Raw genomic sequence first — 60,948 nt, 5'->3', positions numbered from 1 at the left:
TTCCTGCCATGCTTCAGGAACTATCCTCTGTCACTTTATTATAAAATGAAGAGAGTTCAATTTTAATTGGGAAGACCCACAGAGGGAGGTTTAATGATTTGGTACTGTGTGCTATGGCTTCAAGGTCCTGAGCTGGACTTAATGTGAAAATGTACATATAATGTAAACCTCAAGGAGCAAACAGTGTAGCACAGGGATTCTCAAACTTGAGAGCAACTTGCTAAAAATGTAGATTTGGGGCCTCACTTTAGAGGTTGGGATTCTGAGGCAGAGCACGGGAATGCACATTTTTAGTAAGCACTCACTCTCCTACCCCCTTGGGACCATGAGATTCTGATTCAGAAACCCCATTGAAGCAGATACAACTGGATAAGTGGAATGGAACCTCATTCAGAAAATCTTTAATAATAGCCTTAAGATTTCAGAGTAGGGCAGTCCTGGGAAAACTTGAATTCAGTTTCACTTCATTCCACTTCATTTTCCTCCTTTCCTAATTTGTACACACTAAAGTTTAAAATGTTTATTGTTTTGGTTTAAGCACAGATGGTTTTTCTTTCTGTATCGGCAAGCTTCTAGGGAGAAAATTCCTTGAGAGATCACTTGTTATTTTTTACTCAGCGCCATGTAAAGGAGTGCTTCTAAACGCGTGTCCTAAATCAATCTTAGGTGTTAACTCTCCGATATCCTCCTTTCTTCTTGTGCTAACCAGAATTTGTGATAAAAATTCAGCAAGTCAGAAAGGCAGGCCAGGGCCACTAGAATTAAGTTGTCACATTGTATTTCTCATGTTCACTTTTCACTTTGCAGAGTTAAAGGGCTCCCATATTTTGGGTCTGACTTTGTCCATAAAAGCCAAAATGGTTGGCAGGTACCTGGGGGGCATTACAGTGTAGTGGAAGTCTTCAGAAGGAGGGTACTTGATAGGGTAAATGAGGTACCCAGCCTTTGATCTTCCTTTTTATGATGGTGCATCCATCAGCTCATTTTGTTAGAACTCCAGTATTTGTTGGCCATGGCTCTTCATGAAGTGCTTCTGGTGAGACTGTTCCCCTCCTCTGAACCAGACTTCCAGCTGCTCCACAGTCAATCTGGCTTGAGCCAACAGAGCTTTAATGGAAATTAAATTTTGGGGCCCAACAAAGGTAGATAGAACATTGTAGTGTATAGAGCCGTAGATTATCTGGTCTCCTGAGAAATCATTAGAGATGTGGGCTGAAGTGTAGGGCAAAGAACTCGTCTGTCTTATACTTTGATGTGTTCCTATTCCAAATATGCAGAAAAACACAGTAGTTAGGAAACATTTTAGTTTGAATGAATGAGTAAAACCTGCTCTATCGTTCCCTGATTTCAATCATTTGTATACTGCCTTCATGATTCCTACTGTTCCCATCAAATATCCGTGCTGCTATTTGCTTAATAGTTTCTTGATTCATTAAAATTGCACTTTAGCTTCATGTTGTTTGAGGTTTGTGAAATTCTGGATTGTAGCTAATGCACATTAAAACAAAAACAATAACTAATAAAAAGAAAGTGTCTTTTTATTGTACTGCCCCAAATCGCTTTGTATACCAGCCAGCAGTGGGGTATGTGTCTCTTACTTGAGAATATACAGTCATACTCTGTGTGCTATTATCATGACATTATTAGACTAGAAATCTATTATGTGTTTTGCTTTGCTTCACTTCCTTTTTGGCTTTGGAATGATTATTAGAGTACAAGTTTTGCTAATCCCGTGTGCAGAATGATACATGAATTAAATTATCACCATCTGAAGAGGAATCACCCTATTCAAATACAATTGGAACCCTAGCTGCTCTAAATGTTTTTCAATTGCCAGCTCTAAGAAGTCTGTAATTACGGTTTTCCCCTACTTTGACCTTGACCAGCACAGGGACTTTGAGACTCTATCTTGAGAATCCCATTTCTGTTCTCTCAGTCCTAAGTGAGAATTCACTTTATTCCTCTTCCACTAATTATGCTGTCTGCAACTAGGTGAGAGATGACAATGTTATGGCAACATTTATATATTTCAAATAATAGAAAGTTTACTAGACAGGTGTATTTCTATTAGACGAAGAAAGAGGAAAAATAAAGCACATACATACACTGAAATATGTCACGAGATACCTTGAAAAAAATTGGCCAAGAATAGATACAAAAGGATAATTGAATAGATCTCAGGGACTACTTTTTTCCTGCTCAAGACTTTCCCTACCTATTAATTAAATGAAGAATGCCTTTGAGTTTTCTAAAGAGGAATGCTGTCTCCTTTTTCACTTATTGAAGTGGAGCCACACTACTTCACTAGGTTACAGAAGAGCTGTGCTTCTCTGAAGACTTAATAATTGCTGAAATACCAACTCTTGATGGGTTTAAATAACATCCTCTTAATTTTGAAGCTTTCAGCCTTAAACCTCAGTTTGAGGTGGTGTTTGACTATACCGTGTCTTGATCTTCACGCAGAAACCTCTATGTGTAATTTCCCCCAAACATGAAATCCCTGTGATTCTTTCAATGAGATGTCTTATCCCTCAGGGGCAGATTTCATCAGTTCTGCTGACAACGGAGTTTTTGATAGCTCAAAACAGAAAATGTGTAACATCTTCATTCCTTTTCAGCATAGAACCAAGAAAAACCAATATATAACCACAGTGCTAAACTCTAAAGAGTGAGAAAAAGCTGAAGTCAATATTTAAACACTCAAAATATTTCTTCCTACCTCCAAGCAAACCTGTGCTTTGCTCATAATAGCCTAAAAAATGGCCATAGGTTAATTTTTGCTTCTTCTAGCCATTCAGAAGGAAGTAATGAATATATTCTTTCAAATGTTTCAGTGGAAATGTTATCATCAGCTGCTATTTGTTACAAGCCAACTTTTTATTTTTATTAGGGTACTTTGGGCATTTTTATTTGTATTTTATTGGGCATTTTTAAGCTTCATCACTGGTTTAGATCTCGTAATTCAAGATCACTTGAATTACCTTAAAATTACTTGTGTTACTTCTGAAAAAAATAATTTGGTGAGAATATTAATGTAAACAAGATATAAGGATTATGAAGAGGTTTCAATCAAAACATTTAGAGACATCGTCAATAATTTCAGAATCACCATTTAAAAAAATTTTCTATGCTCATTTTACTAATTCACTAAAGTAAATAAATTTTCATAGTTTAATCCAGTCTAATGCATGTTTTTGAAAGCAACAAAAAAGGCATTTATTTTAAATGTCTTATGCTTAATGTTTTCTTATGTTTCCTTTACATAGCTTGAGCTATCGACTATGCTGTAGTTTGTCCACTGTCATAAAGAGGTGTGGAAATTGCAGTCTGGCCAATGATGAGGGAATGAGAAATTATGATTAGAATTAATCTGCCAGGTTAATTTAATCACGTTATGATTAGGTTTATATTGGGCAGATAATCAGTGCTAACTTTCCACCCCATCCCTCAACTTCACTGAGCTCTGGGCGGTCTCATGAGATAAGAATAGGATATTGGTACATTTTGTGTAATGAGCGTGTATCTTCACAAGTCAGCACATTCAGAATTTTCATTCTGCTTTTTGCAAAAATAATCAAGAACCAGTCTATGAAAGAGCCATAACTGAGAGAGTTGAGAATTTGACTATCACAGTTAAATTCCTGGTGTGTCAATTTAAAGACCTTTTTGAAAACCTGGTTATGGAATTATTTTTTCCCCCGAAGACCTCAAGGCTATTTTCTAAGCATCGTGATTGTAATTTCATCACATGGTGATTACAGATACCTTTGAGAAGTTAAATGACTACATATATAATTTTTTTTTAAAAAGTGAATTGCTAGCAACTGAGAATATATCTGGGAAGACAAAAAGTAGAAAATGGAGATTTATTTTTCAGTTTACTTTCCAAATGAAGGGCTTTAGGATACTTATTCAACACTGTGGTAATATGACACTAGAATAAAATAATGTCTAAATGCTGGGATAAGAAAAGGAGGTTAAAAACCATTTAGTATTTAAGTTCTAAGTGAGACTGAGGAAGATAAATTTTTGTAAATTTATATTCCATTAAAATCTTAGAACATATCATTTAAAGATCAACCAATGGTGAAACTGCAAATACATTATTTAGCAAACTTTGATTTGGGATTATTTATACAAAAGATATTAACCAGAATATTTTGTCTATGAAGGTGGTCTAAATCTCAGATTAACTCCAGCTGTTTACAGAAAAAAATATTATTCCTTAATGTCTTCAGATCACAATGTTTTGGGTGATCAATATATTTAAAAAAATTAAATGTAAACTTCTATGTAGGTAAAATTAAGTATAAAGTTAAGGAAGAAAAATTCTACTAAATCAGATGAGAAAATCATTTTGGTGATTAGTAAATTTAATGCTGCAATGGAAACAAAGCAGAATTATAGAAATTCAAAACAAGGGCTATTGCTTTGAAATGAAACTGACCTTCCATGAATTCAGAATGAATTTCAATTATGCTTAGAAGCCTAGCTTGTCAGTTGCATTTTCCTTGCTTTCCAAATGCACAATTTGTTTCAAATATCCAAATTAGGATATGGATGGTAGCTATTCAAATGTGCATATGATGTCTTTCTTAGCATAAATAAAAGGGGCCTAAATACACTGACTATTTAGAATTTTTTTCCCCCATCCCTCCTTTTTCTGTGTCCATCCTATTTGGTAACACAGCAAGATACAAACAGCTGTTGGATTTTTTGTGACTGGAAACAAATGTGTTGTTAAATTGTCTTCATATATAATAATCAAATAATTTTCCCTTTGCTATCATCCTTTGCTAAGCAACTAATCTGGGACAGCAAGGATTAAAATAGAGGATATTTCATTCAAAACAGCAAAAGAAAAAAATAAAAGGAAAAAAAGGAGAAGGTTAAAAGAACATATAATCAACTCACCTGGGTAAAGCCTTCATAATTCCTCAGCTCTGAAGGAGACATAGATAAAACACAAAGATGTATTTTGAAAAGCAAGAAAAGGAAGTAAGGATTTGAGTACTTCCTCTTGTTCTTCTTGGGATTTATCTGGGTTGTCTAAATCCAAAATCTGATTAGCATACTTAATCTTATGCAGTGTCAGGAATGATCTACCATCCTGTAATCAGTCTATTATTATCTGTCTTAACCATTCCTAAGTCTGTTTGTTTTCAAATATACTGTTAGTGAACAATGATGTACTGTGTGTTTTTGTGGCTTAGGAGTTTGGATAGGGGTACTGTGAAGCAGTGCTATGATGTTCATGCGGTGTACATGGAGTGGAAGAAACCCCCCCAATAAAGGAAAATCTAAATGATCTAGTTTGGCTCTTGACACTGGTGGGGCTAACTATAAGGTAATTCATTTACCTTTGTGAGATACAGGGGCAGAAACTGTGGTGTACGGTATGGGGTGTTTCGTGTGGCAGAGGCTGTAGATTTTTGGTTGGGAAGATTTAAATTTGAGTCACATTTCCATATCATATGTTGATTTTGAGGGTCATCAGACTTCTCTTAGAAGTGCTCGTTTGTAAAACTGGGATAAATAATATTGGCCCTGATTAAGAATTTTTGAAATCCTATGAAATATGTAAATGAAAAAATTTAGAAGTACAGTTTAGAATCTTTAAATAAATGAGACATTTCTATTAAAGTAGTAGCAGCAAATGATATTGCTCATAATTATTTAGGTGATTTTTATTAATGCCTAATAAAAATTTAAAGATTTTCTGTGGCTTTTTGCAAACACATATATTATGCTATATGTGTAAGAGGCTGGACAAAAGGGAAGTGATCAGAGTTGAAACTGCAGATTGCTATGCTAAGGAAATTGGACTTGATCTTTTGTCCAAATGGGAGTCTTTTTCAAGAATTCAACAAGAGCTCTTTGGTTGCACTGCGAAGAATGAATTGGGAGTGAAACCTGAAGTAAGGAGACCAATTTAAGAACCTGATGTAGATACCAGATGAGTAGCTTGAGTTTGGATGGTGGCAATGGACAGAAAGACAAGAAGTATTAAGATTCAATTAGTATTAAGAAGGAAAGAGAAGAAGATATTGAGACTCAAGAAGTATTAAGAACTAAAAGTGATAGGATTTGGAGATTGTTTGGCTACAGGGTGGGGTAGGGTAAGGAATAAAGTAGAAATAAAAATAATAAAACCCAAAGTTTCATACTGGAAATTGCAGGATAATTAAAACAGGGAAATAGAAGCAGAAATGTTCTTGGGATAAAAGACAATTGTACACATGTAGTGTTTGGGAGGCAATGAGATGTCCAAGGAGGTTATGTCTAATAGATAGTTGGAGATAGAAATCTGATAATTAAGTAGTGAAGGTTTTACAGAAATGTCTAGAGTAACAAGAATATAATAATGCATCATTATTAAGAAAATTCTACAAGATAGCTCTGGTAAGTGGAAAGATGAAAGGATTTGGAGTGAAATACTTGTGTTCAAATTTTGGCTCTCCTCTTTATTCATAATGTGATTTTAAGAAAGTTAACTAACTCCTCTTAGCCAACTGTAAAATGGGGATACTGATATTGACATTCATTTCATAGGGGTTTAAGGATAACATGAAATAACTGTCAACATTTTATATATAAAGTGCTATATAAATATTAATGTTATGAGACTAAGCTAACCAAAGAGTTCCAGCTCCTTAGGAGTTTGTTGTAAATAGGGATCCATATGTAGTTCTGAGCAATATGCTGGGAGAGAAGAGAGAGGCAACAAATAATTTTTACAAAGGTCAGAAATCTGGATTTGAATTAAACTTACAGCTTATTAGTGTTAATTTAGATATATTGAATAAAGGGAATATACATACCCTCCTCATGGTGTAAAATAAAACCATGCATTTTATGTGATTATCATAACAGAACAATGATAAATCATTAAAAAATAGGATTTATCATATAGAATATTATGATTTATCACCATAATAAAATGAAAAATGTTTATTATTCATGAGGATGTTTGAGATGGCTGGGAACCAAAGAAAAAGATCAGTATGACAATCCCAGTAATAAGTGTAAAATAAGAGTATTTTTCTGAAATAAACATTATTCGACAACTATATAGCCATGAAAACTTTGAGGCCCACACTGATACGTATTTTCTTTTCATCCTTGACAGTGCCTCCCAGAACACACAAGGGTTCCTCTGGCTTACCACTCATGGCTACATTCCCAGTGAAGACCTCACTACAATGCAGAACAGATGATGGTCAGTACCAAGGCAGCCTCTGAGGTTTGAATTTGTGCATGTCATTGGGGCATCTCATTTGGAGTTCCAAATTCTCCAAACTGGTATTAGAATACTCAAGCTTGTTTCATAAACACAAATAAATCCAGCAAAAAGAGCAAAAATAACTCTTAGCAGCAAAGCCGTTGGATAAATGGCATTTTAAATTGTTTTTAGCGCCACTGATAGAGATGACTTCAGCTCACTGCTATCTGAAAGCAGTATAAATATTTATAAGGTACTCTACTGAGGTGTTCAAAACATCACACTGTTCCAATAGACTACAATTTCAGGGTAGAGTAAAATGGACAGGATAAAAAGTAAAAAAAGAAAAAAAAAGAAAAAAGAAAACAAAAACCCAACCTTCAGACATCATTTGTCCATTTATGCTGTTCTAAAATGGATACGAGTACTGTTTTTTCAATTTCTGCTTCTGGGTGGTACTTTCACATCACTTAAAATGAAACCACCTCACAAGTTAAGTGGTTTGAATGTTGTTAATCCATCAGGGGTGAGACAAAGAGTCTGGTATAGTTTTCATGAGCCTAGGACTGGAAAGCCAGGGCACTTTTTTGATCCTTATATTTTGTCTATATCAGAATTTCTAGTTAGAAAAAAGTTTCCATTTGCAGAAAGGCTTCTTTTTTAACTTAAAATCGGTTTTAAAATTTCACAGCTGCCCCCACTATTCTGTACAGCATCATTACAATGGGAATTGGAAAAGGAGAAATATACATTGTCCAATACTAGGCACTTGTGCTTAGCGATAAAAGAGAAACACAGTACTCTTGAAGGAATAAAGAAAAGTTGAAAGTGCTATTTCCATCAATAAGTACAATTACATATAGATACCCTTCAGTGAAAATAGAATGAGGAATTTGCCTGTTAGCCCAATTAACATGCTCAAATGTTCATGTTTGGGAAAAAAATTTTCCCAAATGATAAAAGAACTCAGGCTTTTCTGATTACCCATTTTTCCTATGCCATTTTTATTACTTGAATAACTTTCCTTTTTACCATTCTACTTTGGGCAAATAAAATGAGCCATCTGAAAATCTACGGTAGATGATAATAAACTGCACTTTGCTCTCACAGGAGCTGTTTTGAATTCTGAGTGTCCTCGGAAGAAAAAGGACAAGGTGTAGCACAGGGGGAAATAAATAATTTGCAGCATTGAGTTTATTTTCACACAAAAAAACTCCTTTCCATTTTTCTCCTGTTGGGTAAGATTTTTTGAAGATGCAAGCTCTGGCAACATTATCCCTGACTCCGTGAGATACACCCTCTGTGTCTCTCACCTGGCCCTACCCGTATGGAAGCTCCCTAGTGTCTGAACCCCTTTACTGAACACCCTCTACCTGCACCAAGTCAAACTCTCTTGCCCTCTTTTTCCAACCCATTTGCAAGGACTTCTGGTTTGCCTCAACACCTAGCTCTTTTACATTTGTAGACAGATATTCCTATTTTGCTGGGCCTTTTAAGCATAGCACATACATAAATTTCAACATCCATGATATGGATGTGGATATCCAGCAATATGTGAATACACACACACACACACACACACACACACACACACACACACTCAGAACCTAACAGTTGGCTCTCATCTTTAATAAAATTTGTGTTGTAGAAATCTTATTCTAAATGATTAATTGATTTGTTTTACAGAAGATTTTCACTTACTATTTTGGTGTATACACATTAGCAACACAGTTCTAGAACCAGCTGTCTACTGTGATGTGAGATTTAATTAAGTTTATTTGATTTATTAACAAACATATTCTCTCCTTCCACCTCATGGTCTCACCCACCCTTTGCAGTTTCATTCTTTTCTGTCTTCACCCAAATCTCTGATCTGATCTTTGAAAAAGTTATTTCATCATTTCTTCCAACTAAATGAAATATGTGCACTTCTAATTCTAGCCCTTCCATGAACAGAAAAGTTCATTTTGAACAGTGAAAAGTTCAAAATGCAAAGACTGGTAATTTGAGACTAGTAATAAAAAAAGAGACATTAGACATGTAACTTCAAATCTGATGATGAAAAAGTATTGACTGTATATATGTATATATATATGTGAACATGTATATATATAAGAATATATACATGCATATATATGTATGTATATATACTAAAATCTCTATTTTTGTTCATACATACATATATACACACACACACGAATGAAAATAGACATTTAAGTCTTCCAGATATGACTACATTTAAAAGGGCTTTTATGTTTTTTATTTATACATCATTAAACAGGAGGATGACTAAAATTTGGCTTTTTTTCATTTTTCAGAAGACATTTATCAAAACATTAAAAAAATACAGAACACAGAAAACAGAAAATAGATAAATATTTTAATGTGTTGTTACCTTCATTTCCATTAGAATACATTCATGGTACTCGATCCATTAAAATTGCTTTACTATTCCTTTTATTTATATGTAGCTTATTCACCTCTCAGAGGTTAGGAATGTTAAGAATGATTATTAATAACAATAATTTACTTACTGATTTTTCCCTGAGTATAGGATTAAATATCCAAGACTAAATTTAGAACTACATTTTGTTGATATTTTACATTTTACTGGATTATCTGAACATGGAAACCTAGAACTTTGATACAATCTTAGACTCTTTAAGTGAATTTGGAATAAAACTGAACCTCATCACACTTCATAATAATCAAGGCACCTAATTTTCTAGATACTTATGTAGTTCAAATTTTATTATGTATCTAAATGTCCAGTGCAAGTCAATTTTGTCTAAAGTCCTAATAATACCAATAAGCTTTCATCAATTACGATGAGAATCATTGTTCATTAGTAAAATAAAGTTTTATTTAAGAAAATGATCACATTTAAGTTAAATGATTTTAGTATCTAAAATTTTAATTAACAATATTTGGTAAATTTGTTATTATTATCCCCTATTTTAATTTATTCTACTATTTTTTTAGTATTAATTTCTACTTCCTATTAGAGGGAGACTCCTGCACTAGGCTATGTAGTACAGACTGTTAACATTAAGTTATTTGACCGTTACTACAATTAATTGTGTGAAGAACGGTAAGTTGTAATTGTGTGACTTTGATTAACTGATTCAACTTTAATGGATTAAATTAAATAAATTTACCTTTCAGGATTTCGTTTTCCTTATCTATAAAAGAAGGTCACTGAACGACATATATTATCCTTAAGGTCTCTTCCAGTTCTCACATAAAATGACTAAGAGCCAAATTATATAAATTTATACATTTATAGGCTACCTTTTAAAACAATTTCAAACTAGCCTTATAAAATATGACAGTTCTATGTTGTAAAATTGTGAATTACTACACTTCACTTTTCTCTGAATCTTGCTGATTCAGTTCTAAGATACACTTATTTTTATAAAGCTTCTTAGAATGGTTGAGCTAAGGCCAAAAACCAAAATGTTGCATTGGGGTTTAATAAACATTGTTAGTAATGATTACATAACTTTTTGCTAAGATAGATATATATAGCCCTTATCACAAAATGACATAAAGCCAGTGTTTTTACTGAATATGTAAATCTGGGAAATATTTAACATCTGACCTTTGAGGAGAATTCCTTTCAAATATATTTAATTTCAGTGAAGAAGAGAATTTTGATTTGTCTCAACAGCAATCTCGAGCATAACAGATAATTATACATATTAGTTGATTTTAGGTTTAAGGAAGAGGTTCCCTACATAGTGGTATGCTCTCACTTAAACTCTCTTTCATGAAGGCATGGTATTCTGACCACTGGCAGAGTTATTAACATAGAAAATTCTTAACACCGATCAAAATAGATGTGGCAACACTGTAACAGCACCACTGCTGGAACAAGGAAGCCAGTGGAATACGATGGGAAATGAGCAAAAATCAGCCACTGACCCCTGAAAGAACCTTTAGGGTAGGGAAAAGACTGGAAATAAAGCTTAAATTCATTGAAATAATTTTGTCTGAACTTTTAAAATGAGAACTTTAGTGATTCGTCTAATGCTTACAAGAGGGGAATTCAGGTTTACATATTTTTGTTTACATTTTCAGAACATATGTTTTACAGTATGATTTTTCTTATTAGAAATATGGTTTTGTGATATAGAATTGCAGAGCACAACCAAAAAAAAAGTTTGGAGAAGGCAGACTTGGATTTAACAAAATCTGAGGCAGTGCTGTAATTTATAAAAACACAAATTCTATGGTTAAGATGGAAAGTACCTGTCGAAAATATTTCTGAACCTAAAATGATATTTTGTGTTGTGACATTCCAAAGCACTAAATATTTTTAATCTCACTTGAGGAATAAGTTATTAGGAATCAAGTAATACTCAGAGTCTAGTTATTTGATTTAGAGATTGGGGTTCATTCCAATCCAGTGTTTGAGTAACTGATGGGCAATAGCTCGGCTCGGTGGCACAAAGAATGCCTGCTGCTTCCCTTTGGTCAGAACATCCACAACCTAAAATACACCATAATAAAATGTATTAGGATTTCAACACTGAAACACTATTTCTATGCTTATGCAACTTAATTAAAATGTGACAACTCTTACAGTGAATAACAACATAGAAAGTGACAACATCCATGTTCAAATGCAAAATTTAGTGCAGTATTTTTAGTTGATTCAATGAGCTAGTGAATCAATTTTAATAAATATTCCAGAAAGCATATTCCCTTATGACAAAAGAAAAAAAAAAAAAGACATGAACAAGAAAAGTACACGCTCCACACTTATTTTCAAAGTGAAGTCAATTTTTGGAATAGGTTCCCTTTTATAAAGTTCTAAAAAACATCTAATTTCTATTTTTTGAAGTTAAGCATAAAATGAAATAAAAATTCTGTTTAGGCAAAGTCACAAAGGATTTCAGGTCTTCACTACTAATAGTGTATCCATTTGTTTTCTATACAAATACTTTGGGTTAAGCAAAACAGACAAGTAATTTATCTTTCATTATACTACTGAAGGATGATGTTTTAAAAAAGTTCTTGTGCATGTATCTTTGTTATATAGTTTTGTTATTCTTGCCCTTAGTTAAGCACATTTTAAAATGAACAAGAACTTTTCAAAAAATTTAAGCATTTTCACTGATATTTTCTGAGAACTACTTGTTTTAATGCTATAAACTAAAATACAAATGTCTAAGACTAAGCTTCCTGTTTCTCATCTTTGATTTCATGTTTACCTATTTTAAGCCCATTGAAAAGCTGAAGGAATGACATCTGAAATTAGAAAATGGCACAGAATCATCAACTCGAACAATCTCACAGAATGAGTTAGCATAGGACGCATCAATTACACTGCAATCCATGCATGATGGGTGGGCCACAGCCATTCATTCAACTTGGTGAAAACATGTATCCTTGCTGCATGCCCAAACTGATACAGTCAGAGAACAATCAATAGAAGAAGGAAATTAAATTGAACTTTACCTGTTCTCTAGTGAACCAGCGGGCATCCTCTATTTCATTCTTGTCAACTTTAATTTCTGTAGACACTGCCACAGCTAAGCAACCAATCATTAAGGAGGAGGGCATTGGCCATGGCTGACAAGAGACATACTGAACATGGCCAACTTTGACTCCACTTTCCTCTTCTACTTCTCTCCGAACAGCATCTTCTATTGTCTCCCCTAATCAAATGGGGCAAAAGAACAAGTAGCTGATGAACATGCCTTGGACATTCTGTGCTCTGAATAGTTCAAACATTTGGAAATCACTTTGGACAGAAACCCAATTCGAAGAATCAGAAAGCACAAGCCTAAAACTAGACTGGAATCCAAAAAAACATTTCTTAAAGTATATGACCAAGTACATAATCAAAATGCCAGAAAACTTTTCTTGAAGGTCCAAATTTTTCGGCTACAGTGTAAAAATGGTAACATCCACAACTATCCAGAACCTAGTAGATAAACACTATGCAATTATTTTATATATCATCTCATTTATGTATTATCATTAAATAGTTATAAATTATCATTCCAAGATTTTTATAAGTGGTTGGCCTTTTCCTTACTAAAATCTTAAAATTTTTTATGTTGTCAAACAATTATTGCAGATAACTTTTCTTAAAAAGAATTAAAAACCACATTAACACTAAAAGTTTAACATAAGATGAAACAGTACTTTTTCTTTCTAAATGATTTTTTTCTTCTAGAAGACTGTTGACTCAGGTATGATAAAATAAAGTAATGCCTAGAAGTGTACTTTTTAGTTCTGATTTGTTGGAATTGAGAATTAGAATACAGGGAGGGAATGGTTTTTAAGTACATCTGAAAGTTTAGGAATATTTTGCTATTTAAGTATAGCTTTTTATTTCAAATAGGTTGATGTATTTCCTATATTAAAATTAACAACTTATGTTCATCCAAAAAAAGAAAAAATAGAGTGGAACGTTAAGTCATTAGACTAGTGTTAAGATATCTGCAAGACCATAGCTAAAGATTAGCATACAATACATACCACAAAACTCCTATAATGAGAAAAATAAAAGGAAGAACCAAAACAAAATTAGGCAAATATAAACATGTAAAATTCAGAGAAAATGAAAATTGGATGCCTAAAACACATTTGAAAAAGATGCTCCATTAGGAGAGAAATGAAAATGGAAAACTACAATGACACTATTTCTCATACCTATCAGGATGGCAAATTATAAAGTATGAAAATTGTAACTTGGTAAAGATGTGGAAAAACAGAACATGTCATGTGCTGTTAAGAGCGTAAACTGGTAGGGACACTTCGAGAGCAACTTGGCAATGTCTACAATAGGTCAGGATTCTCATATCCCATGAGTTAGCAATTCTACTCTCAAGTGTATACCCTTGAAAACTCTTGCAAATGTGCACAAGGAGTAGTATAAGAGTATTCTTTGCAGTATTGTTTGCAATAGCAAAAACTGATATAAACTAATTGTTCAACAGCAGAATGGATGAACTGAAGAGTATTTTTTTTTCCTGAAGAGTATTTTTAAATAAAATGTTTTATAGCAGTTAAAAACATAGCCTAGAGTCCTAGAGACAGCATAGTGATTAAGAGCATGGAGTCAGCATGCCCAGGTTTGTACCCCTGCCCTATCACTGACTAGCTGCTTGATCTTGGGCAAATTATTCAGCTCTTGTACCTCAATGCCGTATCGGTAAAACTGCTGTAAAGTAGTACCTTTGTGAGGCTGTACGACGGTTCTATGATTCAATATATGGAAAGCCTTCAAAACAGAGTGTGGCGCAAAGTATGTTTATTGCTATTACTATAAGTGCAGATTAACATTGGAAGTTAAGATTAAACATGTGTATTAATTATCATTTATTCCACAGGTATTTATTAACTCCTACTACATACAAGGCACTGCTGTAAGGGTGCAGGCTACAAGGATGAATGAAATAAAGTCCCAGCCCTTATGCAACTTGCTTTCTGATATGAGCAGATAATAAATGAGTGGACAAATAGATACACACATATATCAGATAATAAATACCGAGATACATTCACACATACATACATACCATGTAAAATGGTAAGGAGTGCTATAGGGAAAAGCCAGGCAGGATGACAGAATTGGGAATGCAGGGTACAAGGCTAACTAATGTATTTGGGGCTGTCTGGGAAGGCCTCTTTGAAAAGTCAACATAGTTGGGTCTAATGAAGGAAGTGAGGTGTAAGTCACGCAGATACTTTGGGTAATAGCAATATATGAAAGAAGAAATGCTGAATTTTTAAAACAGGCAAGATTATTCCACTAGTAAAAACAAATATCACATCACTTAAAATACACAGAAAATATTTTAAAACATCCCATTAAAAATGTCATAGCATGATAATTTGTCAAATGCCATCTAAAATTTTTTTTTTGGAAATTTTAAGTTAAAGGAAAGTTATTATGAAAGTTATTAAGAAAAGGCTTACCAGGTTCAATAAATCCAGCAAGGCAAGTAAACATGCCTGGGGGAAATCTTTTCTGCCTGCCTAAAAGACACTTGGTCCCATCTGGATGAATAACTTGCATGATTACTACTGGATCTGTTTTTAAAAAAATAAGATGAATGAATGATAGGAAAAAATAATTTAGACTCACTGTCAAATAATATAATAAAAAGGTGTATCTCCCATAAGAACAAGACTCTGGTCTAAGACTGTTTCTTTCTGTTTCTGTTTATTTCAGGGAACTTGCAGAGAATATTGTATCCTAAAGGAAGACTAATTTTGTCGTCTTCTTAATAGAAACATTTATTATATACTTATGGTATGCTAGGCACATATATTTTTTTAATTATAAAAAAGTTAGAGTAGGTATTATACAGCATGAAGAAAATACAAATTTTACTGTAGCCAACGTGAATTTGCCTCTCCCTTCCACTCCAATCCTGAACAAATGTTTTTAAAAGCTAATGTGGCTCTATGATTAAGTTTAAGCCATTAAAAAGATGAAATTTAAATTAAATAACAGTTTATTTCCCAGAAGTCATTAAAGGCAGTGAATTCTCCTTACTAGGTCATGATTGAGAACTGGAGTCAAATGTAAAAGGATCCTGAGCAGTGAAACCAGGTGTCACAAAGTCATGCATTTTACTCTCAGGAGACTTCCTCAGGTATTGTTGTTTATCTCTTTTTTTTTCACAAGTTTTAAAGGACTAGGTTTTCAGATTTCCAACCTACAGAAGACTCCAAAGTAGCAATTAGGAGGACAGAAGGTATAGGAAGACAGCAGCAGGGATGAAAAGCTAGCTGCAGGCTGTACTGCCTTGGTGATGCCTCAAAAAGGCAAAAGGGGCTTTTGTGCGTGTGTGTTTTTTTTTTAATCTCTGCACTAAGTAGATCCTAATGGGGTAGACTTTTGAAGTCATGTATTTTAACACATTCAAATTCATATCGATTAACTCAAGAGTTAATAAACGGTCAATTACACACAATGTCCCTTACTTAAAAGTCGTGGAACTATATGATACTTTACTATTTATAGTCTTAACAGTTACATTAATTCTTATTTTATTTAATGAAAAGGTGAACCTCTCAACAACTCAAAATCTTGTCTTCCCAGAATGTCTTACTCCCAAGGTTCCAGATGGCTGAGATTTTACTGTCAAGGAAAAGGCTTACCAACTCTTGGATATGATGTATTGTGAACACCATGGAGGCTAGGGCAGTCTTCTTTTAAGCATACTCTTTTGTAGCCACCTTCTTCAATTTTAGTTGCACTTCCACAGGTTGGGCAGAACTTATATCGACTGTGCCAGGCAAGAACTGATCTTGCTTGAGCTACAACCCCTTTAAGAGAAGCATAAAAAGTTTTAGTTCTGTGATAAGTAATATCCAAGTAAAATGTTTGTAAGTCAAGGCATACACTATATTCTCTGAATGGCTGTGTGACCAAGAATTTTAGTATTCTTATTTTTATGAGGAATGTTTCTTTTGAAGTAAAATATCTAATCCAACAGATGACAGATGAAAATTTAACTTTTAATTTTAACTAATAAAACTTTCAGATAGATGTTCGTACATCTATCTTATGCACTATATTAGCTTAGCCTTTTACTATAGAATGATTTTTATATTTTGGATATACAAGATTGTAGCGTATGGTGATTTTACAAATACTGACTTTACAATAGTGACTTTTACAAAAATACACTATGCAGCCACTTCCTAATTTAGACTTGGATCCTAAGAAAATATTCAGGGCAAACTGTAGGAACTTCTTTCTCCTGTCCTGGGTGACTAAACCACGACTAGTCCATGTCACCAGGATATGTGAAACACATCCTGTTTACAATTGGAAACTGCACAGAATATTAAAAAAAAAATACTAAAGTTATAACATTCATGGTTAGCCCTATTCATAAAAAATGCCTACTAGAATAAATCGCAGAATATATATACTTTGGCCTTTAGCCTGCTACATCAAAAAAGAATATGGCCTGACCAGAAATGTTATAATTGAAGCAATAAAAGTAGAAATGCTGAATAGGCATTTGCCTGACAAACTTGCTCTCACTAAAATACATTATTATTTGGTTTAAGGATTTTTGAAAAAAAATCAGAATAACCATAAATAGCAGTAACAATGTTTTAAACTGGAAAAACAAAACCAATAAACCACACACAAAAACATTTTAATACCGAAATTCAACAAACCATAGGCAACATTAAATATGTGCCTACTACGTTACCTTACAATATGAAACTTATGCAAAGTATCTACACTTTTTCAAAACTGCTTCAATAAGAAGCTAATATTTATTGAGTACCAACAATGTGCAAAGCATCATGCAAAGATCTTTAATATATATCATCTTCAATCTTTATTTGTGAAGAACAAAACAGGTTTAAAAGATATTATGTATTCATGAGAGACACAGAGAGAGAGGCAGAGACATAGGCTGAGGGAGAAGCAGGCTCCCCGTGGGAAGCCCACTCTGGGACTCAGTCCCAGGACCCTGGATCAGGACCTGAGCCAAGGGCAGATGCTCAACCACTCAGCCACCCAGGTATCCAAAAACAATATATTTCTATTAGACTACCTGATACAGAGGATAGTGTGAAATGGACAATATGTATGACAGAGAATACAAATTTACTTTATGTGAAATAAAAATACTTACATAGCTCAATGAGTCACCTCACCTTATTTAATGTTTAGAGCAATCCTATGATGTAGGTACTACTATTATCCTTTTTTTCTGGAGGAGGAAACTGAGGCACCAACAGGTTAACCGTGTAAGTTTATATAACAAGAAAATAAAAGGACCTCAGTTTTCTAATTAAAAAAAAAAAGAGCGATTCTTTTCATCTTAAAATTATATAGCTACAAAGAAAAGATGTTTTCTTTAAAAAGTGCAGGGTTTTCTCCATAGATGTGGAGAATAAAACATACCAATCCAGACTTTGGGAGGAGATATCTACGTAGTCTCTGGAGGGGCCCAACACACATCGCCTAAGGGAAGGTGGATATTGAGAAGTGACTCCTTCCTAACCTTCCAGTAACTTTAATTTAGCATAATTTACCTTACATTCCTTCCACTTCGTTGATACCCCTCTTACAAATTCATCAATAGCCTCATATTACCAAAATGAAAGATCTTTAAAAAAAAAAAGTCTTTGTCTATCTTACTCAAATTCTCACCAGCATTCAATGTATTTAACCACTTCCTCCTTGAAATACTCTGCTCTCTTGGTTTCCATGAGCACCTTGTCCTGCTTTCCCCTTACCTGTGGTCAGGCCACACTGTGGACAATACCTTTGATAGCATCTCTGTTTCTACTTGATCTCAAAATTTAGGGAGATTTGGGTATGATTCTGGGGCTTTCTTTCTTGCTTGCTCTCAACTCTCTATCTCAGTAGTTTTCTGAGATTCAAATAACACCTTCATGTTGATGACTCCCATAGGGGTAATTCCAGATCACACCTCTCCTCTGTGTTCCAGATTCTAATATCTTTCTCTAAAACTCAACATGACCAAGATTCAAATCTCGATATATTTAACTCTGTCCTGCTTCCCTTGCTTGTCACCCCGCTTTTATCAAGAAACAGTATCACTATCTACCAAATTACTAAAGTCTCACACTTAGCAACCATACTTGATCTTTTCCTTCATCATTATATACCCCATACCCAATTCATTAGCAGGTGCTGATGATTTTTCTAAAATATACCCTGAATGTTTTCCTTTTCTCCATCTCTACCATGGTCACCTTAATTCAGGCTGTAGTCCAGGTTACTATCACTCTCTGTTATAATAGTCTCAACCTACTGATCAAGCCCTATTAGTTTTACCTCTACAGCATTTCAAATTCTTCCTTTCTCTCCATTAACCCAATCCACTGCAAGCTCTTAACTGAGGTACTGTACTCTCTAATCTGCTCTTAACAAGACTTCTGACTTCACACTCAATTACCTACAATTTCATGATCTACAAAGCAGGCAGAGTGAGGGTTTTTGTTTCTTTTTAAACTATGGGTCTGGTCACAACATTTAAATGGAATTTAAAATAAAAACCATGGCATATAAGGCCCTATGTGAACTAGCATACCCAACAACAGAAAACAAAATAGTCAAGGTCTTGGCCATTATGCTCAGTGTATAGCAGGTGCTCAGTAATGATTCACTGAAGAATCAAGTAAAACCAGCCTGCATTAGGATTAATTCTGGGGAAACTAATCTTGGCTGATTAAAACTATTTTAACTGCTCTGGCGACTAGTCCCCTACAGTGAGAACTTTAGCAAAGTTCCAATGAAGATAGCCTAATATTGCTTACTGAAAAAAGTTTGCCTTCTATAAAATGAAGGTATGTGTGACTTCAAACCGGTTCCAAAAACAGTATACTTTCCAACACAAGTAAGCCATGTTCTTTTCTTACCAGCTTCTTTTTCTTTCAATTGCAGAAGAGCCGGCATTGGAGGATGAAGAAAATAACAATTTTCATGTCTTTGCTTAAATTCTTCAGCAGCAACAGAATCTATACCTAGAGCAAACCAGGCAACCAACCCATCTTCTTCTCTTGGGACTTCTCCAGCATAATTAAATGACTCTTTTTTCATTTCAAGTTCTACTCCAAGGAAAATCAAGGTGATCTTTTCAGGCTGAGACAAATAATCTTTTACATCTGTGTAGTTCAGCTGACAAAGCCTGACTTCTGGCTGTTGGAAAGTTTCTTTATTGCCACCTAGAGTAACCAAGGGATTTAAATCTGAGAAGAGGATATAAACTGTGGCTGGATGGCTTTCTTTAGCTAGTAGCCAGTCAGAATTATTTCTTTTTTCACTTTTTCGGTCTAAGAGTGTCCTGCTAAAATAATTTTCACATTCTTCCACTTCATTACTTAGGAACCAAGGCTTCATCCCACTTTTAGCATTAGCTAGTAAGTTAGCTATATGCTTATAACCCCAAAATTTAGCAATATCCAGTGCAGTCTGCCTTGATTTATTGACAATGGATCTGTCACACCTACAGATGAAAAGAAAAATAAAATAGGAAATAAGCACTTTCTTTAATATTTATCACAATAAAATATTTCCAGATGCACAATTGCTCCTTTAATGATTATGCATATTTTTTCTCTTAGTACAAAATTTGCTAGTGGGAAAGTTAAAAGAAATCATCGTAAATGATGAAAAGTTAGAGATAGTAGATAGTTAACATTTTTTGAGAACTGTAAAATAAAAAAGCAGTAAATCTTATGTGTTATAAGAAGAAATTAAAATTTTTACAAGGGGTTCTTGACAGTCATAGTGGGTAGATCTATGTTTTCTATTTGGAAGAAAAAGATTAGACTAACTCATAAACTTTCTTTGCCATAGGTATGAAGGATATTTATCCCTCAAAAAAAGAAGTTAAAGGCTATTAGTTAGATATTATGCTATGTTTTTATATAATAATTACAAGCCCAATGGTATATGGCTACAAGAAAAATTTAAAAGTAAATATATAACCCGGAAGTTAAACCACAGAGCCCTTCAAGTAGTAGTGCCTAAAACGTTTACCCTTTGTCAAGTAGAAATTGGACAACATCTGGGTGCCCATTCCTTGCAGCATACATTAAAGCAGTCCAGCCATTTTCAGAAGTTTCATTGAGAAGAGATGGAGAATGACTGAGGATTACAGTTAACCTGGCAATGTCTCCTTCAGCAGCTGAATAGTGAAACTGGGAAATTATTTCTTGCTTTGGGCTTTTTATAGAAGACATTTCTTCCTTAAAAAGAGGGAAATAGAAAAAAAAAACCCTCTCATTTTCAATTGCTGTTTATTCAATGATGGAACATTACCTGAATGCACACGTAATTAGGATAGTTATGGTTTCTAAAGCCATATACTCTTCAAAAGGTAATTAGTGCTCAACTGTCATCACAGCATGTATTTCAAAGTCGTTTTAAATATACATTTCAAATATAATTCGTCATGGGGGGTGTATAACATAATGTATAAAGAGTTTTGGTAATAAAGATAAGGAGGGGCATACTCTTGAGAAGGAGTGTCATGTAACAAGCATTATAAAGAGGAGGGGGTATCTGAACTAGATCAGAGGGATTTCATTATAGAGCAGGGGAATGAGGGGAATTAAAGCAGACAGAAGTCAAGTCACAGGTTGTTTTTTTTTTTTTTTTTTTAAGCAGATGACAACCAGTATTCTCTTAGAGTCGACGATACCAGAAACAGGTGCCTGCCCTTAGGAAAATTATGATCCTACAGCTGATCCTTCAGAGTTTCACATGGAAGCGATTTATTGGTTTCCCTGCACAACTAATTCTACAATCCATCTGGGATTGATTTTTGTTCACAGCGTGAAGTGGGGGCAAGATACATTTTTATGCCAGTGGATAATCCAGATGACTTGGCGCCATTCTTGAACTTAACGTTCGTCCCACTCCACTGCGGTTACTGTCCTGGCCATAAATCAGATGGCCATTTATTTTGGATCTGTTATTGAACATCGTTCATTTGGTGACTTTGTCAAAATTTGAATCCAAGAAACTTTTTAAACCATTAACTTTGTCTGCTTTACTTGCTTGTTTCAGTAAGGAAAAAGATATATAGAAAATCTCATACCTCTTAATGAATGTTGTCTCAAGATGGATTGAAAGTGGTAGAGCACAAACTGAGCCATTCTTTGTGGAAATGGTTCATGCTTAAGTTCTCTAGAACAAAGTTTTTTTTTTTTTTTTTTTAAGGTATGGATTTTTGTTTAGTGAAATGCTATTAAGAATTGATTTGGGGGTCCCTGAGTGGCTCAGTGATTCAGCACCTGCCTTCGGCCCGGGGCGTGATCCTGGAGACCAGTGGAGACCTGGGATGGAGTCCCACATCGGGCTCCCTGCATTAGGCCTGCTTCTCTCTCTGCTGGTGTCTCGGTCTCTCTCTCTTTCATGAATAAATAAAATCTTAAAAAAAAAAAAAATTGATTTCGGGGGCAGCCCGAGTGGCTCAACGGCTTAGCGCCTCCTTCAGTCCAGGGCCTGATCCTGGAGACCCGGGGTCAAGTCCTGCATTGGGCTCCCTGCACAGAGCCTGCTTCTCTCCCTGTGTGTCTCATGAATAAATAAACAAAATTAAAAAAAATTTAAAAAATTGATTTGGGATTCTACGTAGGCTATCATCATTCTACGCAATATTGAGGCTAAAAAGGAAAGATCGAGGGCAGCCCGGCTGGCTCAGCAGTTTAGTGCTGCCTTTGGCTCAGGGCGTGATCCTGGGGTCTGGGATGGAGTCCCACTTTGGGCTCCCCACATGGAGCCTGCCTCTCTCTCTGTGTCTCTCATGAGTAAATGAAATCTTTAAAAAAAAAAAAAAAAAAAAAAAAGGAAAGGTCGTAATCCATACTTAGTGTCTGCTGTTGCCTCTAGTGTTCTCACGCTGCAATTTAGCTGGTCAAGTGTACAGAAGAGGGAGTATGAACAAAATTTAGGGGGAAAAAAAACGGGCTGAAAAGATGGAAGTGTACACCTTTCCAGTTTGTATCTTTACAGTGCTTCTAAAAAGGGTCAAATGTGACCACTCACCAAAGGAGAGGGGGTGGGATGAGCCCTCGAGTGTGTAAGACTGTTGAATCGCAGTACTGTACACCTGGAACTAATACCACGTGTATGCCATTACTGCAATTAAAGTAAAAGGCTTTAAAACAAAACAAAACAAAACCTCCTAGGAATGATGAAAATACGTTCACAACTTCAGCTGGGGGGGAGGGGAGCGACTTCTCTATTAGAAAGCCGATTTATGTCCTTCGATCTACCTCGATCTACCTCTACCGTAGAACGCACCTATTGTCTTGCAGTGAGGTGTCTAGAGGACTCGTGCACGAACACGACGCCCGGGACCGCGCCTGGCCCCCTGCTGTCCGCGGGCCCACGGGGGCGGCCTCCCTTCCCTTCCCAGCTGCCCACGTCGTCGCCCCGGTCCTGGGGGAGGCTGGCCTCGGGCAGGGTCCTGCTGCCTCGGGTGCTCCGAGGTCGCAGCTGTTTCCTCGCCCTCCCCCAGGCCTCGGGCCGCAAGGGTCCCCCCCCAGAGGGCGATTCACGCCCCGCAGGGCGGTCCTGATGCATGCGGGGCTCTCAGGAGGGAGGCGGGGGAAATGAATACTGGTCCCGGCAGCTTTCTTTTTTTCCCCCTTGTTTTGGCCGCGAAGCCGGCTAGATTCAAACAGGCGTCCTCCTGCAGTCACACCTCCCCGAACTCCAGCGGCGCCCCGGATTGACCTCGTTTCTCTCGCGCAGGTCCCCGCGGGGTCAAGGCCCTGAAGGCGGGACGGGGTGGTCCGGGGGCCAGGGGCTTTCCCAAGGCAACTCCCGCCGCCCCGAAACGTCCTTTCCCCCCGCTGGGGAGCCCGGGGCCCCGGAGGTCGCGGGCCCTGCTCAGCGCGTTCCGCGTCCTTCGCGGCCACGCCGGGCTCCCCCTCCTCCTCGGCGTCCTTTACTCTCTTCTCCGGTCGCTACTGGGGGATTCCGTCCTTCAAACGTGAACCTGCAGGTGCAGCGGCCCTCGGCCTCCCCCACCTCCAGGGCCGGGCCGCGCCCCTGCCCCCCTCCCGGGGGGGGTAGAGATGGGGGGGTGGGGGTAGAGATGGGGGGTGGGGGTGGAGAAGGGGGGGTGGAGATGGGGGGGTGGGGGTGGAGAAGGGGGAGGTGGAGATGGGGGGGGTGGGGGTGGAGAAGGGGGAGGTGGAGATAGGGGAAGTAGGGGTGGGAGCGGGGGGGGGAGGTAGAGATGGGGGGAGGTGGAGGTGGGGGGACGGCGAGATGGGGGTGGAAGTGGAAGGGTGGTGGAGATAGGGTGGAGGTGAGGGAGGGGTGGGAGGAGGGGTGAGGGGGCGAGGGTTGGAGGTGGAGGTGAAGGTGGAGAGTGGAGGAGATGGAGGCGGCGGAGGGGGTGAAGTGAGGGAGGGGGAGGGAGGGGGCGGGGATGGGAGAAGGGGGAGGGGGGAGGGGGACGGAGGTGGAGGTAGGGTCGGGGCGGGGGGTGGGGGGAGGGGAGCCCAGCGCTGCGCGCCCCCAGCTCCCGCCCGCGCCCCGACCCCCCCCCGGGCTGCGCCCCACCTCGAGGCCGGCGGCGCGACCACAGGCGCTGGGAGCCCGTCACCCACCGCAAGGCGGGCTCGGGCGCCGACGCACTCGCCGCCGCCGCTACTAACCCAGAGGTCACCAGACCGGAGCAGAGCAGGAAATAGCCGCAAGACCGGAAAACCCCCGCTCTCGCTCGTCGCGGCGCCGGATGCAGCCCTCCCGACTTCCGGCGGAGGGCCGCCGTCTTTCCAACGGTTTTCTGGGAAATGTAGTTCGGCGGTCGCTAACCGTGCGCGGTCCGTGAGGGGGCGGGGCCTCGGGGCGGGGGAAGCACGCGCGAGGGGCCGGGGAAGCAGGTGCGGGCGCTGAGCTCCAGCATCTCGGCGGTCGGTCGTGCCGAGGCGCGGGAGGCGTGGTGGTGCAGACGACGGGGAACTGTAGGTGTGTGGAAGCGGTTGTAAGTTGCTCAGCGTTTCACACTCAGGGCCCTCACCTCCCCCCAGGTGTGGTCTGCTGCCCCGCGCTCTTTCCCGCAGGGTTGGCTGCGCCTCTGAACCTAAACTCGTCGTGTGCAAAATGGTACCTTGTATGGGCCTCCTTGGTTTAATCGTTCTTTAAAAAGTGGATGGCAAGTGCCCACAACAGCTCCTGGGGCTACAGTCATGCGTCCAGATCTCTTGGGAAGGTCAGCATTTAGTGCCCACAACACCATTACTGTTCGTGCTGTTGCTTAATTTTTTAAAATATTTTACTTATTTCTTCATAGAGACACACACAGAGAGGCAGAGACACAGGCAGAGGGAGACGCAGGCTGCCTGCAGGGAGCCCATGCGGGTCTCTATCCCGGGTCCCGGGGGTCACGCCCTGGGCTGAAGGCAGGTGCACAACCGCTGAGCCCCCCAGGCTGCCCCGTGCTTTTTGCTTATTTTTGTGTGTGTGTGCTTTTTGCTTATTATTTCACTTCCTGTACCCTCAAGTTCCAACACCCTAAAGAAGTTAGGTGATTCCAAGATGGCAAAGCTAGGTGTTGGTAGTCGGCTAGGCCAGGGCTGTTTTTCTTTCCTAAACTGTCACCTTGGCCATCAGCGAGTTGAACCTGCGAAGGTGGACCCTTGCTTCCTGACTGAATTGGAGACCTCGGAAGCGTTTTCTTCTCATGGTGAAGTTATGTATGCTGGTCAGCATTTCATTACTGTTTTTTTGCTTTTATTTTTTATTTAAGTTTATTTTTTAGTGATCTCTACACCCAGTGTGGGTCTTGAACTCGCTACCCCAAGGTCAAGAGTTGCATGCTCTTGGAGTCATCCGGGCACCCCATCATTACTGCTTTTCTAGACTCACTTGAAATACCCAATCTTTATATTCAAACACGTATTAGATTAATATAAGGAGTGCTTCCTTATTAATCATCTAGAATAAACAATTAAAAGTGTATAGTTATCCCAGTCCTTTGGATTCTTGTGACATAAATACCAGGCACCATATTGTTTTATTGATAAATATTTAAGGTTTAGCTTTTTGGAATTATGAACATATATCTGAAATGTAGAGTGGCTCTTAAGAACATAACCATGATATCAGTAGCACAACTAAAATTTTAATAATAATTCTGTAATATAGAAGACTCATTCAATATCAAATATGATTGTCTCAAATATTGTTTGATATATTTTATAATTGATTTGCTTAAAATAGGACCTAAACAAAGTCTCCCCATTGCATTTGATGGTCTTTGATCTATAGGTTCCCCTACAATTTTTTCTTGTGATTTATTTAAGAATTACGATTATCTGCCCTGTAGAGTTTCCCATATTCTGAATTTTGTAAATTGTTTCCCTACAATGTCTTTTAGCATGTATTTTTTACAAACTGGAAGTTAAGTCTCCAGGTTATTTAGAGTAAAACAAAATTTTTTTTCAGTGGGCAGAAAGAGTTCATAGGTATTATTTGCTTCCTATTATTTTACATTAAGGGGCTTACACTGTATGGTTCTCTATGTCATGTTACAATTGCTCATTCAGTGTAAATATTAACCTGATAAAGTTTATGATAAAATGAATTTTCTCATTAACATTTCAAGCTAATAGTTTTAGCAGCCATTAATGATTATTGCATAGGTCCATTATTTCTTTAGAAGTTGCAAAATGATCATGTTCTAATTTGATCGTGCTACGTTTATTAACAGAAATTATTCTTTATAGTAAAGAACTTTACCTCATTAAGTACAATTTATACAGGAAAATTGGATGAATGTGCAATTTTCTCTCTTATTTCCTAGTTTTAAGAGAAATGAGTTCCCTAGTATCCTTCAGGTTTTTAAATATTTTTATGAACCTATGGATGTTAAAATTTTTGATATACATCAAGTCATTGAAGATATCATCTAAAACATATTTCTATAGTATTTGTTATTTTCATGTGCAAATTGTTTCTTTGGCCAGTGGGAACCCTAAGTGGACTCCTGGGTTTTTTTTAACCTGGCTTCTGTAATGAGTGACAGCTTACTTCCTTTCTGGCATAAAAAGATGTTTAAAACTCATCTTGTAAATATTCTGCACAGATCTGGAATCAGCCCTCTCTTTAAGGAACACTGATTCCTTTTAGGAAAAAAAAGGGAAAAAAAAAAAGGTATTTAGATACCACAGTTCTTTAGGTACTTAGGGTGCTTATTGCTAATAGGTTACTGAATATTTCTCTACATGTAATCCTCCCCAAGAGAAATTAAACAGATACAGATCCTATCCAATAGGAGTTTACATTCCAAGGACAAGAATGGTCATTAATATGGATATTAATGCCATAAAGTAATGTTTTCATTTTATTAATCTGCTTGGAAACTTAAAGGTTTCTCCTTAATACCTAGGAGAAAAAGTTAAAACTCTATAACCTAGCGTTTCTACCTTCCTTGATATGGACCCAACATATATTTTTTTGCCATGTGTTCCCAAGAATCTCTCTCTTTTTTTTTTTTAAAGATTTATTTATTTATTCATGAGAGACACAGACTGAGAGAGAGAGAGAGGCAGAGACACAGGCAGAGGGAGAAGCAGGCTGCTCACAGGAAGCCTGATGTGGGACTCGATCCTGGATCCCAAGATCATGATCTGAGCTAAAGGCCGGCGCCCAACCGCTGAGCCACCCAGGTGTCCCTCCCAAGAATCTCTTATTTAAACTGTTTCCATGATCCATCCAAACTCGTTTATAACTGACTTATGATTTCTTACGTCAGTACTTCCTCTCAGGCCACTTTTCCTAACTTATATACTTACCCTTAACCAAATCTAACCCATTTCTCAAAGTCCAGCTCAAGCCCCTCTTGTATTGGGTCTTCTAGATTATTTTTGTCCACACAATTGTTAGTTTATCACCAGTATCCCCTTGTTCTTGCTACTTCAGTGTATCTGGCTCTTATCCCAATTGCCAGCACCTGTATTTCTTTGCCTGAGGGCTCTTGTCACCAGAGTATACTTTGCCTTCCTGCTCAGTAGATCAGCAATGCTATGTAATTAATACTGCCTGGGAGTAGCCCTAGCTAATGATTAACATGAATCATATAAAATATATAAAATAAATGTATCTTTCACACCTTGGCTAGACTGCTATAGTCTGGTTGCCAGATATCCCCAGTAGAATTAGTTTTTTGTTGTTTTGGTTTGGTTTTTAAATCCACCTTGAATACTTCGTTAATAACTTGCTTTTCTTTCCTAGGCTCACTATCTTCTTCCTCCACTGTTGTTTTCTCTTCTTTAAGCATTGCATGTGAATCTTTGTCTCAGGACTTGCTTCTGGGCAAACCTAAACTGAGACAAACATTTTTTCCTCTTTTCAGTTCAGAACCTCTATTATATAGTAGTTAGCCTCCTCCCCATAGTTTGGGAGAATCATTAACTATCATTATGTAAATAAATCCCTATTACCACTTATTCTGGGACACATTGTATTCTGTTGTGTCTATGAGAATTAATGTCATTGCAAAGCAATGCATGGAATTTGTGGATTGATTGCCTTTGAGTTGAATAATTTGGAGTTTAAATTTGAAACCACAGATTTCTCCCGGTCTATCCATAGCATTGTTTTTTTTTTTACAAAATGGCCTATCCTTCACTATTACCAGCCCTTTAATATTTCATGGATCTTTTGTTATACTTTTTAGTTTTAGCTGCTCTGGAAAGTTAGTCTCTACTTTTTTTGTGTGCTCTGCAAAAGAATGGTGTGTGTAACACATAGACTATTTTTTCTTAAGATTTTATTTATTCATGAGAAACACAGAGAGACACAGACAGACATAGAGACAGAGACACAGGCAGAGGGAGAAGCAGGCTCCATGGAGAGAGCCCAATGTGGGACTCGATCCCAGGACTCTGGGACCACACTCCAAGCCAAAGGCAGATGCTCAACCGCTGAGCCACCCAGGCGTCCCTAGACTATTTCTTAAGACAGTTATATGCCAGCTGTATCCTGAAAATTTAGTGAAAATCCATCCAGTCATTTTTTTTCTCTCAACCAGATAGAAACTTGATTTTATAGATAATATAGAAATACAAGTTTATGTAGATTATTTTATTTGGTAATTAGCCTTATATTCTCTGGAGACAGGTCTTATTCACACACTGCTTTAAAATTTTTGTATTAACACTTTATGTATTTTTGCCTTAATTTCTAAGAGATTGTATTCTTTTTAAGTGAAAAGAGTCTGATTTTTTTAAAAAAACCAAGTATGATAATAGTTGCTTTTCTTTCACATGTAAGGCACTCAGTAAAGTTGATGGTTGATAGTGATGAGTTATCCTGGGAACCATGGTTTAACTTGATAAATTAGAGCTGAATTCTTTAAAAGTAAGAGTATTTTTAACTTTACATAAGGTTCTTGATATAAGATAATCATGTGTAGTTAGGGACGTTTCTAGTTTACATAGTTTGCTTTGGACTTTGGACAAGCTTTTCCCTCCTTTTAAAATACGCTTCCCTTAGATTTTCCTTCCTTCCTTCCTTCCTTCCTTCCTTCCTTCCTTCCTTCCTTCCTTCCTTCCTTCTCCTCCTCCTCCTCCTCCTCCTCCTCCTCCTCCTCCTCCTCCTCCTCCTCCTTCTTCTTCTTCTTCTTCTTCTTCTTCTTCTTCTTCTAAATGATTTATTTATTTGTTTGAGAGAGAGCAAAGTGCAGGGGAGAGGGGCAGAGGGGGAGGGAGGAAGAGAGAGTAGAGTCTTAAGCAGTCTCCATGCTAAGAGTGGAGCCCCACGTGGGGCTTTATCTCAGGACCCCAGGATCATGCCCTGAGCGGAAACCAAGAGTGGATGCTTAACCTACTGCACCACCCAAATGCCCCTCCCGTGGATTTTCTAATTACTGACTCCTTATTGTCTTTCATGTGTCTCTCAAATGTTACCTTTCCAGTGGGTTTCTCTGATCAGCTAGTTCAGTGTAGCTCTCCTACTGATATTTTCTTATTTCTACCATTCTTGTTTTTTATATTTCTTGTTTCTATATTTATTTATTTCCTAGCGTCACTAGAATGTAAACTACTACATGAGAGGGTCCTCGTTTATCTCATTTTCTTCTGTTTTCTCCAGACCTGGAATTTTGAGTGGCATATAGGAAGCCTTCAGTGAATATTTGTTGATGTTGAATAAATGGTTGTTTTCATATTAAGTATATTTTGATGTTGCTATCATACCTTAGTAATTAGAACTTCTCTCATAACATTAGGCAGGTATGCCTCAGACTTTACATGGTTATGTTTATTTTTGCGTTTATGGAGTTTAGTCAGGAAGATAACCATCTGGTTGTTTCCTTCAAAGAGCTATTGACTAATGAAATAAAATGGGTAATAAACGATGACATGTTCTATGATGGAGTGTAGACAAAGTGGAAAGCACATCATCGTGGGTACCCAATCGACACTTACTGGACAGGATTAGAAAAGGTACAGTGGAGACTTAAAGTGCTTACCCATGTGCTACTCTTCTCTCTTTCCAGATCTACTAGGAAGAGGATATGGCCCAGCTTTTATTACAGCTAGGCATGGCTTTGTGAATAATTTTAGCCAACACACTGTGGATGGAAGTGGTGCTCTTATGTCCCAAAGTAGTTATAAGACAGTCCAGGTCTTTATTACCTCATCATGAGAGTATGGGTCTGGCATGTTAAGATAACCAAGTCACAAGGAGATAGCGCCGGGACTCACCCTCCGGAGGGAGCTGCTATGGATAGCTGCCAGACTCCAACAAACTGTATGAGTGACAAAACTTTTTGGTATGAGCCAAAGAGATTTCAGGGTTTAGTCACTACCTCACCATAACATAGTCTGTTCTAAGCAATATAGAAAACAGTGAGAACACAGTGATGGGGGTGATCTCTGAACTGAGATTTGAAAGGCCAAGGAAAATGAAAGGACAAAATCACTTCCTCAGGGACTCTCCTTGTCGGGATGGAACCTAGTCCCTTAAAAGAGTAGGAGCAAATTTAGAAATAAAAGTAGGTTAGTACTCCAGATTCTAAGGAGATAGTAGAGTTTACTAAGTATCAGATATGTCAGGAAAACGTGCCATAAAATTCTGATATCCAAGGGCCCTGGTAGGCAGAGTGCAGACAGCGCTTTGTCAGCAGTCCCCAACTTGTCTGATTTAAGGCCTGTTGTGCTCACTCTGCTTTTGCAAATACATTTCCCCTTACTGAAAATGACAGCATGTAATAGCAGTTGGCAGAGATGACCAAAATAAAATACTTTCCCCTTTGCGATGCGTACATCCAGAAATGCATTTAATCTTTAAATACACTCATTTATGATTTTTATGGGTAGCAAGCCACTTTTGTCGAGTTTAATGGTAATCTCATCTGTCTTATGATTTTCAAAAACAATTTTCAGAGTTTTTCACTCTTGGAAGTATATGGAAATGACTGTATTTTTCACATAAACATCAATTTAGCTTATGTATTTTATAAAGAATTCCCAAACAGCACTTTATTCTTATTTATAAATCATCTCTCCCCTTTTGCTGTATGAGTTTGTGTTTTATGAAGCAACAACCGTGATGTGAGGAGGAGCCTGTCTCATCAGAGGCAGAATTAACATTGCTTTGAAAGAGCAGCATTCTTTCTGTGTATTCCAGTTAATTGATGCAGTAATTTAATCATTGAGCCAATGCTCACATTTCATGTTGAAGTCACTTAAGCTTGATTTTTTTTTTCTTTCTTTTTCGGAATGTCTAGGCTGATGAGGATTTAAATGGATTTGTAGCATTTAAAAATGTCGTCAAAACTGATTGCAGCATGACACGCGTCAGATTCTGTATTCAGTTTTAGTTTAGTTGTTTTGAAGCCATCAGATGAAAAAAAAATCTGCATTTAATATTCTGCAACAGGTTCTTCTATCACCATCCCAAAGCCCAGAGGAGCGCAGTATAGTCTTTTAGTTTTAGTCTTCTATTTTTCCTGAGGATATTTTTGACCCTAGATACATTTTCCTTTAAATTTGACTGAGCTGTGATCATGGCTCTGACCTCTAGCCTTGAAAGAAGAGGAGTTATGCCTCTCAGGAGCGATGCCTCAGGCACTTTGCAAGTCCGCTGGCAGGGATTATTTCCCAGGCTGGGAAGCGATGACCTTCTACGGAGAGTGAATGTCTGCAGTGCACGTAAATTCCTTCAGCCGTGATGGAGAGCCTCAGGTTTGTTACCTGCTCTATGAATCAGAGTCCATTCTCTCTCTATGGAGGACGAGTAATTTAGTGCTATATTTAAAGCCACATGTTATGTGCTCACATATCAGTTAATTTATTGTTGGCGGCGAATAGGTTTTGTTTTTGAGCCCCGGATAGGGTTAGTGCAGAAGTAAATCTGGAATTTTGGAATGAAAAACTGAGATGACTTGACTATTCTAGAGGGCACCTTACCTGTTATTTCTAAACCAAGTGCCCCGACAGTGCTCTGTCAGCTGTCTCTAACTCGGATGAGTTCAGTATCCTGGAGAGGATCTTTGTTGCCTCCTAAGCTATCATTACAACAATAATATAATGCTGATTGCCACGATGTTCTCAGAATACATTAAGAAGAGGAATGAAATTTAGAATGATTAATAAACACTTTTTGAGTCCGTGGGATGGCATTTTGTTTTTTTTCTCTGAGCTGTCAGTCTGTATCCAGTGAATTTTGAGAGTTCTGAAAAATTACAGGAATATTCCTTCTCTCCCTCTTTTTATTCCAAAAGTACCTATGCACGTGTGAGATTTTTAAAAAAAAACCTCATGTTTAACATTCTGTGATGAATTTTAACAGCAATGTTAAAACACTCTGTAAATTTATTTTTCTTTTAAAGTAATCTCTGTGCTTACTGTGGGGCTCGGACTCCCAACCTTGAGATCAGGAGTTGTATGCTCCTACCACCTGAACCAGCCAGGCGCCCCCCCTAAAATGCTTGATGTATTTTAGGTTCTTGCGAAAGATCCTTGAGAATCCATTTCTTGTCACTATGCTGTTTAGTTAGTTTCAATATAAATCTGATTGGCAAAACTGTGGGAAAGCCAGAGTAATTTAGGAGGGGAGCTGTGCCACTGAAGGCCATGTGAAATACTTAGAAAATGCTTTACCCTTTAGAACGCCAGGATAAGGAAGCATTACAAAATGCCACTAGGGATATCTCATATAATATTCCATTTTGTCCTAGTTAAAAAAGTTATCTGCTATGGTGAAAACATTTCCGATTTAAATCACATGGAACTTTTCTGGCAACAGGGCCACCAGTGTGATACTTTTTATGTGGGGCCAAGCACTGTGATCTGAAGTAAAATTTGAACAGTAATTTACATATTCATTCAGAAATAGGCAAGGCATTCTTAAAATGTTGGTGGAGAATACTACTGCTGGAGGGTGCAACTTAATCAAATCCTATTATCAAATCTTTTCCTTTTCCACAATTTAAACTTAATAGAGATCTGTTGTGCAGACCATATCTAATTTTGTTAAATGCACCTGTCTAAACTCCCATGGATAAAGCATCACTTACCTAAGTTATATCTCATTATCTGTTCTCTTTGGTTTGGTTTCCAGTTCTTAGCAAAGGAGATCTGTGATATATTTAGGCGCAGATTTATTTAAAAGGCCCTGGCCTCTTGAACTTTTCTGGTAAAATGGAGAAAGAAAACGGAAGCAAATACTGTCTTTGTTTTATCACTACTATGATGGCATTGGATAATTAGATTCTGATCTGAGCATCTTAGCTTTCTATCATCCAGTATCTTTTACCATCACCTTTGCCTTCTCCCTCCTTCTTTCCCTCTCTCCCATCTTCTGTGATTAAGATTTAAATGAACTTCCATGAGAAAAACTAGAATGATATGGTTGGGACAGTGATTATAGTGCTTTTAAAATATTGGTCCTAGTCATGAAATAATTTCATCTTTGAGTTTTAATGATGTCAAATAGGGTAATGGTACATTTTAACTTGATTTGTAAGCCAATTTTTGAAAAGATATGTGAATTATCTTTGTGGTATTGTGTAAGGCCCAAAATGTAATAAATGGTGTAAGTCTAACTGATTTATAGTTTTATACTCTTTTTTTTTCTTACAAGCAACCCCTGCTTCCTCCTTGGCGTTCCTATTATGCCACCATCATTGTTTGAGGTATTCTCACTAGGATTACTACAGTAGCTTCATAACTATTTTACTTCTTTCAGGGCTCATCTTACAAGATTTAATTTACCCTCTAGAATACAATCAGAGTGACTTTTTAAAGTCCACCTGGGTGGCTCAGTTGGTTGGGTGTCCAACTCTTGGTTTCCACTCAAGTTGTGATCTCAGGGTCTTGAGATGGAGTGCTCAGTGTGCAGTCTGCTTGAGATTCTCTCCCTCTTCTTCTCCCTTACTCTGTGCCCTTCCCTCAGCTCACACACTCTCTCTCACTATCTCTCAAATAAATAAAATCTTAAAAAAAAATCTGATCATTATTCATTTGCTTAAAATCCTCTGTTACTGTGCATCACTTTGAGAATGATACAGGATATGAGGTTCATTCTTTTTCTTTTACTGCTATACTGCTAATTAAAATTTTAGGAGGACATATACCCAGTGTATATTTATTTTCTTTTACCAGTCATATACATGTACAAGGCTTAGAATATTAAAATATTATGTTCATTCATAATAGGTTCAAAAATAGAATTTTGAAAAAAAAAGGTGGTAAGCATAATCATAAGAGAAGTTTTAATGTTTTATTCCTGTACTGTTATGTCTTATGCACCCTTGAGTGTATGCACCCAACTTTGAAGAATCCATTACTTCTTTATTAGCTACCTACCCTAGACCCATAGCTAAGTAATTACAGAGGATGTGACATGTCAATTCTATTTCTACTGGTAGAAATATCTACCTCACTCTACCTCCCCACCCACACAGCCTCTTCTAGAGTAATGCCTTTGATTTTCAAAGCTCAGTTCATGTAGCACCATCCCCGGGAGGCTGAGTTATATACCCCATAGTCTGTTTCAAGAGAACTCTGAATGAATGTTTCTTATAACATTTTATAGTATAGGTTTCTTTTTTTTCTTTCACTCAAAGGATTAGATCTCCTCTGGGGAAAAACTATTTTGTTCATCTTTTTATCCTTAGAGGCAACCATAATGCCCAGCACATGTGATACCCTCAATAGAAGTTAAATGAATTCACAAATAAATTAAGAATGAAGGTAGGAAGGCAGCCAGAGGGAGAGAGGGAAGAATTCAAATATGTATGCAAGATGAAACAACGTGTTACTGGTGGATAGAGAATCTTAATCCACATCTCCGTGGTTCCCTGATGGTCAATTGGTAAATATCCAGGGAAGGTAACTTGACATTTTTTTTAGGTGAGAAATTCTGATTACATATCACTATCAAATTTAAATGTTGTTGGGGCACCTGGGTGGCTCAGTTGGTTAAGTGTTTGACTCTTGGTTTTGGCTCAGGTCCTGATCAAGAGTTGTTAGATTGAGCCCTGCCTTGGGCTCTGTGCTGAGTGGGAGCCTGCTTAAGATTTTCTCTCTCCCCCTCTTTTCCCCTACCCCATCCTCTCAAAAAAAAAAAAAATATATAAATATTGCTATGTAGGTGTTGTCTGATTTTGTCCAGGTCCTAAATATTCACTTGGTTATTTTTTATTCAAAGTTTCATTTTTATCCTTTAGAAAAAAAAAATACTAGTTTTATGTAATGCTGTAGGACCAGCACAGGTATGTAAAATATTCAAGTACTTAAAGTTCCTTTTGAAATGAGTGTGAGCATAGAGTGAATCATAGGAAGCAGGTTATGGATAAGGATAATGTATTTTGATGATATTCAAATTCATGCAGCAAAGACCAAATAAGTCAGAGCAGATTTGCTGGTTCATCAGTTGTGCTTCTTTTGCATCCTTATTAGTAAACTGTAACACATTTTACAAAGACCCATCATTTCCCACAGGGTACAGCTCTAGGTTAAGCCTAAAAAAGCAACTTTCATTATAGATCGTTCTTTGAAAGTGGAGTGAAGCAATTATAGTATCTCTCTGAAGAGGTATATTGGCCAAACACTCTACTTTGGAATAGTGCATTATACTGGATTAGTTATTTAATACCTTGACTATTATTGGAACTTGGAAATGTGTGTAGATGCCCTCTTGGGCTTATTGATATTGTTAGGAAAGCAATGTATATATTCTGGGAGGGAAAAAAGATCCCTCACCCAGTTTCTCAAAAATTAAAATGTAGTAATTTCCCAATTGTTGTTTCAATTCTATGCAGTTTACAGTACTAAAGAAAGTTGTTTTGAGAATTTATAGAAACTGGTATTTATTCATTTGACTCACTATAGTAATCATTATTCTGTGACACATTGGTATAACCTAATTTCTATTCTGTTGATAACTTGTCTTTGAGCAAATTTAGATGTAAAAATACAGGGACCCTTCTTTTATGTTTAATCTCTGAATTTTCTCATTTGAAAAATTGGAATAAAATGCATAAGATCTGCTTTTTCATAATGGGCTGGTAATAAAATCCTGGCTCATTTTAGGCAAATTAGTTTTTCTCGGGAGTCAAATAGTCTCCTTGGAAATGTTTGACTGTTTTCTCCTGAAAGTAATGGATTTTTGTCACCTTTCTCATATTGGGACTTGGATATTTTCCTTTTCATTTCTTTACATTTTAAAAGCTCTGAGTTATTTGAATATGTCAAATTTAAGTTATTTAAATTAAACTGAATCTTGCAAGTCTTTCTTGAAGGTTTTGAATATAATTCCAACTTGGAAAAATATTTTTTTTTTTCAGCTGGCTAATGATTCCTCAAATCGCAGTTGGAATTTCAGAGTTGAAATTTCTCAGTTTAAATGGTATATCTTCTCTAGAAAAGTAATAGGTTACAAAAACTTGTCATTAGTATTTAAATTTCAATCGAAGATGTGTTTCTTTCACTATTTGCAGAGAGTTGTTATACATTTACACATTTCATGCATATAAAAGTCCATCATTCTGTGGGACTTTTTTTTTTTACATTGCCATCTTTATGTACCCATTCTTTAAAAGATATGATTGATACATGTTAGATATACAATTTGGAATGTACTCTTGTGGAATATTGTGCTGTTCTAGATGCTATAGCTGGTACTTTGTTACTTTGCTACAGTTACCATACATTTACTTGCGCATGATCTTAGCATTTTATTTATTATTATTTTTTTAAGATTTTATTTATTTATTCACGAGAGACAGAGAGAGAGAGAGAGAGAGAGAGAGAGAGAGAGGCAGAGACACAGGCAGAGGGAGAAGCAGGCCCCATGCAGGGAGCCCGATGTGGGACTCAATCCTGGGACTCCAGGATCATGCCTTGGGCCAAAGGTAGGTGCTAAACCGCTGAGCCACCCAGGGATCTTAGCGTTTTCAACCTTACTTTTTCATTACCAAGAACACAACCTAGCTCACAGACATGAAAATTTCTCAGCCCCACTGGTGAAACTAAAATGGACTTTTTGAAGTTGATTCATCAAAGAAAGAAACTGTAGCAAAGGAAGTAATGGATTAAGATAAACAACATTTATATTGGTTGATGCATTTACATGATTGCTATCAATATAAAATTTCAATAATTGAAGTGAATGGGATTATTTAAAAGACAGGCTTGATATGTACTAATGAAATAGTGGTTTATTATTGGCACAACTACATTGCATTTTCCCCTAAATTCTTTTTGCTTCACTTATGTTGGTGTGATTATTTTTGGCCTGCCTGGTTTCAAAACCTGACTCTGCTACTTATGAGCTGTGAATTTTGGACAGTTACTAAATCTGTTTTCTTATATGAAGACTGGATTAATCAATGGTAACTTCCTCATAGAATTGTTATAAAGATTAAATGAGTAAATATAAGTAAAATCTTATTAACATATGCAATTTAAGACATGTCGGGATAAGGATCCCTGGGTGGCTCAATGGTTTAGCGCCTGCCTTTGGCCCAGGGCTTGATCCTGGAGTCCCGGATTCGAGTCCCACATTGGGCTTCCTGCAGGGAGCTTGCTTCTCCCTCTCCCTGTGTCTCTGCCTCTCTCTCTCTCTCTGGGTCTCCAATGAATAAATAAATAAAATCTTAAAAAAAAAAGACATGTCGGGATTATTTCTTAATCTCTTTTGTTAAGGATTTTAAAATATTTTTGTTCTTGAAATGGAAATGTTGATCAAATGACCACCTAGAATAAAAAAGTGAATTGCATGTGAAAATTCTATTAATACAGTTGATAAACTGTGGTGTGAATAGTAGGGTGAGTGGAGAAGTAGAAGCAGTTTGTAACATTATTTGATTCTTCAACAATCTCGTTTTTTGTAGTAAGGTTTATGGAACCTGTGTGCATCTCTTCTGCTTAGATTGTGACCATGTGGTCTTTTGTTTTTTAGATTAGGGAAGAGATTATAGCATTATTTGGTTCCTGTAATATGTAGTATGCGTAGATTAGCATCCCCATTTTTTTCTGAGCTTCTCTACTGAGTCTTAGAGGTTGAATGACTTCCCTAAAGTCACAGAGCTAATCTTACTAGTGGAATGTATAGAATTAGCCTCATATTTTATCTTACATTTATTTGATAACTATTTCCAGTTATCAAAACTGTATTAAATATGACATTGTTTCCAGAAAGAGATACTTAAAAGCAGAATTAACATCTGGATTATAGAGGATTTAAGGCTACTGATTGATATTATAAAATGACCAAGGAAATAAGAATGGTATTAATAATAAATTTAGTTTGTACTATTTGGAAGAATCAGAACCCTTGGTTTCAGGCTTTCTGAAGATAGAAGGAAAATATAAAATTTATTAAGAACTTTTTCTTAATTGATACATTGTTTTGAAAAACCTTGTACTCACAGGTTTTGGAAAAGTACAGAGGCTAAAATTAGAATGTCTCTAAAGTATATTTTAAGAAGAAGTATGTCTTTTTGATAAGTCCATTGACAATTCTTAGAAACACGGAGGAAGTAGTAAATCTGTCCTTTGGTAAGCATTATCTATAAAGATCCTTAAATCATCAGAAGTATTATAGCTTGAAAACTAAAAGAGCTTATTCAAAATATAAGCTTATTAGCAATACTTAAATAAACTTCAGGGTGAAGTATTTACTTTCTTATCCATTGGCTTTATTTGTAATGAGTATCTGAGACCTGTGCCAGTCTGCTTTTGCCCGGTTATACCATGGTACCGATCAACTCCAAAATTTCAGTGGCTTATAACAGTATAGGTTTATTTCTTATTCATGTTGCGCACGTCTTGCAGGTTGGTATGTAACACATCCACACATTATTGTAGCATGGGCTCACCAATGTTTTCTCTCATGTGGTCAGAGAGAAAGGAAAGCAGACTCTGAAACTAGAAGATGGTAGTCACATTCCGGGTTGGCAATGGCACAGGCACTTGAGCTTCCTTTGAATTGGTCAGAGCAAGTCATGTAGCCAAGCCTGAGATTGTGGTGGTGGGAAATATATTTCTTTTATAGGAGGAATTACTAGAGAGGGAGTTTAAAGGAGGAGGAATGGATGTTTTGAAGAAATAATATAATCTGCCACCATCACCACTGTAATTCCTAGGTAGGGGCACTGTTAAGATAAATACTGCAGTTTTCTGTGGAAAGTGCTTATATCTAAAATTGTATTTCAATATCTTCATCTTTCATTTTGTAATTGTTGGGTGGGGTTCTAATGTTTTGGCTGTTGTATCAATTTCCCTGCATTTCTTGTGTCAACAAATTGCTGGAGTCAAGGCTTTGTCTTTCAGAAACAAAATCCCACTGTAAACTGGAGTGAGTACAAGGAGTTGGGGGCGGGGCAGTGGGAAGTGGATTATATGAATACATGGGAATGTCACGGAGCCCATGAGCAGAAAGTATTGCTGGGGTCATGTGGGACTGGAAAGCTTTAAGACATTACTCCTCTCTGTGTCATCTTCTCTTCTTTATTTCTGTACATGTCTTTCCTTATTTTCTCTGTGCATATGGACATTTCTTTCTGCTTTTCCATACATTTTACACTCGGTGACAATCCCATAGTTCTTTTTACCTGTCACCACTTCAAAAAACATCAGAGACAGAATTATCCTTTTGGAATCCCAATTCTAAACTCCCAGAAGAGAGAGGCACTGGTCAGTAGGTTATGACTGGCTAGAGTCAGGGAATTTAGATTTCTATGACAGCAGAGTGGGGAGGGAAGATCCACAGAAAAGGAGTTGTACAGATAACCCAAAAGCTGTCTTTTATGCAAATGTTACATTGTTTGGCAAAAAATACATGGGTTTAAAATGAATTTTCTTTCTTTTTAATAAGAATAGAATCCTCATGAATATGACTTAAGTTCTCAGTTATGGTTTTTTACTGTTTGATGAACAGGGAGAAGGAAGCACTCTGGTAAAGCTTTCAAGGCAGCTAACAGTTCAGTTTTGAAGCTGTTAAATTGTAAAAAGAAAAAGTATTGGGTATACTCATGTTCTTTTATACACTTTGTTCCTGCCTTCCCCAAGAGGCAGTGTTAGGTCACTGCTCCAGCTACATGAGTAGCCATCTCCCATAAGACTCACGGCTGCTGTAAATCATGTTTTTCTAGAACAGAAAAAAAGAAAGCCTCAATATTCTTAAAAAAAAGTATTTCAATTTTTCTTAGGCTGAACAATACATATTAAATTTGTCTATTATAGTAGCACTGTTCCCCTAAAGTCGCTGCATTGGTAAAGCAGATTAAAAATAACAGCTCATTATAATTTTTTCTCCAATATTTTATTTAGAGACGTTGTAAACTTAAACAAAGTTGAAAGGATAAAAAAAATGCTTTTCCATGTATCTTTCAGGTAGATTCACTAGTTTTGCCACATTTGCTTGTATTTCGCTACATGTATGCTTGTGTCTTCCTTTATTTATCAGACATGGTTTACTCAATTATAAGGAAATCATGTAATTCCTCCTGGAAGAACTTTATTACTTTCATTTTTCTGGATAGTGCAACCCTCTCTTTTTTGTCAAATGAATAATGCTCTTTTAAAACTATACCCCAAGCAAATAAGAATAACTGAAAAGGCTCAGGGCCTTTACAATGACCTATTTTGCTCCTTTTGCATAGTAAGAGGCTCATTACAATATAGATATAACTTAATCTGTTGTCAGAAAAAACTTTATCCCTAAAATCTGTGTTGATATTTGTTTTTTAGACCAATTTGCCCATATGATTCTATTTTGGTTTTTTATTGATTTATACTGGAACATGATTTAGAATCAACAGCAGGTGGCAGTGCTAGTAAAGGTTGTGACTTCTGTTATATTGTCAGCTTGGAAATGAAGGTATCTTTTCAATCTACATGAGTAATATACTTAGCAAGGAATCTTTAAATAGAGACCTGCATTTATCACTAATTAATTTTATTTCAAGAATTATTTTGCAATCAATTGAATATGATGAGATAAACGTATTAAAAATGTTGTCTTAATTGTGGGACCAATAACTTGAGAAAAGCCAGCTTATTTTTTCCTTGTTTTTTGCTTATTTTACAACAAGGAAGAAAACTCCCACTAAATACTTACAATTAGAAAGATTAGGTAGTTTGAATCCTGTTAAAATTTGCAGGAAAAATGTCACAGCAGGATCATTTATTCTTCTATTGATAAAAAGTGGTTATTTTGAAATCTTGTGGCAAACTTCAAGAAAGGTTTTATAAAGCTAAGATACTCTAGTTCAATAGGGTAACAAATTGTAGAAAGCTTAAACTTCTCTAGGTATTTGTGGAAATAATTTAAAATTTCTATTGTAAGTTATAATTTGTTGCATAAATCATAATTTTGTTTTGTCTTCTTTCTTTTTCTTTCTTTTCTTTTCTTTTCTTTTCTTTTCTTTTCTTTTCTTTTCTTTTCTTTCTTTCTTTTCTTTTCTTTCTTTTCTTTCTGATTTTTATTTATTTATTCATGAGAGACACACAGAGAGAAAGACAGAAACCTAGGCAGAGGGAGAAGCAGGCTCCATGCAGGGAGCCCGATGCGGGACTCGATCCCAGGACTCCAGCATCACACCCTGGGCCAAAGGCAGGCGCCAAACCGCTGAGCCACCCAGGCTGCCCTGCTTTCATTTTAAAGAAGAGAAACCTAGAAAATAAAGTAATTTGTTTCATTGAGATATTCTACTTGGTTTTTCACAATTTTTGTGTCATTTTACCACAAATGATAGATTTTGAAGGTGATATATCAAAAGCTTGTTTGTTAGGTTTTAATAGATCTATACCTGTGTTTAAATAACTTACATGTTCCTTATTTAAGCATTTATATGTTTGTATTTCCATATGTCATCTAGACATTAGCTCACAGCAGAGTAGTTGATTTCTGTCATTAGCCCAGTTTAGCTTATGAAGAACTCACAACACTTAAAACTACAAGACAATTGGGAAATCAGCGTCCTTGCTCAGATAAAGAAACTGAGGCCCAAGAGAGATCTCATTGAAGGAGGCTTAATGTTATGGAAAGATCCTGTTACATTGATTCTTGGGGACTCAGGAAGGACTCAGCTTTATTATGTTATTCACTTATATTCCCTGGACTCCTGCTCTGTCTCTCCCCCACCCCCTCAGGGAACACGGGAATGGAGGGAGTCTTATCATTCACTAGGTCCTGTATTTTATTATGAAGAAGGTGATTTTAACAAATATCTTTTTCCTCCAGGAAGCACATTGTTAGCCACTTAATTAACTGAATAGTTGACTTCATGCTTGATGTGTGATTAAAATTAGATGAGCTTTTCTGAACCCTAGCTTTAGTGCTTTCTGAGAAATATCCTATGTAGCCGCAGCTATTATCATCTCTACTTCATAAGAATGATAAATGAAAAAAAGTGACAAAATGTTTAAGTTGCATTAGATAAAACACTGAGTCATCAGGAGATTTGAATGGGGCAAAAGTACTCTTAGGTGTAATCGCCAGTTCCCCAAGGAACAGCTTTTTCCACGAAGAAGAAACAAAATAGAATAAAATCTTAAATTTTTCTTCCAGAACTGCATTAGAACTAGGGAATGAGGTGGAAACATCTATACATTTTATGGGAGATACATCATGAAATAGAAACACATTGCCTTTTCTCAAAGTATCAATGGTTTATTAAAGTTGTTAGTTAACTCAGACACAAGTTTTTGTACTTCTGAAATTTAGTTCTCATTAATTCTTTTTTTTTAAATTTTTTTTTTAATTTTTATTTATTTATGATAGTCACAGAGAGAGAGAGAGAGAGAGAGAGGCAGAGACACAGGCAGAGGGAGAAGCAGGCTCCATGCACCGGGAGCCCGATGTGGGATTCGATCCCGGGTCTCCAGGATCGCGACCTGGGCCAAAGGCAGGCGCCAAACCGCTGCGCCACCCAGGGATCCCAATTCTTAGTCATTAGGTCTTAAATTGTAGCCTTTATACATAGAGTAGATTTTTTTTTTTTTTTTTTTTTTTTGGTTTGGCAAATCACCGTGTCTTGAAAATTCTCAGGTCAAGTCCATAGCCAAGTGAAGTACCTTAAAAAAAGAGCTTTATCAAGTTTGGCCTGCAGTAATCTATGCTTTAAATTACAGCACAACTCATTCCAAATCAATATAATGAATTGATTTGTAAACGTTTCAGGCAGGATTGCTTTCTTTGGATTTTGTCTATTGAATGTGCACTGCAGTTAAGGCATCTTTTTTTTTTTTCTGCATAATTAAGTCCATGTTCTTGGCCTTTCACTGAGTTTAAACTGGGTTTAAAAGGCAGAAATGTATGTTAAAGCGAAATTATGCACATCCATTATTCTTAGTCTTATAAATATTGAAGCATTTTTTTTTCTCTTTTGTTGAGAAATAGAAGAGAAAATAAAGCTGGATGCCCTGAACTTTAGTTCCCATTTCTTAGGATATTTCATGCCTGGAAAAAATTGAACTTACTGTTTTCAAATGCTTAAATTGCCTGAGTATACAGTGAAATTCTTTATTTGTATAGATATGATTATGTTTAAATTATGGTATATGGCAAAGTGTAAGAAGGAACAACATAGTTGTTTAAATTTTGAAAAATCTGGAGAGATTTTTGAGTTAATATATAAATGGAAGGAGCTACAGGGAAAGATCAATTCAACTAACATTTACTGAGCTTGTGTAACAGTACCTTCTATGTGCCAGGTACTGAGTTAGTCACTTATAGGTATCTTTCAGTTTCCCAGCAATCCTCAAAGATTAGAATAGCTAATTATTTACATATTTGGAAAATGGAAAGCTCAGAGCATGTAGGATTAAAACATAGGTCTTCATAATGATGTTTTGGAATCCAATACTGTCATGTTGCTTCATCAAACTAGTGCTATTCAGGTACCAGGAAATATAAAAATAAGTTCAGTTCCTGCCTTTGAGAAATTATGTATGGTGGTCTACTGGGAGAGATAGGCATTCAAACAAATCATTTGCATTACCGTGTGAGGAGTCCCAATATATAATGATGTACTACAATGAGGGAGGGCATTGTTTCTGATAGAGGGGGCTAAATGTGTAATCATTGTGTTGTGCAAAGGTATAGTGCTGAAGAAATGAAAAGTACTGTCCTGTAGCTGATTTTAAGGGCCTGGAATTTTATGCTAAGTGGTTCAGGACCCTTGAACTGTGCTTTCAAACAACCCTCGTTACTGGCTTCCTAAGTGAGTGTTGGGGCCAGTAGATTTTAACTGTTTTCTGTCTTTGAATGCACAATTAAATTATCAGACTTTTGTAGGACGTATCAGACTTTTGTAGCACAGAAAACATTTGAACGCCTGTATTTACGATGCTCGTTAGCAAAACATACTCACTTTTTTAAAAAGATACATTATTTGTAAAGTAGATTCCAGTGGTCAATAAGGTACTAGTTAGTGCTCACTCGGCAACTTCTTATCAGATTTTTCAGTGTTTAGAAACTATGAGCAAGGTATTTTAGACAATAGACATGGTTGTATTGTAAGAGAGATGACTTGTAGGATTTTAGATTCTTTGAAAGTATAGTTATAAAGAGCATTTCTGGAACTGGCAATAACCTGAAGTTCCGAAGATGTATTTGCTGTGAAAACATCTGACACACCGAATAATGACGTATTGGAAACCTGTGAATCGATAGATTGCAGGCATTGGTGATCTTTGTAAGTGCTATTATCTATGATGAAAAATAATTGCATTTTCAGTTCAACCACCCCAAATTATATTTTTAGATTTAATTTGTAACTTGGGAGTTAGCAGAAACTTAATATATTTGGAGCATCATTCTATGTAATACCTGGCTTTAGCTTGATGAAACTGTGTTTTCTATCTCCTTAAATGTTATTCAGTTATGGGATTTCTTGCACTCTTGGTTAGTACACTTTTGTGCCCTTAGTAAAAACAATTGTATTTCGAAACCAAAGTTATTGACTTATAGATGTATCTATTGGTCCTGAAGTACTTTACTGAGGGAAAAAAAAAAACCCTACGAAATTAATAGAAGTTAAGAGTTTAAAGACCATACGGTGCTCAAGTTACACTTCAAATTAAAAATGTCTTACAATGTGAGGCAGTCACCCCAGTAAGAAAAAAAAATATGGAAATGCAACAGTTCTCCTCACAAACATTTTAAACAGTAGTTCCCCTGCTTTATGTAGAATTTGAACAGTTGCTTCTCTTCACCACAAAGCAGATATCCTTATCACTAACAGCAGCATGAACTCAAAAATAAAGGTTGTCATTAAAACTTCTCACATTTTTCCTAAACGTTTTCTAAACATGAGATCATGAGTAATAGAAAGGAGATTTTAAGTCAGGAAAAGAATAAGCAGTCTTTCCTTTTATTATGGGTGTCAAATTAAACATAATAGAAAGGTAATAGTTGTTAGTTTTTTTTTTTTTTTAAGATCTCTAGGTTTAAAGGAATTTAATGTTTCCAAGACAACACATGAGTCAATTAAACTGTAAAGTGTGTGTGTGTGTGCGTGTGTGTGTGTGTGTGTGTGTGTGTGTTTGTTTAATCTTGCTGTTGCTACTTTTTAATGGAAAACAGCCACATTTCTGCTGTTCTTTTTAGGCTATTGTCTTCAGTTAGAAGTCATTTTCATGCTTTGCATAAACAGGCCCAAACAAATTCTTAAATTGATTTTGTCATATCAGTATCAGGAAATAAGAACTGTGATACCTAATCATGGCCTTACTGTTGAATTGTTTTATGCCTAGGAAGCAGAATCTAAAATTCTTATTAGCTTGTTAATATGTCAGACATAATTGGAAAGTATGGAGTGTTTCCTAATTATTATCCTAGTAACCTCAACTCTATCTACTTTGGTTTTCTCAACAGTGTGAAGAGGTGTGAGCTTCAATTAATTTTTGGGATTATGAAATCACAGATTTAAAGGTGTGAAGTGTGTAAATGTCATTATCCTAATAAAAATTCAAATTTACAAGATGAAACCTTTGAATAGCCTTGAATAAATGGAATCTTTCAACAAAGCAAATCCTAAAATGTCCATAAGAGGGTGCACAGGCATTGTAGAAACAAACAAACCCAATTCCTAGAATGACACGGAGAAGTATATCTTTGTGGCCATGAAATATTTAACATTTTAGAAAACATTCAAAGCTTCCAGAGCATTTCGTTGAACATGACATGAGTGTATGCTCATCTGACTATAATCCTACTTTTCTTGATTTCTTCTGAATAAACAAGTTGTCACTATGTTGGTTCTTGGAAAGCTTAAATAGGATCAAATCAGGAAAGCAGTGTCAAAAAGGGGATGTAATTATAGCTGTTGCTATTGAAACAACTGAATCTAGGGGTTTTAAAGTCATAAGTCACTATATTAGAGAAATCTAGATCCTGTTTTATACTTATGTGAAAAGATGGACTTTTAACTTTAGGGGAGAGGAAATTAATTCTTAGAATAAGGGGCTTTGAGAAACTTTGAGAAAGGAAGACAAAAATGCTATAAAATGTCTTCTGAATTCAAAGTACAAAGTTTCTATTTGTTAATTTGGGCCCTAAAATTATTTTCTACTTTAGATTATATAATTTTGTGGAACATATCTGTAGGCTGACTTTAACAGATTATTTCATCCTTTGCAATTTTTTATGAAATAAACCCAACTTAAAAAAAAAACAAACGGAAATCAACTTAAACAAAATAGCTAACCTAAAATTGACTTCAAATATTAGCATATTGACAAAAGGACCAATGCTCCTACAGAGCATTGTTTTCATAAATTTTCATTGCATGATGTTAAATAACTAGATGAGATCAAAAAAAATTTTCCAATATAATATCTTTTGCCTATTTTGTGATAACCTTAGAGAAAATTGAGAATTCTTTCTCCTATTAGTTTTAAGTAAGAGGAAATATAAATGATTGTTGGACATTCAGTATTAAGGCCAAATTTGAAGGAGCTACCTTAGAATAATCTCTGGTGATTTCATGTTACCTTTTCAAAATAAAATCAACTTTTGAAGTGAAATTTTATAGATGTTATGTGAATGGAAGCATTTTTTGGTTGTAGTATATCATCTACTAAGAGAAGCCCCACACCTCACAGCATTCCTCATTTTTTCACCATCAGGATCTTAGAACCACTTAGAACCAAAAATCACCATCATCGTATCTTTTAGGTGACCCTCCTTCACATGAGCCAATTAAGGGAAGATCTGGTAACATGATTCTTCATGTTGCTGTGTAGGTAAGAATCAGATTCTTGGAACTTGGTTGTCTAGGTAGATATCAGATTATAGCCCTAGAAATTTAGCAGTAGAAGAATCTCTCTGCTTGTACCTCAGCCAATTTTTATTAAAGGTAAATTATCATAAAAAATTCTTGGATTGATAAACTAACAATTGTTGAATACTCTAGACTTATGTTAGGAATTAAGAGTGAGGACTGGGGCTAATCTATCTCATACTCCAGTTATGCAGTTTCAAGTTGAAATGGAGAATGTGGTCAATTTAGAAAAGAAAATTAATGTTCTTGCTGAGCTCTCAAAAATGTATTTCAGTGATGATTGAAAGATCTGAGATTCACACTGATCTCAAGAATTAATAAAGGTGAGACAAATAAACATGGAGTCCATCTTCCACGAGAAACAAGAAGGCTCACTTTGTGCTCAACATTGCTTGAATAATCTATTGCAATCTATTGCAATCTATTGAATATTTTAGCCCTGTGGAATTATCTTCAGTTGCACATCAGCTAGGTGAAGAAGAGAGGATGAGAATAGCAGAAGGAAGAGTTACTAGTGAAGAATATCACACAGTTTTACAGCAGCCTTTTGGAAATATGGATGACAGTGGTTTTTTTCTCTATTCACGTTATAAGCAATGCCTTGAAAGTTTAGGGTTTAGAACTAATTCTCTTCAACAGTCCGGAGTATCAGAGGCTCAGGATCGATCCCATAAATGAAAGATCATTTGTTTGCAATTACAAAGAACACTGGTTTACAGTTAGAAAATTAGGGAAACAGTGGTTCAACTTGAATTCTTTCTTGATGGGTCCAGAATTAACATCAGACACGTACCTTGCGCTTTTCCTAGCTCAATTACAACAGCAAGATTATTTTATATTTGTTGTTAAGGTGACCTGCCAGATTGTAAAGCTGACCAACTTCTACAGATGATCAGGGTCCAACAGATGCAGAGACCAAAACTTATTGGAGAAGAATTAGCACAACTAAAAGAACAGAGAGTCTGGAGAACAGATCTGGAACGAGTCTTAGAAGCAAACGATGGGTCAGGCATGTTAGATGAAGATGAGGAAGATTTGCAGAGGGCTCTGGCACTAAGTTGCCAAGAAATGGACATGGAAGATGAAGAAGCAGATCTCCATAGGGCTATTCAGCTCAGTATGCAAGGTAGTTCCAGAAGGGTATCTCAAGATATTCCACAGATATCAGGTACACATCTTACTTTGGAAGAGCTATGGAAGAGAAGAAAAGCCTACTTTGAAAAGCAGCAGCAGCAGCAGCAACAGCAGCAATAGCAGCAGCAGGATCCACCAGGACAGTTCTCACATCCATGTGAAAGGCCCACCACAAGTTCAGAAGCCCTAGGCAGTGATCCAGGAGATGTTATGAGTGAGGAAGACATGCTTCAAGCAGCTGTGACCATGTCTTTGGAAACTGTAAGAAATAGTTTCAAAACAGAAGGGAAAAAATAATACCTTTTATAAATCATTTAGATGTTCTTAACTTTCCAACATTATTATCTGTGTGGTTACAGCACAGAGGGTCTGCTTTAGTCATGTGTCAAAGAAGCAATGTTCAACAGAGGAGATAAGACTTTTAGGTGGTTTGCAACAGAAAGTGGAAAAATGCATCAGCTGTAGGACTAAATAGTAATCCTCCATACACTAGCCAAAGAGGCATTTAGAGATTAAAGAAATTTAAAATAGTTTTCTAAATGTTAAGAATTAACAAAGGCAACATAAACCTCAGCTGCATAAAATAAGCCAATAAAAATATAGATATAAACACTTATACTTTTTTTTTTTAAGATTTATTTTACTTTAGAGAGAGAGAACATGTGTTAGTGAGATGAAGGGTCTAGAGGGAGCAGAAGAGGAGAGAATCTCAAGCAGACTCTCTGCTGAGCTTGGAGCCTGCCTGAGAGGCAGGGGTCCATCTCATGACCCTGAGATCATGACCTGAGCTAAAATCAGGATTCGGAAGCTTAACCAACTGAGCCACTCAGGTACTCCGCAATTAAACTTATTTAAATCGAAATATAATTGACATACAATATCCTGTTAGTTTCAGGTGTACATCATAGTGATTTGATATTTTTATATATTATGAGATGATCACCATGGTAAGTCCTGTTACTGTCACCATACAAAATTATTACAATTATTCTTGACTATATTCCCTATGCTCTCCATTACATCCCCATTACTTATTTACTTTATAACTGGAAGGTTGTATCCCTTAAACCCCTTCACTTGTCCCCTCATCCCTTACCACTTCTGGTACCCAATAGTTTGTTTCCTGTATCTATGGGTCTGTTTCTGTTTTGTTTATCTTGTTTTTTTAGATTCCATCCATAAGTGGGATTATATCCAATTTATTTCACTTGGCATTATACTAAAATCCATCCTTGTCACTTATGATAAGATTTTAATTTTTTTTATGGCTGAGTAATACTAAATTGTACATACATAGCACATCTTTATCATTTATTTGTTGATGGACACTTAAGTTGCCTCCATATTGTGGCTATTGTAAATAATGCTGCAATGGACATAGGGGTGCATATGTCTTTGCATTGGTGTTTTTGTTTTCTTCAGGTAAATACACAGAAGTGGAATTGTTGGATTGTACAGTAGTTCTCTTTTTAATTTTTAAAGGCACTTCCACATTGTTTTCTGTAGTAGCTGTACCAATTTATATTCCCACCAACAGTGTTTGAGGGCGAGCTTATCTCCACATCCTCACCAACACTTGTGTGGTTTTTTTTTAAAGATTTTATTTATTAATTCATGAGAGACAGAGAGAGAGAGAGAGAGAGGCAGAAACAGGCAGAGGGAGAAGCAGGCTCCATGCAGGGAGCCCGATGTGGGACTCGATATTGGATCTCCAGGATCATGCCCTGAGCCAAAGGCAGGCACTAAACCCCTGGGCCACCCAGGGATCCCCACTAACACTTATTATTATTATTATTATTGTTTTTTTGTTAATAGCTAATCAGACAGGTGTGAGGTGATGACTTATTGTGGTTTTGATTTGCATTTCTCTGATAATTAGTGATGTTGAGCATTTGTATGTTGGCCATGTGTATGTGTTTTTTTTTTTTGGAAAAAATGTCTGTTCGAGCCCTGTGTCCATTTTTTAATCAAGTTTTTTTTTTTTAATTTTTATTTATTTATGATAGTCACAGAGAGAGAGAGAGAGAGAGAGAGAGAGGCAGAGACACAGGCAGAGGGAGAAGCAGGCTCCATGCACCGGGAGCCCGATGTGGGATTCGATCCCGGGTCTCCAGGATCGCGCCCTGGGCCAAAGGCAGGCGCCAAACCGCTGCGCCACCCAGGGACCCCTCAAGTTGTTTTATGATATTAACTTATGAATGTTTTTATATACTTTGGATATTACTCCTTATCAGATGTATGCTTTGCAAATATCTTTTCTCATTCAATAGCCGCATTTATGTTTTGTTGATAGTTTCCTTTGCTGTGCAAAAATTTTTTAGTTAAATGTCATCCCAATTGTTTATTTTAGCATTTGTTGCCTTTGCTTCTGGGGACTGGTCTAAAAAACTATCACTAAGACTAATGCCAAAGAGCTTACTACCTGTGTTTTCTTCTAAGAGTTTTATGGTTTCAGATCTTGAATTAGGGACAAATGGGGCTAGACAGGCTAGGTAGGCGGCCACGGAAGCAGGCTCACTAAAATCCCTAAAATGCTGAGGTATAGGGAAACCAGAGATAAGGGAACCAGCCAGATCGCCCTGCCCTAGGTGTGGGCAGGGAGGGTGTCTTTTTTATGACAGTCATTTGTGACCAACAAAGAATAATCAGACCCCAAAGAAGAAGTAAGCCATTAAAGATGTTATCACTAGTCCTTACTCTATGGTCATGTCAATAGATAATGTTAAAAGGATTTAGGATCCCTGGTTGGCTTTCAATAAAAGACCAACCCTAGGAGCCCTCAGTGGCAACCCAGTCAGAACCCCCCTCAATTCTGAGAACTTTCTCTTTGTATTCTCACTTAATAAACTTCTATCGCTTTACTCAGTCTCCTTTGTCTGCGAGATTTGTTCTTCAACTCCCTGAGACGAGAACCAAGCTCTCCTGTATCAGTCTTACTTTCAAGTCTTTAGTCTATTTTGAGTTTATTTTTGTATATGGTCTAAGATAGTGGTCCAGTTCCCTTCTTTTACAGGTAGCTGTCCAGGTAATTATACTTTGAGTGAAAAAGAAAGCAAAGATATATTAATCCAAATTTCATCCCCTAAGGAGAGAGAGGTCTGAGCATATTGTGAAGGGCAGTAACTAGTCATCTCAAAAAGAACAAAGGACAAAAGAAATAAATATAGTCCATGTAGTCAACATTTAGCTACCATTTGCCAGACATTGGTCAACAGGTTGCTGTTTTAAGACTGATCAGCTTAGTCCTCGGAGTTCTAAAGAGATAAGCTTATCTTTCTCTTAGATTCTATGTCTACTCAGAAGATGTCAGGTATGCTAATACTTCTAATAGACATTCCAGTCACCCTGTATTAATTACTGGACACTGCAGACTTGTGTATAACTGAGTTCTAAAAGGCAGTTATGTCTTCTAATTTAGTGTTGATATGGGTCTTCTGTGGCTCATTATGCTACATTGGTATTTTTCATAGTAGTCAATTAATTTTGTAGCTCAACTGGACAGAGTTGGTGCTCCTTTGACATTTAATGTCAGGGTGGCAGAGAGTTTCTCTTAAAAAAAATTGCTACATTGGAAATAAAGAGTGTTTAAAGGAATTGCTTTATATTGTGAAGATAGCTAATGTTTTGTTTCATTTTGCCTTTCCTTACTCATAGGCACCAGGGACAGCCAAGGTTTTTTAATTCATTCTTCAACCAGTGGTAAGGACTCCATGTCATCCTTCAAAGACAGTTTGATATTTATCTTCTTCAAAGATCTCGAGGGAAGGAAAATCTATAAGCTACCCTGGTGACCCATCTCAGTGTAGAATAGACCTTATACGTTAATACAAGAAAGAATGAAGAAAATTTCAGTTTGACATAAAAATCATCATTTACAACAGGTCACTGAGAATGAAGGGACGACCACGCATTCCTTCTCTTCCCGTGTGGAGAAGACGAATGGCCTCTCACCGCCGTAACTTTCCCCTGAGTTCTGCCTGAAATCCTTGCAATCAGTGAATGTTAAATGAAGGGAGATCAAGAATAGCTGTCAGGCAGTGGATGTAATTATGGGGAAATGAGAGGTCGAGAAAAACTGAATATCCTCCTATTCTTCTACATCATTCCCCCCCACCTTTTTTTTTTTGTTTTTAAATTCATAGCCTTTTTTTCTGACTTTCCCCGGGTCCCATCCATTTCTCCCAGCTCATTTTCTCCTAAGTTCCTGACAGTGAACACAAACTTAGGTCATGACAGGTCATGACATTCAGGTGCAGAACTCTCTGAGTTTCTGTGACAGAAAGAAGTTAAAAAGAAAAAGAAAAAAACAAAAAAACCCAAAAAAACAACCAACCAACAAACAAACCCACCGTGACTTCAGGTGAATGAGGTTGGGCTAGACATAGATGCTGGAGTGTTCATCTCAACTCAAGCTCTGAGATTGATGCCCTGGGGATAGAATGGACAGGTGGTGGGTGAAGGGAGTACACTTTGATGAAGCAGCATACTAAGTAGACTCTTGGGCCCCTAACACTAAGGCCCTGCTCTGTTAGGTCTCAGGGATAATCTCTCTTCTTCTAGCCACATATACCATAGTTTGAAACTTTAAAGAAAACAAGTAAAAGCAACCAAAGCCGGAGTTATATTTTAATAAGATGATAATTTTGAACTACTCTCTCTAGAGATGGTCTATTCAAAAGTTATGTGGATATGATGCTATTTTAATGAAAGCAACATGAGAAATGCATCATATTACTACATAATCAAGCTGTGATAATGTTTTCCTTGGCTATTACATCACTGTTCTGTGATCTGCTCTGATTCCAGTTGAAATTTAAGGTGTTGACTACAGGCCATAAAGTCCAAAAATTATCTGGATCTTGGTTGCTTTATTCTTTCCTAACCTGGTCATTGTAAATTTAGAGTTCTGGGGGCATTTTTGCTGCTAGTTTTCTGATGGAAATTGGAAAATTAAGTTGTTTTGGATATATGAGTCCTTGCTTAGGGAATCAGCCTTTTGGTAGGGGGTGGAGAAACAGAGACAGGGTGGACTTAAAAATATTGCAAATAGCATCTCTTAACACTGGGCTTCCCTTGGGAGAGGAAGTCCTATTTCAAAATGTTAAATATTTAAAATATTTGTAATAACTAATTGCTTTTAAAATCTCAAGTATTGTTTTCCAGATATAATTTTGTACCTAAGTTTGTATGGAGTTAAATTTATCTTATACAATAATGCAGTTCTGGCTTAGGGCCAGAGGTGTGTTATAGACTGAATATTTGTGTCTCTTCAAAATTCCTGTGTTGAAGCCCACACCCTGAACATGATGTTATAGTAGTGCTGACAGTGTTGGGGCTACATGTTCTGGGCCTCATGGGGATTAACATACTAAGCTTAGAAATAGTCATCAAGACTGGGATGGAGGGAGGCTTGCTTCAGCATCCCATGAATGTTAGAGATAACATAGTCTTTCTTCTTCCTGACTCACAAGTGGCCCACAAAATCTAATTAAAGGTTAGCAGTCAGGTGTGCTGACCCTTTGACATGCATGCTAATTCTTTGACCTTACTGTAGTGCCCCCCATGCTTTCCCCATCATCTGTCCCCTTGCTCTATAAAACTTACAGACTGAGGTCCAGACGTTGCAGAGAATAGCTGTGCAGTGTCTGGCTCATCACCTGCCCAGTCCATCCTGGCAGTAAGTTACCCTGAATAAAACTGTGTACGCTGTATATTTTGTTTTTCAGTCTCAAAGTGCCTCCTCAATTTGGGGGATAGTTTTCTATTCCTCTCCCACCAAATGATAGAGTCTCTGTAGGAAAGGCCTTTGTGAAGTAATTAGGTTTAAATGAAGTCATGAGGGTGGGGCCCTCATGATGGTATTAATATCCTATAAGAGGAAGAGAGATAGGAGTGCTTCCCATCCTCCCCCCCACCCCCCCCACCCCACTCCCCCACCCTTTGGCTTTCACCAGGAAGCATATTTGCTAGCTCCTTGATCTTGGATTTGTCAGCCTCCAGAATCTTGAGAAATAAATATGTATTATTTAAGCCACCTAGTTTATGGTGTTTTGTTATAGCAGCCCAAGTTGACTAGGATAGGATGGGAATATCAAAATAATTCTAAGATGTAAAATGTTACTCTATTAGCTTCTTTTAAGAATGTTCTGTCGAACTTTCTAGCTGTCTTTCACAAATCCCTTGCTGCCATGGACCCAACCTAGTGGCTTCAGAAAGTATTCATCTCTCAAAATCCATACTTTGGAATTTTACTTGTTTTCCATTATACAGCCAAAAATGTTTGTCATTTATCAGTACATCCCCCTCCCTCTTTACCTATATTTAAATTACCACTAATTCTCATACCAACCCCCTAAGATATTTTGATTCTCCCCTTTTTATTCTTATCTACAGTGGTCCAATTTATTATCTCTTGACCTTCATTGCAGAAGTCTCCTAATTGGATCCCTACTTCCACTCTGGCCCTACTCTAATCCATTTTATTCAAAGTGGTCAGCATCATCTTTTTTTTTTTTTTCCTTTTAATGGGTTTATTTTTCAAAGGAATTTTAGGTTTATAGAAAAATTGAGTGGAAAGTACAGTTCTTTTACACCTCCCTGAATCCCATGGTTTCCCCTATTATTAACATCTTGCATTTTTGTGCTACACTTATTGCAGTTGATGAGCTGGAATTGATATATTATTATTAACTAAAATTCATAGTGTTATAATAGGGTTCTCTTTTTGTGTACATCCTATGGGTTTTGATAAATGTATTATATGTGTCCACCACCAAAGTATCATTCAGAATACTTGCACTGACTTAAAAATCCTCTGTACTCTGCTGATTCATCATGCCCTCCCTTCCTCTCTGATAACCACCAAACTCCCACCCCTGTCCATTCACTACTCTGGGAATGAAAGTCTAACATTTTAATACATTGTTTTATAATGTGTTATGTATTATGCTATTAATATCAGTATTAATTTGTTTTATATTAAGAAGTCCCAGAGCAGTATGTGTGGTGGTTTTTTTTTTTTTTTTTTTTTTTTTTTTTTTTTTTTAAGACGAAACCATTTTGAGGATTTAAAGGGAGCTAAGGGCCCTCATCTTGTATTCACTGACATACACCCTGTCATGTAATTTCCCATAAAATTTCACTGGTTTCATGGATGCTCTGAATCCATGCTAAGAACCCCTGCCCCAAAGAGAACAATTTGTATATAGTTCTTTATACCCTATGGAATAAAGCACTAACAATTTCTTTCAGTAATAACTAAAATGTATAAATCTAGTGTGCAAACTAAAATTTTGAACTGTCCTCCTGGGGTAGCTCTTTTGGTTATAAAGAAAACGGAATTCACTTTTAGAAAAATTTGATGAATATATTTTCTCTCTGATGAATAGAGATTTTTCCTACCAACGATAAGTTTTTAAGATAACTGAAACACACATTGTAAAAAACTTTGTCATTTATGTGTTTGTGAAAGCCATTTCAATCTGTGCTCTTCTTCATTTGCAGTGTTTTCTCTTTTTCATTTTCATTGTCCTAATTGTTTTAACCTACTTAGTTTTTCATATAAATTATTCCTTCTCCAAATATAATAGAGTATTTACTGACAACACTTGAATTCATAGAAATAATAGGACTGCAGATCTAGGAAAACCCTCATATAACATTAATTCCTTGGCTTGTTCCTCTCTCTGCCATGACCCCACAGGTTTCCACAACAAATTAGTGAGTGGTCCACAGCTTCATTGCCTTTCCCGTAGCCATCATGCACTCTAGAGTTTGCAAAGGAGTCTCGAGAGTTCCATGGACTTCTGGATTTCAGCAAGACCTCCCAGCTCTGTGTGTTTGCTGAGTCTGTCTCTCTAAGACAAGCTTAACAGAAGGCAGCCTAGAGACCTCACTTTTTGCTGGTAAGGCCATCACTCTTGATTTATGTTATGACTACAGGTACCCAAGATAATAATCATCAGAAAATGCCATATTTAGAACTACTTACCCTTCTAAAAAAAGCATCAGGATGAGTCCATTATGCTTTACTCTCATGTTTATCTAAGTCATCTTCAGAAGCCCCCAGATTTTGGTTCATAGATCATCACCTGGGCTCATGTTCCATAAGCTTCAAATGTCCCCTGATATGACCATGTTATTTGCTTCCACACCAGACTTCAAATTGTTCCACTGTGCTGTTGCAGTGTATCATGAAAATCTGGTCTTTGAAATTGGCAACACTCTCCTCCTCATTCCTTTTACCCTTTTGCTTGAACTGAAATCTGGTCATTCTTCAAGACATTGATTCTCATCTTGTTCTCTTCACTGGTAGCAATTTTTAAATCTCATATCCTACATGTAATGGAGACTGGAGATGAGGTGGATGTCCTCCTTATGTTTCATTGTTCCTTCTAGACTGTTGAGTTTCTCTCTTTTCTCCAAAAGATAAGATCCTCTGAAGTTCATCCTCTCTTGGTAATGTACAAAAGTCTCGCCTCATTCAATGAAGATTTGAAAATCTAGATCACTGTTTTTGTTAATGATGACTTCGACACCCTTGTTGCAGGGATGATTGCGCTCAACCCCTCTGAGCTTCTTGACTTCACTTTTCCTGACAACACTATATAGTTCATGTGCTAGACTTTGTCATTGCCAATAGGTACCCCACCCTCAAAATACTGAATTCAAACATTCTACTCTTTAACCAATGTATTAGTTTCCTGTTGCTGCTATAATGATCTTAGTGGCTTAAACAACACCATTGCTTTATCTTATACTTTTGGAAGAAGTCTGAAATGGATTTTAGAGGCTAAAAGCAAAATATCAATAGAGTAGCATTCTTTCTGAAGACCCTCTGGAAAAATATGTTCCCTTGCCAGCTTTTAGAGGCCACCTACTTTCCTTGGTCTGTGGCCTTTTCCTTCCTGTTCAGAATCAGAACTATGGCATCTTCAAATCTCTTTCTGACTTTGATTCTCTGTTTCTGTCATCACATCTCTTATTTGTCTCTGATTTTTCTGCTTTCCTCCTCTAGGGGCCCTTGTAAGTATATTTGGCCCACCTGGATAATTCAGGGAAATCTCCCCATTTCAAGATATTTAAACTAACCCTGCATACAAAGTCCTTTTTGCCATTTAAGGTAACATATTTATGGATTCAGGGGATTAGGATGTGGACATCTTTGGTGGACTATTATTTTTTTCCTGTCAGATCAACTATCTTGTATTTCCAGGTCATTTGCTAACTCTGTCTTCAACGTTATTTGATTACATTTGGATCTTATTCATTTAATAATACTACTTATTCATTGTCTATTACTATTTTAATGGACTCACTTTTCTGCTTATCCGATTTATATTTTACGGTCTTTTATTCCCTTGCAGACACTCAACACCTTTCTCCCTTTCTCAACTGCACCTCTGCCTTCTGTAGCACTCATCAGGTTGTATCCCTGGTTAAACACAAACAACTCTCTGTCTACCCACTTTTCACCTGCACCGGAGCAGCTGAAAGTGGGTAGAGAAAAACATCTTTTCATGAAGATCTTTCATATCCTTCTTGTCTTCTTTTCTTCCTCGTGGAGGGCTTTAATGACATACCTGCCCTGACTCTAGCTTCTTATTTACACTGCCATAGAGGAGATGTGACTTTATTTATTTGAGGGACCGAAAGGGGGCATTGGGAATATGTACCTCATCCTCCTTGGCATCTGACTGCCTGTAGGAGTTCCCCCTCCTATGTTCTATGTTGCTGTGAGGGAGGTTTGACCCTGGGAGGGAGACTGCAGTTCTCCAAAACTGATGTATACTGGGTTGGCAGGTCTGTCTAATTGTGGACTTCAATATTAGGGAATCCACTTGCCCACAGATATCAGACACGTATCCCACAAACAGTGTTATCAAAAAAAAAAAAAGTGATACTTGATTTCCTATTTGCTTTTTTCTCAGTTGGAACACAACTTGAGTGTATTATCTATTGAGTGCCCCCTTATTCTGACCATTTTGCCTAAAACATCCCTTTTACTCTCTAATTCTTTGCCCTGCTTTGTTTTTCTTTGTAATAATTACCAATACTTGATATGATGTTTTTGTTTATTTGCTCTGTTTGCTCTGCTACATGTAAATTCCAGGGGGTAAGATATTTGCTTAGCTATATTCATAGTGCCTGGAGCAGTGATTGGCTTACAGTGTGTATTTGTTGAATGACTATTGAAAGAGTATGAGAACCTTTTCATTATCATCTGAAGATTCAATTTAGACACTTGTAATTTTATTTTGCTTTATTAAAAAAGTGCCAACTCTCAGTTATCCAGGGTAGAGTTAATTAATTTGGAGATTAAACATGGTAAAAAGTAATAATAGACAGTTCATATGTTAAAAAATTAAAATATGAAAAATTTTGATATATAGCAAGAAAAATTTTATATACCAGAGCCTATTTTCTTTCTTTTTTAAAAAGATTTTATTTATTTATTTGAGAGAGAGGACAAAAATGAGCAGTGAGGGAAGGATAGAAGGAGAGGGAAAGGGAGCAGCAGACTCCCTGTTGTGCAGGGAGCCTGACTTGGAGTGAGAGTCTGTTTTCAATACAAGTACGTAATAACTAACATCTATCAAATATATCAGACACATATCAAATTGTATGTTCTTCAACTTGGAAACACCTTTACTCTTGTTAGAAGTATAGAATGTTAATTTGAGGGATCCCTGGGTGGCGCAGCGGTTTGGCGCCTGCCTTTGGCCCAGGGCGCGATCCTGGAGACCCGGGATCGAATCCCACGTAGGGCTCCCGGTGCATGGAGCCTGCTTCTCCCTCTGCCTGTGTCTCTGCCTCTCTCTCTCTCTCTGTATGACTATCATAAAAAAAAAAAAAAAAAAAGAATGTTAATTTGAATGTTACAATTAAAGCAAAAAAAGCAGAGTAGGGTAAATAAATCATTCAATAGAGAAAAAAGATGCCATTTCTTTACAGCATGTTATAGAGCAAACAAATTTTTGTTTGAGAAAAATTTTCTTTTGTGCCCTGAGTTCAAGTGGATTGAAAAAGTGAAAGCATGATTAGAGATCATCTTTTGAAACCTGTGATAAAATTTGTATTCCATTAGTAATGGTTAGAGAAATGCTGCTAAACAAGAACAAAGTTAATTTGAAGTCTCAGAATGAAAGATATAACAGATATCTACTGTTCCTCTTTTCTGATAGCAGATCTAGGTTTTCTTTTTGTGAGTCTTCCCTTTCCTTCATGCAGTCCTTATGATTCAGGTGAGCCTGAATCCTCTTCTGGTTCCAGAGGGTGTCAGAAGGATCAGGCTTGAATGATCACCATATTCCATATCCTTGGCCACAGTCACTGACACAGAGATGAGCTCATGACCCAAGCAGTTTTGGTCAATGTTAATGCCTGGACTTTAGTTGGAGCTCTTGGAACAAAGTGTGCATTTTAGCTGGGGTTGATTGGCTTGGTAGACTGTAAAACTGTGGCTGCCAGGGCTGTCTTGCTGGAGGCAGGCCAACTCACTGAAAATCAATTCTACGAAAACTAATTTTCTGAAATTAAATTTCCCAAATGAAAATTTGCTTATATGACAAATCTACTAATTTACCAAAATCTTATTTCTTTTAACTACTTACGAGGATTACTATAATTTATACTTGGCGGAGTGCTTTTTAAAAGATGTAAATGCTTTTTAAAAATAAGCTTTTTATTTTTTTTAGTTTTTATTTGTATATAAGCATCTTAAAGAATTTATAGTTGGTAAATTCTAAGGATTATAGGGTGATTTATTCTTCTAACTATACATTTTATATTTAGAAGACAGTATTTCATCATCGGTAACTAAGAGCATTTCATGTGACTTTTTTTCAGGTTTTGTTTACTTCATATCTTTTTAATGTCATTTTTTTATGTTTTTCATTTCCTACATGCCAAATATGACATAGTAATCACATAGTACATTACAGTAATAATAGCAGTCTCCTCTGTTCATCCTAATTTTTCTAACACTGCTTTAAATAGTTTTATGGTTTAAAGTCAAATCTCTTAACAAGTTATTTCCAAGTTTATATATTCAATTGTTTATTGTGAGAAACCCGAATAACTTCATTTCTTTCAGATAATTTTTTTAATGTTATATTCCCTCTACTTTTTGATATATTTAGCTTTCTTGTACCAAGTCCTCAGATGACATATAAGCTTAACTGCATTTTTAGCAATTGTTTGCAAAATTTTAACAAAGACATTGACAACAAAGTCATTAGACAGATTTGTTTTCACAGAACTGATTTTGGAAAAAAGAATTTTGGTAAAATAACCTAAAGTCCACTTTCTACCACAGAGGAGAGACTTCTTCTTCTTAAAAATGAATTTAACATAGAG

General features: G+C 36.7%; 1 protein-coding gene, 1 long non-coding RNA gene and 1 pseudogene across 17 annotated transcripts; 1 reads left to right on the top strand and 2 right to left on the bottom strand.

Annotated features, from left to right (window-relative positions):
* Window positions 1-761: 761 nt before the first annotated feature.
* Window positions 762-5,550, bottom strand: LOC125754821 (uncharacterized). Its single transcript, XR_007409683.1, has 2 exons — window positions 4,915-5,550; window positions 762-1,260 (listed from the first exon to the last, which is right to left on the bottom strand). It is a non-coding gene; the product is annotated as an uncharacterized LOC125754821 (long non-coding RNA).
* Window positions 5,551-9,585: 4,035 nt separating this feature from the next.
* On the bottom strand, window positions 9,586-24,507 carry NUDT12 (nudix hydrolase 12). Of its 16 annotated transcripts, none has more exons than XM_049108135.1 (9): window positions 24,368-24,450; window positions 21,993-22,124; window positions 21,793-21,881; window positions 20,730-20,934; window positions 19,607-20,193; window positions 16,349-16,516; window positions 15,158-15,271; window positions 12,686-12,885; window positions 9,586-11,714 (listed from the first exon to the last, which is right to left on the bottom strand). In XM_049108135.1, the coding sequence occupies exons 2-9, from the start codon at window positions 22,109-22,111 to the stop codon at window positions 11,604-11,606; spliced, it is 1,593 nt and encodes a 530-aa protein (XP_048964092.1). In that variant the 5' UTR covers window positions 22,112-22,124; window positions 24,368-24,450; the 3' UTR covers window positions 9,586-11,603. The 16 variants fall into 16 exon arrangements, with proteins under 16 accessions (XP_048964092.1, XP_048964083.1, XP_048964085.1 ...); XM_049108126.1 differs by having other exon boundaries at window positions 24,273-24,398; XM_049108128.1 differs by lacking the exon at window positions 21,993-22,124 and having other exon boundaries at window positions 24,273-24,406.
* A 22,469-nt stretch (window positions 24,508-46,976) lies between these two features.
* Window positions 46,977-50,436, top strand: LOC112653059 (ataxin-3-like; annotated as a pseudogene).
* The last annotated feature ends 10,512 nt before the right edge of the window (window positions 50,437-60,948 follow it).

Source organism: Canis lupus, chromosome 3, assembly GCF_003254725.2.
Source record: "Canis lupus dingo isolate Sandy chromosome 3, ASM325472v2, whole genome shotgun sequence".
NCBI lineage: Eukaryota > Metazoa > Chordata > Mammalia > Carnivora > Canidae > Canis > Canis lupus.
The sequence above is the reverse complement of the archived record's forward strand: the minus strand, read 5'-3'. Positions and strand labels throughout refer to the sequence as shown.

Excerpts from the sequence above, each read along its gene's own strand:
- NUDT12 (XM_049108135.1), bottom strand. The coding sequence starts at position 22,111 with ATGAAAGAGAGAGAGACCGAGACACCAGCAGAGAGAGAAGCAGGCCTA. Across the intron at positions 15,272-16,348 it reads TACATCATATCCAAGAGTTG|ATCCAGTAGTAATCATGCAA; the intron begins GTAAGCCTTTTC and ends TTTTAAAAACAG. Across the intron at positions 12,886-15,157 it reads TGCTGGATTTATTGAACCTG|GGGAGACAATAGAAGATGCT; the intron begins GTAAGCCTTTTC and ends CCATTTGATTAG.